Raw genomic sequence first — 66,644 nt, 5'->3', positions numbered from 1 at the left:
AAATGGAAAATGCAACAAGGTGTAAAGCAGGATGTTATTGCTTAAGGCTGTACTCCCCGCCCCCAGAATGTTCCAGGAAGATGGGATGAGTGGTTAGCCAAGTAAATAGCCAAATAAGGTAAATATGTGGAGCAAGGCAGACCGCCAGAATCTGCCCGCCAACGAGTAACCCCGCCAATCAAAAGAAAAAGCTGTGTTCAATTGCACCAATTGCTAACAGCCACATCTGCTTCTGGATACTGCTTGCTTGCTGCGCTCTATAAAACCCCTGTAGTCTGTAAGCCAGGCGCGACTTCCATATTGCAGCTCTGAGGAGCTACGTGACTCCGGTCACAGTTGGGGAAGTTCGCCCCTGCGCAGGTAAAGCTTTTGGCCAATAAATAGCATCACGAGCTCTAAGTGCCTGGACATTTGGTTTCTCGCCATTCGAATACAACACCAACCTTGCATTCCCAGAATAAATCCCTCTTGATTATGTTGTGTGATCTTTTTGATGTATTGCTGTATTTGGTTTGCTAATATTTTGTTGAGAATTTTAGCATCTAATGTTCTTCATGGATATTGGCCTATAACTTTTTTGTAGTGTTTTTATCTTATTTTGGAATTAGGATAATGCTAGACTTGTCAAATGAGCTTAAGACTTTTCTCTTCTCTTTAATTTTTTTGACATAGTTTGAGAAGGAGAGGTGTTAATTCTTCTCAGAATGTTTGGTAAAATCTACATGTGAGGTCACCTGGTACAGAGCTTTTGTTTGTTGGGAGTTACTTAATTACTGCTTCAATTTCACTAGGTGTCTATTCAGATTCTCTGATTCTTCCTGATTTTGTTTTGGAATATTGTATATTTCTAGGAATTTATCCATTTCATCCAGGTTGTCCTATTTGTTGGCATATAGTTCATAATATTTTCTTATAATCCTTTGTATGTCTTTGGTGTCAGTTGTTGTTTCTTCTCTTCTATTTCTCACTTTATTTATTTGGGTCCTCTCTCTTTTTTTCTTTGATTAAAGTTTTGTCTATCTTGTTTATCTTTTCAAAAAACACAGCTCTTGGGTTCACTGATCTTTTGTATTTTTTTTAGACTCTATTTCACTTATTTCTGCTCTGATCTCTATTACTTACTTACTTCTACTCTCTTTCAGCTTTGTTGATTGCTCTTTTTCCAAGTTCTTTTAAGTATAAGTTTAGATTGTTTATTTGAGCTTTCCTTGTTATTTGAGATAAGCCTGTAATCCTATGAATTTCCCTCTTAGGATGGCTTCCCCAGTGTCCCACAGATTTTAGATTGTTGTGTCCTCACTTTTATTTGTTTCAAGGTATTTGATTTCTTTATTGATCTCATTGTTGGCGCATTCATTACTTAATAACATATTATTTAGCTTCCATGTCTTTGTGTATTTTTCAGATTTCTTCATGTGATTGATTTCTAATGTCATACCATGGTCAGAGAGGATGCTTGGTGTAATTTTAATCTTACTAAATTTATTGAGACTTGTTTTCTGTTCTAATATGTGATCTATCCTAGAAAACATCCCATAAGCCCTTGAAAAGAATTTATATTCTGGGTTTTGGGGATGTAATGCTCTGTAGATATCAATTAAATTCATCGGATCTAGTGTGTCATTTAAGGCCACTGTCTCATTTTTCATTTTCTGTCTGGAAAATAATCCATTGAAATGAATGGGGTGTTAAAATCCCCAAATGTGACTATGTTTCTGCCAGTCTCTACCTTTATATCCATCAGGAAGTGTCTTACATATTTAGATGCTCCTCTATTGGGTACATAAATGTTTACTAGGGTTATATCCTCTTGTTGGATTGTTCCCTTTATCATTAAGTAGTGTTCTTCATGTAGTGTTCTTCTTTGTCTCTTACTATAGCCTTGGTTTTAAAGTCTCTTTTTTGGATATAAGTATTGGTACACCACCTTTTTTTTCTTTTCATTTGCATGAAATATCTCTTCCCATAGGAATTTTCTTAAGCAATGCTTCCAAGTTCTATAGAGGATTCTCTCAGATATTAAATGGTATTTTATTACATTTGTTGAGTACATTAACAATTGTGACTTTAGCCTCAGTTGGTTGGGCATTGTACTGTGAACAAAAAGGTCACTGGTTTGAATCCCAGTCAGGACACATGCCTGGGTCCCAGATTTGGCCCCCTGGAGAGTATACAGAAGGCAACTGTGATCAGTGCTTCTCACTCATATAAATGTTTCCTCCCCTCTCTGTCTCCCTCCATTCCCCTATCTCTATAGACAAAAATAAAATAAAATATATTTTTTTAATGTTGTGGCTTTGGGGGTTTATTTGTTCTTCTTGGCTAGTAGACTACGTTGCTAAGCACTTGTCTTTATGTTTCTCAATCAAATGTTAAATTATCTTTATTTAAACCTCATATTGAGGGTAGCTATATTTTATAAGGTTCTTTTTCTTTTGCAATTGGCACTTGTAGATTCAAATGAGAGTCTTTCCTGAGATAACATAATCTGTAAGTTAATTTTCTGACATCTTCTAGATGCATGATCACTTGGACATTGTCAGGTTTACTCATCGCAGAATTATTTTTTTTAATAACATGTAATAGTTGATAGCATTCTTGTCCATATTTGGGGATAATTTTGATCCTGTAAGTAACACTTTTTATAAAAGTTGGTTAATTTGGGGGGGGCACTGTATCAGGGAAAGGTACTTTTTGTCTATTATTCACTTTTTCTTTTCTGTATCTTGTTAGGAAGCCATTTGAGAAATAATTTCAATGTTGCTATGTTCTCGTGTTTCGTTACTATTTAGTGTCCTTTTCAGTCAATGTTTTCTGCTCAGAAATCACATTCTACCTGATGTTTAATATGATCAGAAACTTTTCAAAGGTTTTATTAACACAAAGCAGGCCTTGCAGTATTTCTTGTAATTTAATTTGTTGTTTTCCCCCATGGAGAATATTTTAGGAAAAAATTTTGTAAAAGTTTTGTATTTTAACTCTGTGTATGTGTGTGTGTGAGAGAGAGAGGTTATTTTTTTTACTTATATTTTTATTTTTTATTGTTGTTCATGTACTGTTGTCTCTATTTTCCCCCCACCATTCCCTCTACCTCATTTATCCCCACTTTCCACCTTCAATCCTACCCTCCTTTAGTTTTGTCCATGTCCTTTATAGTTGTTCCTGAAAATGCTTCTCCCATCACCCCCCCCCCATTATCCCCTCCCACATCCCCTCTGGTTACTGTCAGTTTGTTCTTAATTTCAATGTCTCTGGTTATATTTTGTTCCCTTGTTTGTTTTGTTGATTAGGTTCCACTTAAAGGTGAGATCATATGGTATTGTCTTTCACTGTCTAGCTTCTTTTACTTAGCATAATGCTCTGCAGTTCCATCCACACTGTCACCAAGAGTAGGAGCTCCTTCTTTCTTTCTGCTGCATAGTATTCCATCATGTAAATGTACCATTCTTTTTTGATCCATTCTTTTACTGATGGGCACTTAGGTGGCTTTCAGCACTTGGCTATTGTGAATTGTGCTGCTATGAACATTGGGGTGCATACGTTCTTTTGAATTGGGCTTTCAGGGTTCTTAGGGTATAATCCCAGTAGTGGAATGGCCAGGTCAAAAGGCAGTTTCATTTTTAGTTTTCTGAGGAAATCCCATACTGTTTCCACTGTGGCTGCACCAGTCTGCATTTCCACCAACAGTGTGCTAGGGTTCGCTTTTCTCTACAACCTCTCCAGCACTTGTTCATTGATTTTTTTTATGGCTATTCTGACTAGTGAGTGCTGCTATCAGTGCGGGGTGGAGGTCCCCGAGTGAGGGCAATGGGAAATTAGGAAAGACATAACATAACATAGTTTAATGGGAAGTAGGGGGCACATAGGGCATTCTGCTCTGATAGAGAGACAATGACTCTGAATATGGTCTCCAAGTTTATTTTATACGGGTTGGTAGATAAAGCTCAAGGCTGTGGGTAAAGATTGTTCTGTTCCCAGCCTATCTAAATGATAAATATGTCTTCTGCAAATGATAAATATGTCTTCTACAGTCATATTTGGCTGAAGCTTGTGGTTATCTATGCCCTTCTCAATCCCCATGAGTTCCGGCCGTCATTAGCTGATGGCTTGCTCTGCTCTGCAGATGAGTGCTCTCCCAACACTCAACCTGAGCTTTTTAAAAATATATATTTTATTGATTATGCCATTACAGTTGTCCCATTTCTCCCCCTTCATTCCCTTCTACCCTGCACACCCCCTCCCCCAGCCCTGTGGCAAAAGTTCTTTAGTTCATGTCCATGTGTCACAAGTTCTTTACATTCTATATTTTCCATACTGTTCTTGCCTCCCCCTTGTCTACTTTCTATCTACCATTTATGCTACTTATTCTCTGTACCTTCTCCCCCCTTCTCCTCCTCCCACTTCCCTGTTGCTAACCCTCAATGTAATCTTCATTTCTATGGTTCTGCTCCTGATCTAGCTGTCCTCTTACTTTGCTTTTGTTTTAGGTGTGGTGGTTAATAACTGTGAGTTTGCTGTCCTTTCACTGTTCAGATTTTTCATCTTCTTTTTCTTAGATAATCCCTTTAACATTTCATATAATAAGGGCTTGGTGATGATGAACTCCTTGAACTTGACCTTATCTGAGAAGCACTGTATCTGCCCTTCCATTCTAAATGAAAGTTTTGCTGGATAGAGCAATCTTGGATGTAGGTCCTTGTCTTTCATGACTTGGAATACTTCTTTCCAGCCCCTTCTTGCCTCTAAGGTCTCTTTTGAGAAATCAGCTGACAGTCTGATGGGAACTCCTTTGTAGATGATTGTCCCCTTATCTCTTGCTGCTTCTAAAATTCTCTTCTTCATTTTAATCTTGGGTAATGTAATTATGATGTGCCTTGGTGTGTTCCTTCTTGGGTCCATCTTCTTTGGGACTCTCTGAGCTTCCTGGATTTCCTGGAAGTCTATTGCCTTTGCCAGGTGGGGGAAGTTCTTCTTTATTATTTGTTCAAATAACTTTTCCACTTGTGGCTGTTCCTCTTCCTCTTCTGGTACCCCTATAAATTCAGATGTTGGAACATTTAAAAATGTCCTGGAAGTTCCTAAGCCTCTCCTCATTTTTTTGAATTCTTCTTTCTTCATTCTTTTCTGTTTGGTCATTTTTTTCTTCCTTCTGGTCCACTCCCTTGATTTGAGTCCCAGTTTCCTTTCCATCACTATTGGTTTCCTGTGCATTTCCCTTCATTTCAATTAGTTTAACTTTCATTTGTTCCTCTAATTTGTGACTAAAATCAACAAGTTCTGTGAGCTTCCTGATCACCAGTATCTTGAACTGTGCATCTGTTAGGTTGTGCATCTGTTAGGTTGGCTATCTCTTGGTCACCTAGAATTATTGGCTCTGGGGCTTTGAGCTGTTCTTCTTGAGCCATAATGTTTTGGTCAGTTTGTGCCTGTTATATATGAGGGGCAGAGCCTTAGGTGTTCACCAGGGTGGGGCTACCCAGTTGCTGGGTTGTGATGCTGTATGTGGGGGTGGGGTCAAAGAGGGGCAATGGCATTTGTTCCACTCTCTCTCTCCAATTTTGGTGACCTCTGCTGCTTCCTGTAAGCAAACTGGGGCCCCCTGGTGCTGGTTCCCAGGTGTGTGGGCCTGTGCACCCTCCAGGACTCTGTGGTTTCTCCAACAAGCTCTCTGGGAGCCTGAGAACTTCTCCTGGCACCTTATCCCTGAAAGTTTTTCCAATTGGTGCTTTTATGGTTTAATTCCCGGCGCTGGGGTCCCAGGTCCTCTGTCTCACTGCTCGCTCCTTTCCCTAGTTTATCTGCGCGTGAATGTGTGAGCCAGCCATCTTGTGCCTTCACTGGGCCCACCCATTGCCACCCCACACCTGGGATCTGCCAACCGCTCCCTGAGCACCTGGGTCAGTCTGGCCACTTTCCTGCGCGACCCTGCTCCGACAGCCACTGACTCCGCCCCTCTTACCAGTCTGGCTGAATGGTTCATTGTTGTCGGACTTCCATACAGTTCAATTTTCTGTGTTTTGGTTGCATTTTTCTTACTAAAACTTTGTTGTCTTTAAACTTGGTTGTGCGAGGAGGCACAGTGTTCCCACCTAGGCCTTCATCTTGGCTGAAAGTCATATGTCATTGGTACTTTAATAGAGATTTCATTGAATCTATAAAATGCTTTGGGTAGTATGGACATTTTGATGATGTTAATTCTTCCAATCCATGAACACAGTACATGCTTCCATTTCTTTGTGTCTTGCTTAATTTCTTTCTTCCATGTTGTGTAGTTTTCTCAACACCAATCTTTTACCTCCTTGGTTAGATTTATTCCTAGGTATTTTAATTTTCTTGTTGGTATATCAAATTGGATTTTTTTTTCCTGGTTTCTCCTGATATTTCATTCTTCGTGTACAAAAAATATCTTTGATTTTAGAATATTGACTTTGTATACTACCGTTTTGCCAAATTCACTTCTTAGGTCAAATAATTTTTTGGTAGTCTATAGGATTCTCTATGTACACTATAATGTCATCTGCAAACAATGACAGTTTTGTTTCCTCCTTTCCAATATGGATGACTTATATATTTTTTCTTGTTTGATTGCTGTGGCTAGGAATTCCAATACTATGTTGAATAGAAGTGGTGAAAACAGACATCTTTGTCTTCTTCCTGATCTTAGTGGAAAAGCTTTTAGTTTTTGCCCATTAAGTATGATGTTGGCTGTAGATCTCTCATATATGGCCTTTAATACGTTGAGAAATACTCCTTCTACTCCAACTTTGCAGTGTTTTTTATCAAAAATGGGTGCTTACCTTATCAAATGCTTGTTCTGCATCTATTGATATGATCATATGATTTTTGTCTTTCCTTTTGTTTATGTGATGTATTATATTTATTGATTTGTGAATATTGAACCATCCTTGCATCCCTGGGACTAATCCCACTTGGTCATGGTGTATGATTTTTTTAATGTGTTGCTGGATGCAATTTGCCAATATTTTGTCGGGGATATTAGCATCTATATTCATCAGCAACATTGGCCTGTAGTTTTCTTTCTTTGTTGTGTCTTTGGTTTTGGGATTAGGATGATGCTGCCTTCATAAAAAGAGTTTGGGAGTCTTCCATTTTCTTGCAGTTTTTGGAACAGTCTGTGAAGGATAGGGGTTAGCTCTTCCTTATGCTTTATAGAATTCTCCTGTGAAACCATATCTGGTTCAGGGCTTTTGTATGTTGGGAGTTTTTTGATTACTGCTTCAATTTTGTCAGCTGTTATTGATCTGTTCAGGCTTTCTACTTCTTCTTAATTCAACTTTGGAAGATTATGTATTTCTAGGAATTTGTCCATTTCACCTAGGTTTTCAAGCTGCTTGGCATATAGTTCTTCATAGTAATTTCTTACAATCCTTTGTATTTCTGTGGTATCAGTTGTAATCTCTCCTCTTTCATTTCTGATTGTTTATTTGGGTCCTCTCTCTTTTTTTCTTGATGAGTCTGCTTTATGGTTTGTTGATTTTGTTTATCTTTTCAAAGAACCAGCTCCAGGATTGATTTGATGTGGATTCTGGCCAGTGATGTCTGCAGTGTTGTAGATGCAGCGAACAAATTCACACGGACTTCCTATGTCCCGTGGAGAAAATGGAATGGCATGACCACTCTCCGAGAGACAGTGAGACTCAACCTTTGCCTGGACAGGCTTTCATTGCTTTCTAATAGTATACATCAAAGAAGGTTCTCACTCATTATGCTCAGATTTGCTTTAGGTGATTACTTTTTACAGATAACAATGGAAAGGATGCTACTGATTACTTCTTATAGATTAACAAAGAAAAATGTTGTAAATGCAAGGGAATAATAAGAGTGACTGCACTCTGGTTACACTCTGTCCATGGGAGAATTAGCACAAAACTTAGGAAGTTACTTTAAAGATACTCAGTAAGCATTTGCTGCTTCAACTTGGGGGTGGAGGAGTTTCTGCAAGAACAGCATTCAAAGCAGCCTAGGTATAATGCAGGCCTGGTTTTCCATGAGAAAGCCAATCCATGGGCTTGGCTCCTGTGTTCCAACTCACACCTGTCAGTTTTCCAATAGGGCTGGGCTACATTCGACATGCCAGGCCAATACATTCCTTGTATTTATTGATCCTTCAAACTGATTCTTTAGTTCCCATATAATTCAATTCTGCTCTGATCTTGATTATTTCTTTCCTTCTACTTGCTCTGGGCTGTCTTTGCTGTTGTTCCTCTGGTTCCTGTACATGTAAGGTAGGTTGTCCATTTGAAATGTTTCTATCTTTTTTAGGTAGGCCTGTATTGCTATGAACTTTCCCCTCAGGACTGCCTTCGCTGTGTCCCATAAGTTTTGGATTGTTGTGAGTTTATTTTCATTAGTTTACAGAAACATTTTTATTTCTTCCTTGATCTCATACTTAATTCATTCATTGTTTAATAACATGCTATTCAATCTCCATGATTTTGAGTGTTTTTAAGTTTTTTCCTTGAGGTTGGTTTCTAGTTTCAGTCCCATGTGGTCAGAGAAAGTGCTTGATATGATTTCAATTTTCTTGAATTTGTTGAGGCTTGTTTTGCATCCTATCATGTGGTCTATCTTTGAAAATGTTTCATGTGCATTTGAAAAGAATGTGTATTTTGCTTCTTTGGGATGAAAGGTTCTGTATATATCAGTTGAGTCCATTTGATCTAGGACATTGTGCAATGCTACTGTATCTTTGTTGATATTTTGTTTCGAAGATCTATCCATTTTTGACAGTGAGGTGTCAAAATCCCCTACTATAATTGTGTTGCTTTCAATATCTTTCTTAAAGTCCTCCAAGATTTTCCTTATATATTGGCATACTCCTGTGTTGGGTGCATATACATTTACAATGTTTGTGTCTTCTTGGTGGATTCTTCCCTTGAGTATTATGAAGTATCCTGCTTGGTCTTTTTTATAGCCCTTGTTTTGAAGTCCATTTTGCCTGATATAAGTATTGTTACCCTGGGTTTTTTTTCCTTTCCATTTGCTTGGAATCTATTTTCCAACCCTTCATTTTCAGTCTGTGTAGGTCTTTTGTTCTGAGGTGGGTCTCTTGTAGGCACTATGTGTGTGGGTCATGTTTTCTGTGTGTGTGTGTGTGTGTGTCTGTGTGTTTGTGTTTCTTTTTTTATTTTTTCTTTTTATTTATTTTTTATTTTTAAAAAATATATTTTATTGATTATGCCATTACAGTTGTCCTATTTCCCCCCTTCACTCCCCTTCACCCTGCACACCCCCTCCCACGTACATTCCCCCCTTTAGTTTATGTTCATGTGTCACAAGTTCTTTAGATTCTATATTTCCCCTACTATTCTTGCCCTCCCCCTATCTGTTTTCTACCTACTGTCTATGCTACTTATTCTCTGTACCTTCTCCCCCTTTCTCCTCCTCCCACTCCCCTGTTGCTAACCCTCCATGTGTTCTTCATTTCTATGGTTCTGCTTCTGATCTAGTTGTCCTCTTACTTTGCTTTTGTTTTAGGTGTGGTTGTTAATAACTGTGAGTTTGCTGTCCTTCCACTGTTCAGATTTTTATCTTCTTTTTATTAGGTAAGTCCCTTTAACATTTCATATAATAATAGCTTGGTGATGATGAACTCCTTGAACTTGACCTTATCTGAGAAGCACTTTATCTGCCCTTCCATTCTAAATGAAAGTTTTGCTGGATAGAGCAATCTTGGATGTAGGTCCTTGTCTTTCATGATTTGGAATACTTCTTTCCAGCCCCTTCTTGCCTCTAAGGTCTCTTTTGAGAAATCAGCTGACAGTCTGATGGGAACTCCTTTGTAGGTGACTGTCCCCTTATCTCTTGCTACTTCTAGGATTCTCTCCTTCACTTTAATCTTGGGTAATGTAATTATGATGTGCCTTGGTGTGTTCCTTCTTGGGTCCATCTTCTTTGGGACTCTCTGAGCTTCCTGAATTTCCTGGAAGTCCATTTCCTTTGCCAGATTGGGGAAGTTCTTCTTTATTATTTGTTCAAATAACTTTTCCACTTGTGGCTGTTCCTCTTCCTCTTCTGGTACCCCTATAATTCGGATGTTGGAATGTTTAAAGATGTCCTGGAGATTCCTATGCTTCTCCTCATTTTTTTGAATTCTTGTTTCTTCATTCTTTTCTGTTTGGTCATTTTTTTCTTCCTTCTGGTCCACTCCTTTGATTTGATTCCCAGTTTCCTTTCGTCACTATTGGTTTCCTGTGCATTTCCCTTCATTTCCATTAGTTTAGCCTTCATTTGTTCCTCTAATTTGTGACTAAAATCAACCAATTCTGTGAGCATCCTGAATACCATTCAGTATGAATGGTATTCACCAGTATAAATACCATTCACCAGTATTTTGAACTGTGCATCTGTTAGGTTGGCTATTTCTTGGTCGCTTAGAAGTATTGGCTCTGGAGCTTTGAGCTGTTCTTCTTCAGCCATAACATTTTGGTGAGTTTGCGCCTGTTATGTATGAGGGGCGGAGCCTTAGGTGTTCACCAGTGTGAGGCGACCCAGTTGCTGGGTTGTGATGCTGTATGTGGGGGCAAGGTCAAAGAGGGGCAATGGCAGTCCCCTCTGCTGCTTCCCGCCACTGGGGCCTGCATAGTCTGTCTCACTGCTCACTTCTTGGCCTGGTTTCTCTGCTCATTAATGTGTGACCACAATCAGGCTGCCACCTTGTGCCCTCACTGGGTCCACCCGTTGCTACCCCTCACCTGGGATCTGCCAACAGTTGCCTGCCCACCTGCATCAGCCTGGTGGATATTTTTTGCCTGACCCGGCTCCGCTGCTGGCTCCTCCCCTCTTAGCAGTCTGGCTGAAAGATTCATTGTTGTCAGACTTCTGTATAGTTCAATTTTCTGCATCTTGGTCGCATTTTTTTACTAAAACTTTGTTGTCTTTAAACTTGGTTGTGCAAGGAGGCACAGTGTTTCCACCTACACCTCCATCTTGGCCAGAAGTCATGTTTTCTTATCTATTCAACTACTCTATTTCTTCTGATTGGAGCATTTAATCCATTTATTTTTAAGGTTATTATTGATAGGTACTTATTCATTGACATTTTACTTCCTTCATACCTGTGTTCTTCTGTCTCTCACTCTTTTAATTTTTTTTCTTAAAGCAATCCCTTTAGCATGTGTTGTAATACTGGTTTGGTGGAAATGTATTTCTTGAGCCTTTTTTTGTCTGGGAAACTCCTTATTGCACCTACCATTTTAATTGAGAGCCTTGCTGGATAGAGTAATCTTGGTTGAGGGCTGTATTTTTTCATCACTTGGAATATTTCTTACCATTTTCTTTTGCCTTGCAGGTTTTCCATTGAGAAGTCAGCTGCTAGTCTTATCAGGGCTCCCTTGTATGATACTTCCTGTTTCTCCCTTGCTGCCTTTAAGACTCTCTCTTTGTCATAGAATTTGCCATTTTAATGATGATGTGTCTTGAAGTGGGCCTCTTTGTGTTCCTCTTGATTGGGACTCTCTGTGTTTCCTGGATTTGTGTGACTCTCACCAAATTAGAGAAGTTTTCCATAATTTTTTCAAACAGGTTTTCCATCCCTTGCTCTTCTTCTCCTTCTGGTATCCCTACTATATAGGTATTATTATGATCCATGTTGTCCTGCAATTCCCTTAACATCTCTTCATTCTTTCTGAGTATTTTTTCCTTTTCTTGCTCTTTCTGGGAGTTTTTTCCTACCTTGTCCTCCAGCTCGCTGATTCAATCCTCTGCTTCACCTACCCTGCTTTTGATTCCTTCTATTGTGTTCTTCAATTCAGAAACTGTATTCTTCATTTATTCTCGGCTCTTGTTGATAGTTTCAATTTCCTTTTTCATGTTGATATTTTTTGCAGTGAGTTCATCATAGTTTCCCTGTAGTTTATGGTAATTCCCTGTGAGCTCATTGAGCTTCCTCATAACCATTGCTTTAAACTCAATATCTGAGAGTTGACTTGCCTCTATTTCATTTAGCATTGTTTGTTAGCCTTTCTTCTGTCCTTTCATTTGGGGTTTGTTTCTTTGTCTCCCCGTTGTTTGTGAGACTCTTCTTGTTCACCTCTGCTTCTTATATTGATCTGTTCTGATTCCCTGAGTTTGTGGTGTGAACTTCTGTGGTAGGAGACCTATGAGATTCAGTGGTTCAATGTCCTTGATCCCCTGAACTTGCTGCTCTTGGGCCAATTTATGTTGGCTCTCCGGATGTCTTTAGGTTTATATTGTTGTTGGGTCTTCTTTTATAGGTCCTTCCCTACCACTGGTTGACTTAGATTCACCCTTCCCACCACATCTCATATGCTGTTGTACAGGTGCAGATAGGATATGTTGAAGCTGGTTCTTCTGTCTGTTCAAGATTATAAGGCTTCTCTGTCACTATAGTTCAGTTTTTTGTTCTGGGTAATTTCTCCATAATTTAGTTGTAATTCTAGATTGGTCCTGGGAGGAGGTTAGTGTGGCTTCTGCTCACTCCTCTGCCATATTGCTGCTGCTTATATTTTAATTCTAATTAATGTCTTATTCACATGACATCCACCCACTAAGTATTATTTTATTGCAAGAAAGCATGAATATTCTTTCAAAAGGGAGCTTTAGCTTATACATTTTGTATGCTGTAAATGATAAATCTGTATTTTTCTGATTATTTCAAGCATTTATCTGTATTGTTATCGTTGCTTTTTTTTCATTTATACAATATTTGTAGTTGACTTTAAACTATAAGTAATTTTGAACTACACCAGTGACTTTCAACTGGTGTGCTGCAAGAATTTTAAAATATGTAGTACATGAATATTAGGTTATGGGAACTGGACTCTTTTTCTTAAATTGTCAAATTAAAAAATGACAACAGCCACCCTGACTGGTGTGGCTCACTTGGTTGGAGTGTCATTTTGATCAGTGTTTCTCTCTCACATTGATGTCTCTCTCTCTCTCTCTCTCTCTCTCTCACTCACTTTCTCCCCCTTCCCTCTTTCTCTTCTTTCCTTCTCACCTCGCTCTCCTCTCCCCCCTGCCTCCTCTCCCCTCCTCCCTCTTCTTCTATTCCTCTCTCTGTAAAAGCAATGAGAAAATGTCCTAGGGTGAGGATTAAAAAAGAGGNTGACTGGTGTGGCTCACTTGGTTGGAGTGTCATTTTGTAAACAACATTCATGGTTTTAGTTCCTGGTCAGGGCACATATCCAGATTGTAGGTTTGGTTAGCATGTAAACGGGAGAGAATTGATCAGTGTTTCTCTCTCACATTGATGTCTCTCTCTCTCTCTCTCTCTCTCTCACTCACTTTCTCCCCCTTCCCTCTTTCTCTTCTTTCCTTCTCACCTCGCTCTCCTCTCCCCCCTGCCTCCTCTCCCCTCCTCCCTCTTCTTCTATTCCTCTCTCTGTAAAAGCAATGAGAAAATGTCCTAGGGTGAGGATTAAAAAAGAGGACAATAACCAACATAACAATAGCTATCTGGTATGAATGAAACAAAAATTCTACCATTTTTTGTTAGATTACCAAAAGATATTTTAGATGTGCTGCAGAATTCTAGTAGTTAATTTAGATGTGCTGTGAGATGAAATAAATGTTGAAAATCACTAAATTACACCAGAAGATATAACTGACTTTTTATGCTAGATAGTAGAAATAGGTCTGATTTTGACAGACAAAAGCAGGTGGCATTCCTGGCAGAGAGAAGTGAGAGATAAACCTGATGCAACTGAAAGGTAAACCAGGTGTGTTCAGGAAATTCCAGGCAGTTCTGTTTGGCTAGTGTGAAGAGAATGGAGGTAGTAGGGAGAGGTAACAGTGGAAATGTGTTTCAGGGTTAGGTCATAAAGAGCCTTGGATTTTGGGTTAGGGTTTGGGCTTAGCTTTGGTTAATGAGAAGCCATTTTGAGGAGTAGTAAAACAGGTAAAAGATGAGATGTAATGGTGATGTTAAGCTAGATGACAGACAGAATATGGGTCCAATGACAGAAATATGGATATCAAGAGGAGTGGTTTGCAGAAGAGGGTGGTGAAGGGGATGATAAGTTTGACTTCTCCAGATTGATTTTGAGATGTCAATAGGGCAGTTAGGGATTCATAGCACTGAGCTGAAAATATAGGACTGACTATTAAGGAAAAGATCTGGGTTTGGAATTTTAGCATCTAATTATAACATAGTTCCCCAGAATGGATAGATAAGGACACAGTTTAGAGACAGAAAAGGACTAAGGAAACAGCCTCAGAAAGGTCAAGGAAGCACAGGGGGTTGGAGGGAGAGTGGGGTGGGACATGAGAATTACATCAATGAAGAAGAAGCTTGAAAGGCAACTTTGGATTTGTTTACTAGAGATCACTGGTGATGCTAGATAAAGTAGTTCCAAAAAACTGATAAGAAGCAAAAGAGGTGGCTGGAGTGCCAGAGGCCATAAGGACTTGAAGTCAGCTAGACCAGACTCATTTTAAAAGTTCATTTGTAATGATGGGATAGAGAGTAGATTGATGAGGTAGCAAGGTGAAGATTATCTGAGGTTTTCAGACTTCAACCTTTGTGCTCACACAGAAACTCCCCAGTACTACTCCAGCCTCCACCATCACCTGGAGACCCATGAGTGAAAGATACCTCACCACTCCTTCCCTTAGGACTTTGTTCCTTCTCTGCTGGGAAAGACCTGAAGGTAACACCCTGTCATGAGGCAATTTTTTAATAACTTCCTGGTGACATTATTGCCTCCTGTGCTTACTGAAGTCTTTGATTACCTGAATGTTATTGTTGCTCTCTCACCCATAGTCCCTTGAACTTGATTCTTTTTAATTTTCAGAGAGAAAGAAGAAGAAAGAGAAAGACACTGATTTGCTCTTTCACTTATTTATGCATTCATTTGTTGTTTCTTGTATGCTCCCTGACCAGAGACTGAACCCACAACCTTGACATATTGGGACAATGCTCTAAACAACTGAGGTAACTGGCTAATGCCCTAACCTTGATTTTATTTACACAGTCTCAGGGAAAGAACTTTCAAAGTCATGTTCTCCAACCCAAACCTCTACCTGGACATTTTCAGTGATGTGGGATTCTTCTTTTCCTGAAGTAATATATTACTTCAGGAAAAGTCTATGAGCATCTATGGGAGAAACAAGGCAAAAATGACAATTAAAAATATTCTCCATAAACAGCCAACAACAAAATCTTCTACAATATTTTTTGATCTGAGGTAAGATTTAGTTAACAAAACACACAGTCTTTGGTTAATAACACACCCTTATCTTTAGTCCACAAATCCTTTTTCTGTTTTAACTGATGGTTGCAATTAATCACCATTCCCCCTTTTCCCTGGATTAAAGTGTTTGTTGTATTTTTATTTGTAGATGGCTTGGTTAAATACATATTGCTGTATTGCATATTTGTATATTGAATTAATGAAATTATAAGCCTATTCCACTGTTAGGAGTGTATCCTAAGAACACTGAAACATCAATCCAAAAGAACCTATGCACTCCGATGTTCATAGCAGCACAATTTACAATAGCCAAGAGTTGGAAGCAACCTAGATGCCCATCGGTAAATGACTGGATCAAAAAACTATGGTATATTTACACAATGGAATTCTATGCTGCAGAAAGGAAGAAGGAGCTCCTACCCTTTGCAACAACATGGATGGAACTGGAAAGCATTATGCTGAGTGAAATAAGCCAGGTGGTGAAAAACAAATACCATATGATCTCACCTTTAACAGGAAGCTAAACAACAAAACAAACAAGCAATCAAAATATGACCAAAGACACTGAAATACGGAATAGAATGACAGGGACCAGAGGAGAGAGTGAAGAAAATCATGGGAAAAGGGGAAGAACTCGCATGAACAAGTATAAAGGACACATGGACAATAACTAAGGTGGGGGGTGGAAATGGGAGGGAGGTAGGGAGCACTGGGGGGGGAAAGGACTGGGAATATAAGACAGAAAACTGTACTTGAACAAGAATTAAATAAAAAATATATTAAAAAAGAAATTATAGGCTTTATTCTATTGTTTTTCCACTCTATCATGTTTTTTTAAAATCAACTGTATATGGCACATCTGTTTTGCAGGTGTTGAGGATATTGACCTACCATGCAGTCAAAAATCCCATATAACTTGAGTTGCCATCCCTCCACATACGTAAATTCACAACCATGAGTCAAAGACCCATAGTGCACTATTACTGATAGCTTCACAGTATTCCATAGCAGGCATCTCTCTGTCACCACAGAGAATGAGTAGTATACACATCCTCTTAGGATTTAAATGAGAAATTGTCTGGGATTTTTACCCAGAAGCAGGACCCCTGGATCATAGTGGAAAGCATGCTTAGTGGCCAAGATCCTCACCAGCCTGTAGGACTATCCTCATAACCCCATGTATTTCCCTACCCCGAGGTGTTATCTAGTTGTCTAATTTTTATTGATCTAAAGAGCGTTTAATAGTATTTGATTGTGTGAATTTACATTTTTTTAATTTATTTAATTATTTTTCAAGTACAGTTTTCTGTCTATTACTCCCATCCAATCCCACCCCCTGTGCTCCCCCACTCCCTCCCATTTCCACTCTTCTCAGTTGTTGCCCATGTACCCTTTATATATGTTCCTCTAAATCCCTCCCCTAGTTCCCTGAAATTCCCTACCCTCTGGTCAGTGTCAGCCTGTTCTCTATTTCAGTATCTTTGGTTATATTTTGCTGGTTTGTTTGTTTCGTTGTTTAGCTTCCTGTTAAAGGTGAGATCATATTGTATTTGTCCTTCAACACCTGGCTTATTTCACTCAGGTGAAATGAAATGCTTTCCAGCTCCATCCACGTTGTTGCAAAAGATAGGAGCTCCTTCTTTCTTTCTGCTGCATAGAATTCCATTGTGTATATGTACCATAGTTTTTTAATCCATTCATTTATCGATGGGCACCTAGGTTGCTTCCAACACTTGGCTATTGCAAATTGTGCTATGAACATTGGGGTGCATATGTCCTTTGGGACTGGTGTTTTAGGGTTCTTAGGATACAATCCTAGCAGTGGAATTGCTGGGTCAAAGGGCAGGTCCAATTTTAGTTTTCTTAGAAAATTCCATACTGTTTTCCATAATGGTTGTACCAGTCTGCAATCCCATCAACAGTTGACCAGAGTCCCCTTTTCCCCACACCCTCTCCAACATTTGTTGTTAATTGCTTTGTTTATGATAGCCATTCTCACTAGTGTAAAGTGGTATCTCATTGTGGTTTTAATTTGCATCTCTCTGATAGCTAGCGATATTGAGCATTTCTTCATGTGTCTCTGGATCCTCTGTATGTCCTCCTTGCAGAAGTGTCTGTTCAAGTCCTTTCCCCATTTTTTTTTAATTGGGTTAGTTGTCTTCTTAGAGTGAAGTCATGTGAGTTCTTTGTATATTTTGGAGATTAAAACTTTGTCTGAGGTATCATTGGCAAATATGTTTTCCCATACAGTTGGTTGTCTTTTTATTTTAATGCTGTCTTCTTTAGCAGTGCAGAAGCTTTTTATTTTGATAAGATCTCATTTGTTTACTCTTTCCTTTATATTCCTTGCTCTAGGGGATGTATCAGTAAAAATATTGCTGCATGAAATATCTGATATTTTCCTGCCAATGTTCTCCTCTAGGACTTTAATGGTGTCATGGCTTATATTTAAGTCTTTTGTCCACCTTGAATTTATTTTGGTGTATGATGTAAGTTGGTGCTCGAGTTTCATTATTTTGCATGTAGCTGTCCAGTTCTCCCAACACCATTTGTTGAAGAGGCTATCCTTACCCCATTTTATGTTGCTTCCCCCTTTGTCGAATATTAGTTGACTATAGAGAGCTGGATTTATTTCTGGGTTGTCTGTTCTGTTCCATTGGTCTATGTGCCTGTTTTGATGCCAGTACCAGGCTGTTTTGATTACAGTGGCCTTGTAATACAGTTTGATATCAGGTATTGTAATCCCTCCTACTTTGTCCTTCTTTCTCACAAGTGCAGCTGCTATTCAGGGTCGTTTATGGTTCCATATAAATTTTTGAAGTGTTTGTTCTGTGTCTGTGAAATATGCCATTGGTACTTTAATAGGTATTGCATTGAATCTGTAAATTGCTTTCGGTAGTATGGACATTTGGATGATATTAATTCTTCCAATCCATGAACATGGTATATGTTTCCATTTGTTTGTGTCTTCCTTGATTTCTTTCTTCAGTGTTGTGTAGTTTTCTGAGTACAGGTGTTTTACTTGCTTGGTTAGATTTATTCCCAGATATTTTATTTTTGTTTTTGCTATATCGAATGAGATTTTTTCTTGATTTCTGCTTCTGCTGATTCATTGTTAGTATACAAAAATGCCTTTGTTTTCTGGATATTGACTTTGTAACCCGCTGTTTTGCCAAATTCACTTATTAGTTTGAGCAGTTTTTTTGTAGAGTCTATAGGCTTTTTCATGTACACTATCAAGTCATCTGCAAACAATGACAATTTTGTTTCCTCCTTTCTGATTTGAATGCCTTTTTTTCCCTTTTCTTGCCTGATCGCTGAGGCTAAAACTTCCAGTACTATATTAAATAGAAGTGGTGAAAGTGTACAACTTTGTCTTGTTCCTGATCTTAGGGAAAAGCTTTTAGTTTTTGCCCATTGAGTATGATGTTGGCTGTAGGTCTTTCATATATGGCCTTTATTATATTGAGGAATGCTCCCTCTATTCCCATTTTGCTGAGTACCTTTATCATAAATGGGTGTTGTACCTTATCAAAAGCTTTTCCCACATCTATTGATATGATCATGTGGCTTTTGTCTTTGCTTTTGTTTATGTGATGTATTACATATACTGATTTGGGGATATTGAACCATCCTTACTTCCCTGGGATGAATCCCACTTGGTCGTGGTGTATGATCTTTTTGATGTATTGTTGGATGCGATTTGCCAATATTTTGTTGAGGATTTTAGCGTCTATGTTCATCAGCGATATTGGCCTGAAGTTTTCTTTCTTTGTTGTGTCTCTATCTGGTATTGGAATTAGGATGATGCTGACTTCATAAAGAGTTTGGGAGTTTCCCATCATTTTGGATTTTTTGGAATAGTCTGTGAAGAATAGGTGTTAGTGCTTCCTTAAAAGCTTTGCAGAATTCTCCTGTGAAACCATCTGGTCCAGGGCTTTTGTGTGTTGGGAGTTTTTTAATCACTGCTTCAATTTCATCTGCTGTTATTGGTCTGTTCAGGCTTTCTACTTCTTCATTGAGTTTTGGAAGATTATATTTGTCTAGAAATGTGTCCATTTCACCTAGGTTTTCAAATTTCTTGGCATATAGTTCTTCATAGTAATTTCTTACAATCCCTTCTATTTCTGTGGTATCAGTTGTAATCTCTCCTCTTTCATTTCTGATTGTGTTTATTTGGGTCCTCTCTTCTTTTCTTAATGAGCCTATTTAAAGGCTTGTCTATTTTGTTTATCTTTTCATAAAAACCAACTCTTGGATTCATTGATCCTTAGAATTGTGCTTTTAGTCTCTATGTCATTGAATTCTGCTCTGATCTTGGTTATTTCCTTCCTTGTACTTCCTCTGGGCTGTCTTTGTTGTTGTTCTTCCAGTTCTTGCAGGTGTAGGGTTAGGTTGTTTGGTTGAAATGTTTCTATCTTCTTTAGGTAAGCCTGTATTGCTATGAACTTCCCTCTCAGGACTGCCTTCACTGTGTCCCATAAATTTTGGGTTGTTGTGAGTTCATTTTCATTTGTTTCCAGAAAGTTTTTGATTTCTTACCTAATTTAAATCTTGACCCATTCTGCCCCGGTCCAGCTGCAGCAGGTTCCAGGTGTCCCTCGAGTTGAGGATAGGCGTCGGCAATGGGTAACAGGCAACTACACAGCTCAAAGACAGGTGAAGCACTGTTCTGTTTAGTGTAAGTACAAGCAGGTTTTTATATATTCATTTTTGGTAGTGACTAACATTTACAGGTGTATAGCATGATCAGTCAAGCAGAAAAAATCAATACCAAGGTAACCAGGAAAAGTACGAAAATTCCCATAGTTTTAATTATGTTAAACAAAAATTATTTTGACCAGGAGAACTATTAATCAGACAGTTTGAAATAGCTCTATGTATACAATTTGAATGTCTTATTGTTTTTTAAAGTTCTCAGAGTTTGTCATGGGCAACAGGTACACTAGACTGAGCAGAGGTTAGGAAACTCATTATAAGCCTTTGTAATGTCTAACTTAGCTATCTATTTTTTTTGTCTAAAATATTTATCTGTGTACTATAAACTCTGTCTCCTTAGTAACTGTTTTCTACACGCTTAATAGCTAACTAGCTTTTCCTATTTTTTTGCCTGTCTAATTCTAATAGATATATATTCCTATTCAAGGTAAAGGAGGGGCTGTTATTCTAATAACTTTAGACATTCAGGGGCTATTTCATTACAGAAGATTTGCCTTGGGACTTACTTAAGGGGGCTGCCTTGGGTATTCTAGGCCCCCTACTAACTGATATCACCTTATCCTACAATTTCTTAATCAGGTCAGGGAAGGAGGTGTTATTTTTGGGAAAGGCCAAGGCGATATTGTTCTCAACCTGACCTAGTTGCTGTTCAGCTCTGAGAATGGTCAGCATTTCTAGGAGATTTTAAATTACCAGAAAGGTAAAGGATAGAACACCAAGAGACAGCAAGATTAAAGTCAACACTACATATCCATTCATGCCATGTCCGCCAGGCTGGAACACGCTTTTTTGAAGTCATCCTCCCCATGCTCGAACTTTGTTAGACAGCATGGTTGGCAGAGCTGGACGTGGCACCATTCGTTGTTTAATACCATACCATTCAGGATCCATGATTTTGGGTGTTTTGGGTTTTTTCTTTGGGGTTCGTTTCTAATTTTAGTCCCTGTGGTCAGAGAAAATGCTTGGTATGATTTCAATTTTCTTGAATTTGCTGAGGCTCCTTTTGTGTCCTATCATGTGGTCTATCTTTGAAAATGTTCCAGGTGCATTTGAAAAGAATGTGTATTTAGCTTCTTTGGGATGAAGGGCTCTATATATATCAGTTAGGTCCATTTCATCTAGGGTGTTGTTTAGTGCAGCTATATCTTTGTTGATATTTTGTTTGGAAGATCTGTCCATTTTTGATAGTGGGATGTTAAAATCCCCTACTATAATTGTGTTGCTGTCAATATCTTTCTTGAAGTCCTGTAGGATTTTCCTTATATATTTGGGTGTTGCTATGTTTGGTGCATATATATTTACATTGTTAACGTCGTCTTGGTGGATTCTTTCCTTGAGTATTATGAAGTGACCTTCTGGGTCTCTCTTTATGGCCCTTTTTTGATATCTGTTTTGTCTGATATTAGAATTGCTACCCTGGCTTTTTTTTTCTTCACCATTTGCTTGGAAAATTTGTTTCCATCCTTTCACTTTTAGCGTGTGATGGTCTTTAGTCCTGAGGTGGGTCTCCTGTAGATAGCATATGTGTGGGTCATGATTTCTTATCCATTCAGCTATTCTATGTCTTTTGGTTGGAGCATTTAATCCATTTGCATTGAAGGTTATTATTGATAGGTACTTATTCATTGCCATTTTTGTACCACAGTTCCTCTGTCTCTCTCTTTTCCTTCCTTTTTTAAAAGCAGTCCTTTTAGTATTTCTTGTAGAGCTGGTTTGGTGGAGGCATATTCTTTTAGACTTCTTTTGTCTTGGAAGCTCTTTATTTGGCCTTCTATCTTGATTGAGAGCTTTGCTGGGTAAAGTAGCCTTGGTTGTAGACCTCTGTTTCTCATTACTTGGAATATTTCTTGCCATTCTCTTCTTGCTTGCAGTGTTTTCATTGAGAAGTCAGTAGCTAACCTGATCGGGGCTCCCTTGTATGTCACTTCCTTTTCCTCCCTTGCTGCCTTTAAGATTCTCTCTTTGTCTTGGAATTTTGCCATTTTAATGATGATGTGTCTTGAAGTAGGCCTCTTTGGGTTCCTCTTGAATGGGACCCTCTGTGATTCTGGGATTCGTCTAACTTTTTCTCTCATCAAATTAGGAAAATTTTCCATCATTACTCTTTCAAATAGGTTTTCTATCCCTTGTTCTTCTTCTTCTCCTTCTGGTATTTCTATTATTCAGATATTATTACATTTCATATTGTCTTGCATTTCTCTTAATCCCTCTTCATTCTTTCTGAGCCTCTTTTCCTTTTCTTGCTCTTTCTGGGAGATTCTTTCTACTGTATCCTCCAACTCGCTGATCTGATCTTCTGCCTCATCGACCCTGCTTTTCATTCCTTCTACTGTGTTCTTCAGTTCCAAAACTGTATTCTTCATTACCTCTTGGCCTTTGCTGATAGTTTCTCTTTCCTTTTTCATGTTGAGATAGTTTTCATAGAGCTCATTGTAGCTCCCCTCTAGTTTCTGGTAGCTCATTGTGAGCTCTTTGAATTTCTTGATATCGAGTGCTGTCAATTCAACATCTGATAGCTGACTTGCCTCTCTTTCATCTAACATTATTTCTGAGACTTCCACCTTTTCTTTCATGTGGGCATTGTTTCTTTGTCTTCCCATTGTTCACGAGACTCTTCTTGTTAGCCTCAGCTTCTTAAATTGAGCTGTTCTTACTCCCTGGGTTTATGGTGTGAACTTCTGTGGTAGAATACCTGTGAAATTCAGTGATGCAGTCTCCTGCCGGTATCTTGATGTTCTCCATTTCCATCTACTCCTTTCTTTGTGTGTGTGTGATCAGTTGGAGGGGGAGCCAAAATGGTTTATGACAGCAGGAGAGTACTTTATGATATTTACAGTCACAGCCAGTAGAGAAGAGATAGAAGATCTTTAGGCTATATATAGTGTTAAGTGTAATCTTCAACCCAATTTGCCACTTTTAAGAAAGGATAGACCAAAGATAAGTCTCTTGTTGGAGAGGGAAGGCTTGTGAGTTGGATCTAGAAATCAGTGAGGTTGCGGGAGGTCAGATTTTGAGGTAAGGTGAGAGTAAAGAATAGTAAATAGGCATAGCATGTGAGCAAGTAGAGTTAATCACTACAGTAATAGAATTCAGGAACCTGTAAAGTGGGCTAAGACTGGACAGATGTGTTGTGAAGTACTTACAGTGCTATAGAAAGCAACAAACAAACAAACAAACACACAAAAAAAGGGCAAGAGAAGTGAGGAAAAAGCAATAAGTTTGGGGTGAAAGGAAGAAAGACTAAAACAGGAAAAAAGAAAGGAGAGGAAAAGTACTGAAAGATACAGCAACAATAAAATTAAAAAATATATATGATTACTGAAAGAAAAAGGTAAAAAAAGGTAAAAAAAAAAAAAAAAACCAAACCCAAAACAAAAACCCTCCCTTGTTGGTTTTAAACTGTCCAATCTGGTTTTTCTGGTTTTGGCAGGACCCCTCTGACGGCTGGGTTGTAGGCCCAGGCGCACATCCGAGCACCAGCCAGGCTACCAGACTTTGGTGCGGGTGGGTGCCCACACACCCGACAGGCTGCCTGGGTCCCACGGGATCTGGTACTGGTCCTTCCCAGTCCTGTGGCTGGGTGAGAAGCAAGTCAAGCTGCCTTCGCAAGAGAACACCTCAGTCCACTTTCCAATAAAAACTTCTCCAGAAACCCTGCCTTTCAGCCCAGCCCAATCCCCAACCCGACTCGTTAGGACAATGCTCCTCTCAAATTTCCCGGGCTGACAGGCTGGTTGGCTGTGGACCACAGAGATCGTAACTGAACATGGCCCCCTGTCCTTGCCACCCTCCCTGCAAACCTAGGCAGATAGGTCTCTGCCACCCAGCCCCGCCTAGATGGGGAGGGACGGAGCCAGCTCTCTTCCAAGGACCCCGCAGCCGGCCCAAGGCTCCACTGGGTGCCAGGCTCTCGATGAGTCCTCCATGGCAGACGCCCTCATCGCTGGCCACAGACGGAACGCTCTACACTCCTAATGCGGCAGCAGTGGTGGCTCCGGGGCCGTTAAGGGCTGGCCGAGGGCAGCCGGCCCTGCCTCTGCCGCTTTTGTCTTTACTCACAGGTGCCCGGCTCCCGATGAGTTCTCTGTGGCAGATGCCCTGACGCTGGCCATAGATGGAAGCCTCTGGGCCCCGACCGCTGCAGCAGCAGCAGCTCCGAGGTCTTTACCAGCCGGCCGGTAAAGGGAAGTGGGGGAGAAAGAGAGAAAAAGAAACATTGATTGGTTGCCTCTCACACACCCCCAACAGGGGACTTGGCTGGAACCCAGGTGTGTGCCCTGACTGGGAATCAAACCACTGACCTTTCAGTTCTCAGGCTGGTGCTCAGCCCACTGAACCATGCCAGCCAGAATGGAAATTATGTTTCTAAACATCATATCCTTACATCATTGTATTCTTAGCTCCGAGGATACAGTGTCCCATCCAGACACTGTGTTAAGATTTAGAGAAAAATCCCATGTCTCTAAAAGAGGGCTCTTGTCCATCCCAGCCAGGCTGAGGGTGTGGCCCAGTGGTATGTCTCCTCTATAAGTCAGTCTCTGCACTGGTGTTACTGGCTCATGTGAAGGAATAGGAACTGCTAGTGATCAACTTGTAGATGTTGGCAGAAAAACATCCCAAATCAAGTGTTTCTGTTACTATGTTATTTTGTATAGTCTTTTTAAAAAATTACCATTGCTTTTCCCCATCATTATCCATTAAATAAACTCATACTCCTTACCCCAAGCAGGACACTTTAAAGGCTGCCTCTTTATGAGCAGAATTTTACTTTACCCTCATCCTGGGGTCAGAACACAAACCATGCTCCGCTGAATGCCATACTCACCCCCCAGTGTGACAAGCAGAGCATCTGCCTCTCTAGGAATGACTCAACCTCAGGAACAGGAAGCTAAGAAAGGATATCCAAGAACTTTGGTGGCTCAGGGCTCAGGAGGCTGTGCAGGTGAGGGTCACAGAGTCCTGGGAAAGGCTACCTCCAAGTGTCACCAAGGCCCATATTCCTTGTCATGGCCATATGTCTGACTCCAGTCTGATGTTGGGAGCAGTCCTGGAGGCTTGAAACCTGGGTGTGGAATTTGGCAGGCCTCAGAGTTTGCTGGTTGAGGCACCTGGGGCGAGGCAAGCTCTCTGACCTTCATGTGGTGCACAAATTAAATGGAAGACATTTCTGCTCAGCCTGGTTTATGGTAAGGATCAAAGGAGACAAGCAGCTCCTCAATTGAAAATTACTATACAAAATATGGGTCTCTGGTTCTGTCTCTGATTATCTACCTTTCTGTCCCTCTTACTTAGGCCTAGGGTCTTCCTTACCCTATGACCTGAATAAAAACAGGAAGTAGAAGGATGGAGCTGAGCTGGGTGTGTGTGCGCCACCATATGTGACATGGCATCTGTGGATGTTCACAAGATTGAGAGGCAGCAAGTAGAGCTGTCCCTACATGTGTGAGGAGCACAGTTGCCTCTGTAATACCTATGACAGAGACAATGCTATGAGGGAAAGAGGGCTGAGAAATCAGCTTTCTCACTCAGTTGCTCAGAGACTGAAGGGCAGAAAGAAACCAGTTGACAAGTGAATCTCAGGGAATTTCTTCTCTGTAGTTTCAGGTGGATAGTGAGCCCTACCAGTTAGAGGCACAGCTGGGGAGCCAGCACCAAATCCAGAGGTAACTGGATGCCCTGCCCCAGCAGCAGCTGAAGCATCTGGAGCCCATGCCAGCAGATGTGTGCAGGGCAATCACACAGCTCAGCAGCCTGATGGCTGATCTGGAGAGAATGGCCAAAGATGTGCATGCCACACACTGAGGTGCACCCCAAGGCCCTACCCAAGGATGTGGTTTTCCACAGGGGATGGCATGGGTTGGTCACACAATGCTGCTGAAGCAAAGTGAGTTGCAGAGGAGAGGTGCCATTCTCCACTTCTCAAGGGGTCACCCCAAATAGCATCCAATAGTGGGCTGGGGAGGGAATTGGCAGGGGCGGGGGGTGACAGGAACTTGAGAATTGTGATTCTCACTCTCTTCATCTCTCTTCTAGAATGCCAGTGACTTAATGACCAGGTATGAATTGTCTCCTCTCTCCACACATGTACTTATACATACAAGCCCACATATAAGCACACACTTGCACATGGCTTTATCAAAGTCAGGGGTATCCGCTGCTCTGTTAACTTTTGTATCTTTATGTACATGACCAGTAGAAGATGTAACAAAATCTACTGAAGGATTTTTTTGTTTCTAGGAGTGCTCCACAAAAATTAGAAGCTATTTGTTCCAAGTTACACAAAAGAGTCAACAAATTACTTCTTGAGCCATCCTCGGCAACTCTGACATGTTTATCCTCAGGCCTCCTCATTGTTGGGGACCACTCTGCCTGGTTTCAGGAATTGTAACTACCTCCCGTGGCTAAGGATGAGTGAGTGACCTCCGGAATGCGAGCCACAGGAGACAAAACTTTTCTCTGGTAGCAAATGATGCCTCAGTTTCCTCCCTGCCCCCAAAGCATGGTCAATGTTGTTGACAGGTAAGGCTCCTCACAGCAAGGAGCAACCTAAGCCAGACATGATCACTTGGGAGGCCATCATGGAAGGACTTGGGGGCTGCAACAAAGAGAGAGCAATAGACCCGTGCCCCACCCCGGCTATGTGACATAGCCCGAGTCCCCATGTCCCCTGGGAGAAGCACTTCCTGGCTCTAATCCACTTAAGCCTGAATACCTGATGGGGAGGGGTGCAGCTCCTTGCCTTGCCAGAGCAGATCCTGAGGTAAAATCTGGCATCATACAGAATTTTTAAAAAACCTGTGAAACCTGCTCTATTAAGAGTATTTTCATTCATATGTTAAGGGTCCGAGCAGGAAACCCTAAAGTTTCTGTAAACCCCCTTCCTGACAGACACTGACTCAGACTAAGCCCTCAGATTTCTTTGAAGTGTTATCTACTGTTTAATCCTTGCTGCCCAGTATTCCTGTGTTATAACCCAGTAAAAGCCCCTGGAGGAAGGGGCTCAAGGCCCTCCCCTTTTGAGGGATCGGCCACCTCTCCTCCCCAAGCAGATCACGTCTTGGTAGTGTTTACTTTCATCTGTGGCAGACAGGGGGACATGTGGGAAAAGTCACCCCCACACCTCATCTCAGACTCACCTCATCCTCCTCAATGTGCTTCCTCCAACCTGCCCAACCTCCCATTAGTTCTACCCAGTGTACCTTCAGACCTGACATCTCCTGAACGTGACCCCGTTTCTTCATCCCCACAGCCATGACCTGAGCCCTGACCCTCTGACTCTTGGACTATAGTCACAGTCTGTTCCTCGTGCTTGCGGCTTCCACTGTTAGAGGTCAGGATGCAAGATTTCCACTTTGCTTGTGAAGTGACAGGTGCCTATCTCTCACAATCTCATATTAAAACAAGAGTATCTTGGCACCTAGGAGGCATATGCTCACATGTGGTGAGGCCACTTCTGCACTTGGAGCTCGCAGTTCTATTGCAATGAATATTTCTTCTGAGTTCCTTTAGAACCTGTTGTCTGGACCACTCACCTAGTACTCTGTATTTCTGTGATGGACAGAGCCTAGGATGGCCCGCATGATCCTCCCCACTTGGTGTTCATGCCCTTGGTATGATCCCTTCCCCTTGGGTGCAAGCAGGATCTGTGAGTTGCTTCTAACAGTGGCATATGGTAAGGTGATCAAATGTCACTTTCAAGATTAAGTTATGTTGTATAGCAAAGGGAATGGGATGTCACTTCAGTGACTTTTTGAGAGTGTCCTTGTGGAATTGATAAAATGAGTGGCCCATGTGGCCAGAAAACTGCCTCTAGAAGCTGAGAGCAGCCTCCAGCTTTCAGCCTAAAAGAAGCAGGGCCCTTCATCTTGCAGCTGCAAGAAAATGAATTCTGCCAACTGCTTAAGTGAACCTGGGAGAAGATTTTTCCCTAGTGGAGTCTCCAGGTAGGAACCCAGTCCAGCTGACACCTTGACTACAGCCTAGTAAGACCCTAAGCAGAGGACCCAAATTTATGACCCACAGAAACTGATATAATAAGTGTCACACAACCTGTGATGTAATAAGTGTATGTTGTTTTATGACATTAAATTTGTAGTGATTTTTACAAAGCAATGAATAAGTAGTGCATTTGTACATTATTTGTGCATCCTTATTTGGGTGAATAAGGACAGAATTTTGTGTACCCCCAGTGCTTAAGATAGTGCATGGTTCATAGTTTATTCTCATGAAATTTATTAAGTGGATACATGAATGAATTAATAAAAAATATAAGGGCCATTTTTTCTGACACTTGGTGTTTAACAGCAGGAGACTCTGACTAGTATGTATTGAGGCCTTGCTGAAAGAGTCAACACTGTGCTAGACACTGATGGATATATAGAATAAAATATGGCCACAAGGAAATGTTGCACTGTAGTGCAAAAAGTAAAAATTTGACTTAAATTTAATCCCAACCTAACACCTCTGCAACCTCTGCAAAAAAAAGTAAAAAAAGTAAAAATTTGACTTAAATTTAATCCCAACCTAACACCTCTGCAACCCTGGGCAAGTTACTCTACCTGTGTGAACCTCAGTATCACCCCCTCTAAAATGAAGATAATAGTACATGTGGCTTTTGGATTGTTGGAGAATTAAATATTATTGTGTATGCTGCAGTCCTAACATGCTATAAACACTCATATATGGTAATTCTATCTTTTTATTCTTTTCCTCCATCCGAAGCTTATAATCTAGCTATGGAACCAGGGCAAACACATATATACTAACAAGGGAGTGTGTGAAAGGTTAAATTAAATATTCCAGTTGCTAAGTGCTATGGGGGTTCAGAGAAGAAGACACAAGTGAGGATGAGAGAGTTAGAGTCAGCTTTGTGAGGGAGATGGGACTGGATACTGGGAGAGAAAGATGAGATCATACTGGTCCAGAAAGCTAGGGAAAAGGTCATGGCACAGCTGCAAGAATATGAGGAGACCGGCCTGTTCTATCTGGAATATTCAGGAATGGGGAAGACCAGCGTCAAGCAGAGCATTAGATGAATAACACCAAGATAGACAGCCATCATAGGAGTGAAGGGAACAAGTGATGTTTCAGAAAAACCAGTTTGGACTCTTGGTGCCAGATGGGTTGGGGGCAGGGAGATGAGAAGATGGGGAGAGAGTGAGAAACAAAGATGTAGATGTACTAAGCAGGAAGCTGAAAACATGAAACCCCAAATATAACAAGATGATAGCCGAGCAAAGATAGCCCTGGAGGTGACAGTTGCATCCTAGATGGGGTTAACATTACACAGGCAATCTATCCAGAAGTGTCCTACCAGGAGTGGGAGGAGACTGACAACTTCCAAGACTCTGTTACCACCTGAACCACTTATCCTGAAGGTGCCTGGCAGCCCTTATGTCCTCTTCTGATGTGACTAAAGTTGAATGGGCTCCTGTGGGTATCTGACCAGCAGATGGTTGGCTAATCAGGCCTATCAAGTGGCCTGCTGAGAAAGAGCTTTTCTTTTTAAGGATATTAAAGATTTCTTTTTATTTAAAAATTTTTTACTGTTCTTTAATTATAATGTCCTCATTTCCTCCCATTATTTTCCCTGACCCTACCCATGCCCCACCTCCCACCCTCAATCCTACCCCACTTTGGCTTTGTCCATGAGTCCTTTAGACATGTTCCTTGACTTCACCCTACCCCTTCATACCCCATTATCCTCCTCCCCACTCCCCTCTGATTACTGTCAGATTCCTCTTTATTTCCATGTCTCTGGTTCTATTTTTCCCACTTGTTTGTTTTGTTTATTAGGTTCCACTCATACGTGAGATCATATGGTATTTGTCTTTTGCCACCTGGCTTATTACACTTAGCATAATACTCTCCAGCCCATCTATGCCATCTTGAGGGTAGGACTTCATTCTTTCTTTCTGCTGTGTAGTATTCCATTATGTAAATGTACCATAGGGTTTTTAAAAATATTTTATTTATTTTTAGAGAGGAAGAGAAGGAGAGAAATATCAATGTGTGGTTGCCTCTCGTGAGTCCCCTGCTGGGAACTGGCCTGCAACCCAGGCATGTGCCCTGACTGGGAATTGAACCACGATCGTGTGGTTCGCAGGCCCGCACTCAATTCACTGAGCTACACCAGCCAGGGCAATGTACCATAGGTTTTGATTCACTCATTTACCAATGGGCACTTAGGCTGTTTCCAGCACTTGGCTATTATAAATAGCACCACTATGAACACTGAGGGGCACCAGTTCTTCAGAATTGGTGTTTCAGGATTCTTAGGGTATAATCCCAGCAGTGGAATTGCCAGGTCAAAAGGCAATTCCGTGTTAAGTTTTCTGAAGAAATTCCATACTGTTTTCCACAGTGGCTGCACCAGTCTGCATTCCCATGAACAGTGCATTGGGGTTCCCTTTTCTCCACAACCTTGCCAGCACTTGTTGTTTGTTGATTTGTTTACTATGGCCAGCCTGACTGGTGTGAAGCAGTGTCTCATTGTGGTTTTAATTTGCATCTCTTTGAGGCCTAGTGATGCTGAGTATCCCTTCATACTTCTCTGGGCCCTCTATGCATCCCCCTTGGAGAATTGTCTGTTCAAGTCCTTTGCCCGTTTTTTAATTGGGTTGTTTGTCTTCCTGGTGTGGAGTAGTGTGAGTTCTTTATATAATTTGGAGATCAAACCCTTGTCTGAGGTATCACTGGCAAATACATTTTCTCATATTTTTGTTCCCTTTTCATTTTGCTGATGTTTTCTTTAGCTATGGAGAAGTTTTTAATTTGATGTAGTCCCGTTTGTTTATTCTTTCCTTTATATCCCTTGCTCTATGGGACATATCAGTGAAAATATTGCTGCATGGAATATCTGAGATGTTCTACCTATGTTCTCCTGAAGGACTTTTATGGTGTCAAGACTTATATTTAAGTCTTTTATCCACCTTGAAGTTATTTTTGTTTATGGTGTAAGTTGGTGGTCAAGTTTCTTTTTTTTTTTTTGTACGTATCTCTCCAGCAATCCCAACACCATTTGTTGAAGAGGCTATTTTTACTCCATTTTATGTTCTTGCCCCCTTTGTCAAATATTAATTGAATATAGAGACTTGGGTTTATATCTGGGCTCTCTAACCTGTTCCATTGGTTGATGTGTCTGTTGTTACACCAGTACCAGGCTGTTTTGATTACAGTGGCCATGTAATACAGTTTGATACCAGGTATTGTGATCCCTCCTACTTTCTTCTTCTTTTTCAAAATTGCTTCAGCTATTTGAGGTCACTTATGGTTCCATATACATTTCTGAAGTGTTTGTTCTATGTCTGTGAAATATGCTATTGGTACTTTAATAGGGATTTCATTGAATCTATAAAATGCTTTGGGTAGTATGGACATTTTAATGATGTTAATTCTTCCAATCCATGAACACGGTATATGCTTGCATTTCATTGTGTCTTCCTTAATTTCTTTCTTCAGTGTTGTGTAGTTTTCTGAGTACAGGTCTTTTACCTCTTTGGATGGGTTTATTCATGAATATTTTTTTTCTTGTTGCTATATCAAATGGGATTTTCCCCTGGTTTCTGTTTATGATATTTCATTGTTGGTGTACAAAAATGCCCTTGATTTCTGAATATTGACTTTGTATCCCATTGCTTTGCCAAATTCATTTATTAGGTTGAGCAGTTTTTTGGTGGAGTCTCTAGGATTTTCTACGTACGCTATCATGTCATCTGCAAACAATGACAGGTTTGTTTCCTCTTTTCCAATTTGGATGCTTTTATTTTTTTCTGGTATGATTGCTGTGGCCAGGACTTCCAGTACTATGTTGAATAGAAGTGATGAAATCAGACATCCTTGTCTTGTTCCCGATCTTAGTGGGAAAGCTTTTAGTTTTTGCCCATTAAGTATGATGTTGGCTGAGGTTTCTCGTGTACGGTCGTTATTAGCTTGAGAAATGCTCCATTTATTCCCACTTTGCTGAGTGTTTTTATCATAAATGGGTGCTGTACTTTATCAAATGCTTTTTCAACATCTATTGATATGATCACGTGATTTTTTCTTTCCTTTTGTTTATGTGATGTATTACATTTATTGACTTGTGAGTATTGTACCATCCTCACACCCCAGGAGTGAATTCCACTTGATCATGGTGTATGATATTTTCATCTTATTTCTGGATGCAGTTTGCCAATATTTTATTGAGGATTTTAGTGTCTATATTCATCAGTGATATTGGCCTGAAGTTTTCTTTCTTTGTTATGTCTTTATCTGGTTTTGGGAATAGGATGATTCTGGCTTCATAAAAAAAACTTTGGGAGTCTTCTGTTTTCTTGCAGTTTTTGGAACAGTCTGTGAAGGATAGGGGTTAGCTCTTCCTTATGCTTTATAGAGTTCTCCTGTGAAACCATATCCAGTTCAGGGCTTTTGTGTGTTAGGAGTTTTTTGATTACTGCTTCAATTTTGTCAGCTGTTATTGGTCTGTTCAGGCTTTCTGCTTCTTCTTAATTCAGCTTTGGAAGATTTTTTCCCTAGAAATTTGTCCATTTCACCCAGGTTGTCAAATTTCATGCCATATGGTTCTTCATAGTAATTTCTTACAATCCATTGTATTTCTGTGGTATCAGTTGTAATCTCTCCTCTTTCATTTCTGATTGTGTTTATTTGGGTCCTCTCTCTTTTTTTCCTGATGAATCTGCTTGAAGGCTTGTTGATTTTGTTTATCTTCTCAGTGCACCAGCTGCTGGATTCATTGATCCTTAGAATTGTGCTTTTAGTCTCCATGTCATTTAATTCTGCTCTGATCTTGCTTATTTCCTTCCTTCTACTTGCTCTGGGCTGTCTTTGTTGTTGTTCCTCCATTTCTTGTAGGTATGGGGTAGATTGTTTATTTTAAATGTTTCTGTCTTTTCTAGATAGGCCTGTATCACTATGAACTTCCCTCTCAGGACTGCCTTCTCTGTGTACCATAAGCTTGGATTGTTGAGTTCATTTTCATTAGTTTCCAGAAACTTTTTTTTATTTCTTACTTGATCTCATGCTGAACCCATTCATTGTTTAATAGTGTGCTATTCAATCTCCATTAGCATGAGTGTTTTTGAGTTTTTTTCTTGAGATTGGTTTCTGGTTTCACTCCCTTGTAGTTGAAGAAAATGCTTGATATGATTTCAATTTTCTTGAATTTTTGAGGCTTGTTTTGTGTCCTATCATGGGGTCTATCTTTGAAACTCTTCCATGCACATTGGAAAATAATTTGTATTTTGCTTCTTTGAGATGAGAGCTTTTATATGTATATATCAGTTAAGTCCATTTGATCTGGTGTGTCATTCAATGCCACAGTATCCTTTTTGACATTTTGCTTGGAACATCTGTCATTGTTGACTGGAGGGTATTAAAATCTCTTAGTATAGGTGTGTTGTTGTCTGTATCTTTCTTAAAGTCCTCCAAGATTTTCCTTATGTATTTGGGTGGTCTTATGTTGGGTGCAGATATGTTTGTGTTCTTGATGGATTCTTCCCTTAAGTATTATGAAGTGTCCTTCAGTGTCTCTTTTTATGGCATTTGTTTGGAAGTCTATTTTGTCTGATAGAAGTATTGTTACCCTGGCTTTTTTCCCCCTGTCCATTTGCTTGGAATATTTTTTTCTAACCCTTCACTTTAGTCTGTGTAAGTCTTTTGTTCTGGGGTGGGTCTTTCATAGGCAGCACATCCACAAGTCATGTTTATTATCCAGTCAGCCTATGTCTTTTGATTGGAACATTTGATCCATTAACATTAAGGTTATTATTGATAGGTTATTCATTGCCATTTCCCCTTTTGTACCTGTGTTTGTTTTTCTCTCTTGTCTTTTTCTTCATTTTCTTAAAGCATTTCCTTTTACATATTTTGCAGTGCTGGTTTGGTGGAGATATATTCTTGCAGCCTTCTTTTGTCTGGGAAGCTTCTAATTTTACCTTCCATTTTAAATGAGAGCCTTGCTGGGTAGAGCCTTCTGGGTTGCAGTCCTTTGCTTTTTCATTACTTGGAATATTTCTTTCCACTCACTTCTGGCTTGTTGCGTTTCTGTTGAGAAATTAGCTGCTAGCCTTGTCAGGGCTCCCTTGTATGTTACCTCTTGTTTCTGCCTTGCTGCTTTTATGATTATCTCTTTGTGCTTAAAATTTGTCATTTTAATTATGATGTGTCTTAGAGTAGGCCTCTGTGGGTTCCTCTTGATGGGACCCTTTGTGCTTCCTGAACATGCATTGCTTTCCCCTGCCCAGGTTAGGGAATTTTCTGTCATTATTTTTTTCAAACAGGTTTTCTGTCCCTTGCTCCTTTTCTTCTCCTTCTGGTATTCCTATGATTCCAATATTGTTGTATTTCATGTTGTCCTGAAGTTCTCTTAAGCTATCCTCATACTTTTTTATGTTTTTACATGCAGCTGTTCTACATGGGTGTTTCTTTCTGCTATGTCTTCCAGCACACTAATTCATTCCTCAGCTTCATTTAGCATTCTTGTAATTTCTTCTAGTGTATTTTTTAATTTCAGATATTGTATTCTTCCTTTTTTTCTTGGTTCTTATTTATAGTTTCTATTTCATTTTTCATGCTGTTATAGATCCCAATCAGTTCCTTGAGCATCCTTATAACCATTTTTCCAAATTCTATGTCTCATAGTGTGCGTGCCTCAATTTCATTAGCTCATTTATGAGGGATTCTCCCATGTCTTTCAATTGGGGATTCTTTCTTTTCTCCCCATTTTAGGTGACTCTTATTTTTTTGTTTCCATGTCTCAGAATGCTCTGCTTTGTCAGCTGTCTTTGTGAGGTAGATTTCTGTGGTAGGAGTTCTGTGGCACTCAGCTGTGTGATATCTTTGATCTCCTTGTCTGGATGCTCTGGGGTTGCTCTTTATTCCATTTGTGTTGGCTCTCTTGTTGTACCTGGGCTTTACGTGTTCGTGGGTTCTCCCCTCCAGCAGGCTTACAGGTAGTCACAAATCCCACCTTGTCTTGTATGCTGTTGTTTCAGTGTTGGTTAACAAGGTAGTATTACCAAACAACCAAATCTATGTCAGCAAAAAGAACCCCCTGCCACATCAGCAATCTCAACCACAGTTGAGAAAAGATTAGTAAAGGTGAAGAGAGACTACAGATATTATAATATATGACAAAGGGAATATGAGATGACTAAAAGAGGGAAAATGTTATTGAGTGGGTAGAGAGGAGAGAACTGATAGGTCTAGAGATAGAACCAAGGCAAAGAAAGGGAGAGAACAAATTTTAAAATGCAAGTAAAACACAGAAGGGCAATGGGAACAAAGGGGTAAGAAAACGGAAAAGTATACTATGAGGTCTGAAGTAAAATCAAAAAGTAATTAGATCAATGAGAGCAAAATTGCAGAAAAACCACAGCAGGATCGATACCAGTGACTGCTAAATGGATTTTAGTAAAGGTGGAACAGAAATAAGAATATTGTACAAAAGTGACAAGTGAGTATGAGATGTCTACCACAAAAAAATTATTTTCAGGGGATAGGGGAAGCAAACTAATAATAAGGAGTAAAGCCCAGGTTGAGAGTGAAGGGGAGAAAAGAAAAAGAAAAAATGAAATTAAATACCTCACTTGACTGATCAGGGGCAATGGGGAAGGCAAAATGGAGTAAGATGGGGGAGAGTGTTCTATGGGATTTAAAGTACAAATAGTGAACAATTGGAGTTCCTTTGGAGAAGTACAGAAATAACCAGGGTGTTCTATTCAACTAGCTACTGTTTATAAAAGGTGGAAAAGAACTAAGAGTCTTATAAGAAGGGAAAAGAATGTGAGCTGACTTAAGAAAGAAAAGCGCTTATGTTAGGTGGAGGAGAAATAGTGACACTAAGGAAGAGGAACACAGAGTAGTGTGAGAGAAAATGAAGTTTACCACAACAGTAATAAAGTTCAGAAGATTTGCAAAATGGATTAAGCCCAGGGAAGGGTGCTGTGTGGGATTTTGAATAACAATAGTATGATAAAAATACATAATCTGAGTAAAACAAATAAAAGTAAAAGACCAAGAGTAGTGAGTTATTTGGAATACAAGTGAAATGAAAGAACAATTTAAATTCAATATGAAGGACAGAAGAACAAAATAAACAAAACCCTAAATGAATGAAAAGAATAAAGACTTTTTTTTAACATTCAAGTTCTGATGAAGCACAAGGTAAAATTTGTCTCCACTGTTGGAGTTCACTTTATGACTTCTTTTTGGATCTGTCTCTGGTTTTGTCACTGCTCCAGGTCATACTGTCTTACTCTTGAAGGGGTGCAGGGAAAATTAAAAACACATTGGTGGTTGTTAAGCCTGAGCAGCTGGTTTTGCAGATCTTCCCAGCTCCGGCTGGTAGTTAGGGGTTATGGCAGTTAGGGGTTAGGCTCCATCTCTCCAGGGGTTTGGCAAGGAAGTGAAGCTCAGTCTGCGTTAAACAATCACAAGTGCTCAGTTTCCAGCCCACATCCTCAGAGCACTGTATGACCTGCACTCTCCACTCTGTGCCATTGTGCTGGATTTATGCCAAAAGACCACCTCACTTTGCGTCCCTTTGATCCTTCAGTAAGGTGCACTGAGTGGGAGCAAATTGCACTGACCACAGTCCTCTCTCTTTGATGGCCAGACAGCTGTGTGCATGGTCCCTGATCAGTGCATCTCAGTTCCCCTTTTGAAAGTAGTCCCTTTGGCTTCAGTTTCCCATTTGAAAAGTCTTTTTAGGCACCACTGCCATTCCTCCATTGCCTGACTTTCCACAGACTCCAACTCTCTGGCAAGTTCACAGTCTACCTCAGACATAGCCAATCATGGTCCACCTCTTCTCTCAGTTCCAGGTGCCACCAGGATTTCCACCCCACCTCTGGCACTGTCCCAGCCAGCTGGTAACCTACAACCTGGCCTGGGTGCACTGCCAGCTTTTTCATCTCCTGCAACTTTGCACTTTCAAGTCTCTCCTGGGGTGAGTCTGCCATTTACCAGCTCTCAGAGTGGACGGAGCTGCTATGCTGCTATCACTGATGCAGCTAGCTCTCTTCCGATGATTCCCCTGCAGCAGCCTGTTTTCTGGCAATACATCGAGGGAATTTCCCTGTCCCCATCTGCCTATGAAACCTCCTTACCACCCATTTTGAAGCACCCTCTGCACACTTTGGCTTCCAAACTGCTTATCAGTTAAAATTCTGTTGGCTGTTCACTTTGTCCTTCAGAATATCAGCTAAGTGTTCCTGCTGGATGCACAAGCAAGAGAGCTCAGCTCCCACCTACTTCGCCGCCATCTTCTCTGATAAAGATCTTATCAAAGAGGGATAATAATAATCACTGAACATCAACTTCTCTCAAAAATTCAGAATGGCTCTGTAGTGAACACACCATCAATCAAGGGGCAGAGGGTGTCAGCAGCAGAAGGGTTAGACCTGCCCACTTGGCCATGGACTGGAGCAAAAGTCTGTAACCTGGGTTGTACATGGCTACAGGATAGTCCAGCTCTATGCTCCGTGGACCAAAGGTCCCCTCTCTACCAGGTCTTGGGCATACAGAAGCAGTGTTACATAATGATAATGAGCAAACTTGAGAGCCAGACCATCTGAAGTCCAGTGTCTGTTACTGTTCAATGTATATATCATGTGTTATTGCTGTGCTAGTCACTGCTTGCTGGCTGAGGACCAGTTAGTCCACATCCACGTCTCAGTTCTCTCATGCATAAAATGAGGATCCTAATGATACGACCTGCCTCCTAAGGTTGTTGTGAAAATTAAATGAGTTAAAATGTAAAATATTTGCTGCAGTGACCGGCCAAAGTGAGCTCTAGATGTGTTTGTTATTACTTTTAGCATTTTAAAATCTCCAGTTCTCACTTTGAAACCTGTTTATGCCCCCTCAACATTCTGACCACAACTATAACTGCCCACAAGGTCACGCTAATGATGGAAAATTTCATTTTCCTTATTTACATGTCTGCTCTATTTCCTATTACTGAAACTAACTTGAGTCTCCATTCTTTGTACTAGAAAGTGCTTCTATAATGTAAGCTGTGAAAAAACTCAGGTATAAACTTGTGGCTGTCACAAGTATGTACCACTGCTTTGGAGTCTTAGAGAGGGTGATTGGGAGGATGGGGCCTCTAGACTTCAGGATTTCCCTTGGGAGGGAGCCTGAGTCCAGACTCTGTGACAAGCTGAGCTGCCTTTTCTTGAAGTCATCATGTTTGGGGATCCACTTCCCCTGAGCTGAGTCCACACTCCAAAACAGGTAAACTTCAAGTAAAATTATCCTATGAGAGGAGGAGGTGCTGATAAGCTAACATGAGTATTTTCTGAGTGTAAGAAATACAAATTGTCTTTCTGAATCCAAGTCACTCATAGGATGTGGCCAACATTACAATATTCACCAAGACTCACCAGGACCCACCAGGAACACAGCAGTGCAGCATCATAGTAAAAAACTCAAGGTAGACATCAGTTAAAATCCTGGTTGCATGATGTTGGCTAAGCAAAAATCCAAACTCACTAGGTCTCAGCTTTCTTAACTTTAAAATGGGGGTGATAATAGAAGCTACCTCTTAGAGTTACCTACATTGGGTGACATAATGTGTGTGAAGTCTTCCAGCTGGTCATTTTAAAGGACCCAGCAAGACCCAATAAGAATAAACAAAGATACAATCCCCTTTTTGGTGATATCTGAGATTTGAGGGCTTTGAATATGTTTCATCATTATATAGGGGCATGTAAGAATCTAGGTTTTTTATATAAAACATTTATATGAAATATTGAGCACACCCAGGAAAAGCAATTTAGGCCCCCTCTAATTCTGGCTCCTGATCTCCACATCTTTTCTACCTACCAAACTGAGGATGAAGAATAGAACTTCCCAAATGACTTCTAAGTCTGGGCTTCAGAATGCTGTGCCCTCTCCCTTGAGGTTGCTCCTTGGGTGGTTCACTCCTCCCCGGAGCCCCAGGAGGGAAGATGATAGAACACTTTAGTTTATGTCTGATCAGAACAAACAGATAATTTTAAAGAGATTGCCTGTGAAGATGTTTAAGCAAAATAAATGACAATACCAACAAGAGTTAGAAAATAAAATGTGTTATAACAATATTTTTATTGTGCATAAGATTTAAAACCCCACCTTGGGACAACTAAAACCATGTTCCAAATTCTAGGCAGCCATGTATTAGTGCTCATCCCTGTCCCAGAATCAGCACCAGGCAAGGGGATTTCTGGAGCCACCAGTATTCATTAGTTTCTTCACACCACATGTGGTCAGTCACAGCCTCTCCCAATACCACCAGGCTTCCTATCTCTCCTATAGCTCTTCACTCAGATGCACACATCTCCAAATCCCAATTCTCTTTTTTCTCCCATCTCACCCCTCAAATGCCACTTCTTGTCCAGCCCTAGAGGAGCCTCTGTTCTTTGGGTTAAAGGTCACAGGTCAAATTCATCCCCCTGCCTCCACCCAGCACACGGGTTAAGATGGTGCTATTTCTGTTCCCACAGATGAGCTATATGAGACCCATTTCTTCCTGCCATCTCATTCCTTTCATTGCATTCCTTGATCTCAGGTGGTCATCAACAGATAAGAAAGAGGATTTTCCCCAAGGGTTGAATGTCATCCTTGGGTTATGGTTTATGGCCAGGCCTCCTTTGTCTTCCTCCTACTGAGGTCCTACATCTTCCTCTCAGCCAGAAGTGACACCACTGGGAGGAGAGAGGCATCGAGTCCAGTCAGGGGTAGGGATGGCAGCATGTCTGTTCATGAGGACAATGGATATGACCCAGCATCCTGTAGGTTATAGATCCTGCAGGTTCTGTCATTCCTTCTTAAGATGCTTCCTCCCACTTTTCCTCATTCATCACACTCATCTTTTAGACTCACTTTTTCCAAAAAGCCATGCTCAACTCACCTTCTGCTCTCCAAGATGGATTATGCTCCCTCATCTGAGTTTCCCTTACACCCAGGTCACACCCCTAACACAGCACTCATTACCTAATAGTATAATTTCCTGTTCTTGTCTCTGTCTCTTCCCATGAGCGCATACAAACAACGGAAAAGCTTTTTTTTCTTTATTTTCATGTCCCCAATGGCTACCATGCTGCTTGGTTTATAATTAGCACAGAATAAATGTGTCTTGAGGATATGAGTAAATAAACCCTATTATTTTGGGATGAAAATAAGATGAAGAGAGGTGAGATGCCCTACTTAAGACTGCAGGATTGGTTGGTTATAAGGCCAGGACTAGAACCCATGTCTTCTGGCTACACATTTCATATTCCTTCTTCTACACAGCTCCTTCTGCACTGGTGGGGGTGGTGGTAGGATAGCTGGTAGTGGTCCAAGTCTCCAGACTATCTACTGAGCAGTGAGCAAATGGTTTGATCAGCAGACTGAAGGTCATCCCATTTTGTCCTTGCTGAAGTCCTGACTCCATTATATCATCTAAAGCCATGATATCTGTTTCAAGTCTACCAGGTGACCCAGTCCATACAGTCATCTCTTTGAGTCTTGTACCTAGAGGAAGCTAACTTCACAATCTTAGGAGCTCAGGAAGAAACTGGACCCTCGGCCCCAGAGTCCAAAGAAGGGGAACACCTTCTGGGTGAAGGAGGTGGTGAAAGTGTAGATGGGTTCTTGGGTAACAGCATTGAGAAAGGTCACCCAGCCCACTTCATAGTCAAGAGACACCCTCACCTGTCGGGGCTGCTCCTTCAGGGCAAGCCGTGTGGGGAAGGAGCCAAGGGCTGAGACGAAGCCCCACGCCAGCCTCATGGCCCACACCCCCTCCTCTGGCCTAAGCCGAAGCTCTCCTTTCCGCCGCACGTCCTCACTGACCACACCTATAGTGCAGCTGCCACCATGAGTCAAGTCTACATTCACCACCCAGGTGTGTCTGCCCCCCGTGAAACCACCATGGGCCAGGACACAGGTGGCCCGGTCAAAACGCTGTGGGTTGTCTGGCGAGTTCTGCCATTTGTAGGAGAACCGAGCCCGCTGGTGGTCCTCAGACAAGAGGAGCTTGGGGTGGGAAGTCTTGGGGTCTAGAGAGATGTGAGCTGTAGGGAAACCAAAAGGAACACAGATGTTAGCAGACATGTTATCTCCTTCAAGAAAAGCCTAAAAAGTCCCCCTGACACCCACCTGTTAGTGCTATTATTACCAACAACGTGTATAGTTTCTAAGCAAACCAGCACCTGGGAACTTGTTAGAAATGGGCTCTCAGGCTTCATGCATATCACCTGAACTGGAATCTGTATCTTTAACAAGGTCTTCAGGTGATGGGTGTGCATGTGAAAGCCCGAAAAGCCTGCCCCAAAGGATGAGTCATCCCCAGTGTTTTTGCTCCTTCATTCTGATTCTGCCGTTCTGTCACCTGGAGGAGGATTGATGCTCACACTGGGCTGCCTCCTCCAACCTCATGCTGCTGACACATCTGTCCCTCTCCTGTATTTGGTACTTGGAGGGCATAGCTGCTTCCTTTCTGTCCACACCTATGGTCATTCAGACTTTGCTCCTGGCTCACCGCAGGTTATTCGTTCTGCCTCAGTAAATCAAAAACCTTCAGGGTCTGAAGGCCACTTTCTAACAACAAAAACTTCTGAAGACCCCTGCATATTATGACTTTTAGTACCCATACATTGAGACAAAGTGATAAATTCAGATATGTGCTTGGTTCAGAGAGTTCCTTCCTACAGCTCTGTGACTTCTCAGGGTCTTTGGCTGATAGTGAACAACAGCCTTGAGTGGAATCTACTCTGTTCATTTCTTCCCCCACCAGCTGTCCTCCTTCTGACAACTTTGAGGGAGGAGAGGCAACTGACCATGGTTCTAAGAGTGTGATTCTAAACCCAGATCAAAGCTTCTGTCATCCAGGGCACCTTTCCTGATCCTATTTTGATTTAATCTTTCTACCCCCTCATCATGTGTAGATCAGAACAGGAGCCAGCTGTGTGGAAAGTGGGTGTACCTGTCCTTTGTTCTCTGGCAAGCCTTGCAAAGGTAATAATTTGTGTGTATTTATGTGGGAATGTATGTACGTGTGTGTGTATAACCTTTTCAATTTTAGATTCCTCTTTCCCTCCCATCCAGATATAGGCTGCTCACCTGGTTCATAGTCCAACTCAAAGCAGAGTTTTTCTGTACAGAGGAAATAAAGCAGGATGAGATTTCACTAGTCTCACAAAATCATAGAACAGTTAATGATGAAGAAACTGAGTCCCAGAGAAGAGAAGAGGCAGAGAAGAATGAGAGCTGGAACCCTCCAGACCAGTGTCCTAAACTCGAGCAGGTTTAAGTTTAGGACAACAATCATTTCTGACTCAGTTGACCTGGGTCAAACTGAGAATTTGCATGTGTAACAAGTTCACGGGGGCTGCTGCTGCTGCTAGCTGGGAGCCCACTTTGAAACCCATTCCCCTAACCCTAAGCAGATGATGCCCTGTCATGCTCACCTGTGTCCTCAGTGCTTCCCACAGAGCCAAGGACCCAGTAAATGCTAAAAAAGTACCTATTTAATGACTGGATACATGGGCTAAGTTATTTCTTCTGCTTGGAAATTTTTGAGATAGTCAAAGGACAGTCTTCTATTAGAATAAAATCTCTCACTACCAGGTCACTGGAAATGCTTGCAGGAAGTGAACTTGTGGGGAGAGTGTTTCTAGGGTGACACTTTTGTGGGTGGGTCTTTTAGAAATAGGTGGCATTATTCATGATGTCATGTGTGTCACAAGTAGCTGCTGGCAAAGAGCAACATTCCTGACTTTCACGACAAGTCCTCCACACCATCTCCAGCTACTCCCTGTTCCAGAAAAGGGGGCACAGTCCCCACAGGGTAGTCTAGCTCTGAGAACCAGAGTAACAGGGAAATGAGGCAAAGAGGAAAGAGGAAGGTCAGCATTTTTATACCACAGGGCAAAAAGAAATAGTGTTGCTGATTATTAATTAACAGTGTTCATCATCAAAAACTTATTATGTACTATGAATGCTTCTGTGGATTTTTAAATTATTGAGAATAATAGATTTTATTAATCATTATTGTTCTTACTGCTTAATGCCAATCAATCAGATTTGTTTGTTTTTCAAATCAGTTTTTTTCTATAAATCTCCACCTTTATTATTTCTTTTCATTGTCACATCATCCCAATAAGCAGATTTTATAAAGATCTGCAAATAAGGAGACCAAGGCACTGGAGGGTACAAGACTCTTGGAAGTGCCAGTGCTGGTCAGCAGAGTATAGGGCTGCTCCTACAGCCAGGTTTCATGCCCTGTGGTATGTGCAGGCCTGGGAAGCACTTACCCAGAAACAGCTTCACCTCCCTTTGCAGCAGGAAGACCTGATAGGGGAAGTCACGAATCCTCTGGCCCAGCTCAGGGGACACAGCCTCTGGTTTCCGGCACTTTCTAGTTTCACATCTAGGAGCACAGAATGGCAGAGTTGGGAATTTTCCTCCTCTGTGATACCTCCAGGCTCAACCAGTCACCTTCTAACTGGGCATGAAGATTCCAGTTCCAACAGGATGGACCCCATTGCTTGCTCTTGGGCAATACTATGCAGGCATGTGTATCTACCACTGTATATGGGAATGCATTTGAGTAAGTGAAAATGTACCTAAAATTTTTATCCTAAATATGAGACTGTCATAAATTTGTATGATACTAACTGGGCTTGTGGTACATGAGTGTATGCATGTGTTTCTGTGGGAAAGGAAAACTACATCACTTACCTTATCAGAGTGCTTCTGATATTCTAGAAGGAGAGAGAGAGAGAGAGAGCAGGGTTTCAGTTTCCATCTTCCTCCTCCCACTTTTCTTATAACCAGAAAAGACAAAATTCCATATTCTTAGCTCTGGATAGAAAAAGGACACCAAATCCAGAGTCACAGTGTTTTAGGCTTTCCGAGGCTTCCAGGATCATAGAGCCCAGCCCTTTTAGTGTATAGATCCAGATGGTGAAATGAACTGCCCCTGCTGTCAGAGGCAAAGGCAAGTATCACCCAAGGTCTCCTGTTTGGTGGTCTGAGTGTCTCCCCTTAAATCATGCTCCTTTCAGATATCTTGTTGACACCCCAATATCTCTCCTGCAGTGGGAGGAAATGAAACAGACAGGAAGAACTTCCTAACTGGTGGGCAGTGTCACAGAGAATAGTTTGCCTTGGAAGTAGCAGCTGACATTTGCATAGTACTTGATGTATTTCAAAGGCTGCTTTCATTTGCATTTACTGCTGCATCCTCACAGAACCCCTGTGAGGTAGAAAAAGAAAGTGCCTTTCCTATTTGATAGATGATAGCATGGAGAGACACAGACCAAGGAAGCGAGGACTAGAACTCGGAACTTCTGGTCCTGTGACCCATCTTCCACTGACTCTAGGGAGACCAGATGGGCAGAGCAGGGGCAGGTCTCACCGTCAGGAGCTCTCTGGCCGGCCTCTCCTTCTTCTCCTCCAGTTCTGCAATCAGTGTGCTAAACCGGCACATCTCCCTATTGACCAGGACATCAAACTCATCCTGTTGCTTCAGGATGTCCCCATCCAGTCTCTCCAGCTGTGCTAAGAGGATGCTGTGCTGCTGCTCCAGGACCTGGCTCAGGTGTGCAAACTCAGCGATCACTCTTTGTCTCTTGGTGGACACCTGAGTCTGAGGGGACCAGAGGAAAGGCCAACATGAAGTTATCCCTCCTCCTCCTTTTCTTCTTTTTTTTTCCTTAGTTCATTCCCATCTCCCTCCTGGCCCAGATCCACATCCTCCAAGGTTCATTGATAAATTAAAGTCCCCGACCCACCCAGGTCCCCAGGCAGACTTGGAAGAGCAGCCTACTTCCTTTCCACCTGCCACACTACTTCTGGGAACTAGACTATCCAGCATTGCCTCAGAGGAAGCAGAGGAGAGGCTCTGGGACACCCTACTTCCTGCCTTTTGCAAACTGCACATTATGTGCATAACACTAAGTTGCATTACAGGTACAATCCCATTTCAGTCCTTATAGAAATGCCATGAGGTAGTGAAAATTTTTAATCTCCACTTCACAGAAAAATAGAAATAATAGAGAGGTGCTAGAAGTCATTGAGCTAGTTAGTGTCAGAGTCAGGATTCAAATTCAGAATGACATCAAAGCCCTATATGCTGTGCTGTCTTGGGTTCAGAGAGGCACTGGCCTCTCTGAAGGAAGAGGAAGAGGAGGGAAGAGGGGAGGCCACGTAGGGGATGATGTCCTACCAGTAGGACTTGTATCCTTTGATTTTCTCTTGACTGAATCTCTTGAATCTCCTCTCTCTCTTTTCTTAGACACTCAAGACACTTCTGTATCTGTTCCTGGAGAGAAGGAACATAAAATATTTAAGATGGAAACATGGTTTGCTAAGGGTTGTCATCTTGTCCAACCCTCTGCTTCCAGAGAAAGTATGGTCCAAGGGAAGGAGCCACTCCCTCAGCTGACAATGTTTTAATTGTCCTTCACAGCTTACTCTCTTTGGATCATTTTCCTCTGGTTTTTATCATCTAAGAATTTTGATCAGGGTTTGGTCCTTTATCCTGTGTCAACACAGGCTGCAACTTGGTATTCCCACTTGAACCTTTCTTTCTTCAGGTAAAACACTGATTTATTTTGCCTTTAGTAAGTGGAATCTGGGATCTGTCCCCAGCTTGATGACCCCTTCTTTGAAATTATTTCAATTTTCTCATATGTCCCAAAAGGAGCACACCCAAACAACCCCCTCTTGTGAATGGAATTGATTTTTTGGTGTATGATTCTAAAGGGGAGAAGAAACTTAGACAATACAAAGATAATCAGTGAGCTGTTTTAAAATTGCTTGCTGTAGAATAGAGTTAGGAACAGGTACACACATGTAAATGTTTGTATAGGTAAATTTAAAAATACATATAGAACTCTCAACATCAAATACTAATTAATTGACACATAGATTCACTTATACTAAAAATACAATACACAACTAAAACTAGCACACACTCATTTAATGACAGATAAAATTATACACCACATATATTTTACCTTCTTATATACACATACCAATTCATTTACAAACATGAGCACTCAAACAGTAACATTTACACACTCAAATATTCAGCCCAAACACAGTACACACACTGGTAAACATGCAAACAATACATACCCATACCATATGTGCCATCATTGCCTCAAATACAAACTCACACGTGCTCAGACACACACACACACTCACATTTTGGTCATTCATCCTTTCAACAAGTACATACTTAGCTCCTCTTTTGTATTGGCCTTAAGTGAATAACATACACCATGCTTCAAACACAAACACACGGTCTTCCATGCCAGGGTCTGTTGCCTGGGTAATGACAGGGGTCAGGAGACAGAATTTGGCTCCATAGTGGCCCAACTAATCCACAGCTCTGCTCTGATTCTTAGTCCAGACCCACCCTGAAAAGGTCCCAGTTAGCCCTCTCCTACCCTATAGGGCCTTGCTGCTTCCTCCAGGAAGCGCACAGTATGGGCTCGGTGCTCCTCAGCCTCTCGGCACACCACGCACAACTGCATCTCATCATCCTCACAGAAGAAGTAGACCTTCTCCCCATGCTCCTGGCAGACATTGTCCTCTGTGCTCGGCCTGGACACCAGTTTGAGGCGCTCGATATTCTCTACCACACTGGCCAGCTGCCAGTTGGGCCGGAAGCTCCCTGAGCGGAAAGGCTCCTTGCAGAGTGGACAAGTGGGGGGTTCCTCAAGGTCTGGGCCCGGGATCTCACAGTAACGGGTGAGGCAGCCACGGCAGAAGTTGTGGCCACAGTCGATGGTGACCGGCTCCCTCAGGGAGCCTTGGCAGATGGGGCAGTTGACTTCATCCTCCAGGCTGGTCACAGAAGTGGCAGAGGCCATGGTGCTGCTGTGTTTGGAACCTCCTCAAGATCACCCTCTCTGCTTGGCTGAGGAAGAAGGGCTAGGAGAACAGTGAGAACATACATTCACATACACATGTGCATATAGCCAGGAACAGACACATCTTAAGTACACACTGACACCCACATGGTCATACACACACACAAGAGCAAGGCACCCACTTGCATTTCTGGTGGCCAGAGCTCTGCTGTCCTCCTCCCAAAGGAACAGACACACACCTTCTAATAGCAGCGTAGAAAAATAGCAGTGGTGGTGGAAGGAAAAGGGGTCACAGCATTGCAGAGACAACCTCAGTTCTCTCTGGACAAGCACACATGACCTGGGACAGGCAGTTCCTTCTGTCCATACAGAGACATTCACAGCAGAAGTGGTGGTATCTCAACTGTTCACAGTAGAAAGGGATCATTCTTCTTGTCACAGAAGCAGGGAGAACATGATGCCACCCCAGTCTCCTTGCCTATGGCCAGCTGTCTCCAGGCAGATGGGAGGTATCAGCCAACCCAGAGGAGTATGGGGACCCAGATAAGGCAGCTGTGCCAAGAACATGCTCAGGCTACTTTACCAGTGATGCCCTGGCTGGCCTGCCATAGGCTTCCAGAGAGGTGTGTGTGTGGGGGGAAGAGAAAGATAGCAGCAACAGCCTTTGTTTATGATGACTACATTCCTTACACTGAAACATAGGATCTTATTTTTAACTCCCACCTGCTATATTGCTATTAGGATATGAGCTGGGCTAACCCAGGCTATTTTTATGGGTGGCCATAATTTGCACTCAGATCTGTGTGTCTCAGAGTCATGCTGTCTGGTAAAAATACAATGTGAGCCACATATGCCATCTAAACTTTTCTCGTAGCCATAATATAAAATGTAAAAAGTGAAAACAATTTGACTATTTTATTTAGCCTCAAATCTATCATTTTAACATATAATCAATATAAAAATCAGTATTAAGCTATTCTTTTAAATCTGGGGCATATTTACACAGACAATGCATGTCACTTGGTACTGGCTGCCTCTCTACTTCCACAGCCACATGTGGCTGAGGGATTGCTGTGACAGCCCAGCTCCCAGGGGGCGTGCTCAGCTGGTAGGCAGGTAGGGTGGAAGAAAGGTGATGCATAAAACAGCTGATGTGCAAAGGCGGTGAGACAGGGTGAGGAAACCAGCAATGGGAAATTAAGCAATTAACCAGCAATGGGAAATTTGAAGGAGTTTTTCCTTGGTTTTAGTTACAGGTACAGGTGAGTGGATGAAGAACTGTGGCTGTTTGATCATTGTCTTGGCTGGGAGTCTCAGAAGAGCATAGGCTGAAAGTTGGCAAATTCAGATTGACCTCACCTCTGCATCTGTGTAGCTCTGCCACATAAGGGAAGTCACTTAGCCTCTCGGTGTACATTTCCTTCCTTGAAAAATGAAGGTAATCATACATTCCCACAAGCGTTGCCATCAGACTGGATATAATAATATGAAATATAGGTGTTAGATAAATATGGCTGAGTATATTTATCTCACTGAATAAACTTTCTAAATGTTATCAACATGAATCATGTGTATTATGGGATTTTGCCTTCTTCCACCTGCAATCAAAAGTTAAAATTGAAGTACGTTACTGGAACCCCTGGGACACTGTGCTAGGAGTAGAGGGCATGAGGACTCTAAGGGAGACCAGCCTGGGCAGATGAGGTGAGGTGAGGCAAGGCAAGGAGAGGAGGGCAGAGGAGAGGACCCATGAGCAGCAGGCACCTGGAGGACCTAGACATCTAAACAGGGTGGGTCCTGGAATTAGTCACCTAAATTGAGGCTGGACTTTTCATGCTGTGGGCAAGCCAGAAGTTTATGGCTCTCACCTGCACAATAAAGCAGGAAACAACTTCTCTTCCCCAATTCTTCCTACCCCACAGTGGTCAAGGGAGGGATTCCAAGAAACTCCATTTCTCTGTGACCTCATGACATGCAGTGTTCCCCACTCCAGGGGCCTACTGGAAAAGTCAGAAGTGGGACCCATTTATGATAAAAACATTTGGCAAAGTGGGAGCACTTCTCAACATAATAAAGGCCATATATGAGACACCTACAGCCAACATTATACTCAATGGGCGAAAACTAAAAGCTTTCCCACTAAGATCAGGACCAAGACAAGATTGCCCACTTTCACCACTTCTATTCAACATAGTATTGGAAATCTTAGCCATAGTGATTAGACAAGGAAAGGAGATAAAGGCATCCAAATTGGAAAGGAGGAAACAAAACTGTCATTGTTTGCAGATGACATTATAGTGTACACAGAAAATCCTATGGATCAACAAAAAAACTGCTCGACCTAATAAATGAATTTGCAAAACAGCAGGACACAAAGTCAACATCCAGAAATCAAAGGCATTTTTGTATACCAATAATGAAACATCAGAAGCAGAAATTGGGGGGGGGGGGAATCCCATTTGATATAGCAACAAGAAAAATAAAATACTTAGGAATGAACCTAACCAAAGAAGTAAAAGACCTGTACTCAGAAAAACTACACAACATTGAAGAAAGAAATCAAGGAAGACTCAAACAAGTGGAAATATATACCATGTCCATGGATCAGAAGAATTAACATCATCAAAATGTCCATACTACCCAAAGCAATTTATAGATTCAATGCAATACCTACTAAAATGCCAGTGGCATATTTCACAGATAGAACAAACACTTCAAAAATTCATTGGAACCATAAATGATCCTGAATAGCTGCTGCAGTTTTGAGAAAGAAGAGCTAAGTAGGAGGGATAACAATACCTGACACCAAACTGTATTACAAGGCCACTGTAATCAAAACAGCCTGGTACTGGCATAAAAACAGGCATATGGACCAATGAAACAGAACAGAGAGCCCAGAAATAAACCCAAGGCTCTATGGTCAATTATTATTTGACAAAGGGGGCAGCAACATAAAATGGAGTAAAAATACCCTCTTCAACAAATGGTGTTGGGAGAACTAAACAGCTACCTGGAAAAAAATGAAACTCAAGCACCAACTTACACCATACACAAAAATTAATTCAAGGTGGGTAAAATATTTTAATATAAGCCATGACACCATTAAAGTCCTAGAGGAGAACATAAGCAGGAAAATCTCAGATATTTCATGCAGCAATATTATGTCCCCTAGAGAAAGGGACATAAAGGAAAGAACAAACAAATGGGATCTCATCAAAATTAAAAGTTTCTGCATGGCTAAGGAAAACAGTATTAAAACAAAAAGACAACCAAGTGTATGGGAAAACATTTGCCAATGATACCTCAGACAAGGGTTAATCTCCAAAATATACAAAGACCTTACATGACTACACTCTAAGAAGATAAGCAACCTAGTTAAAAAGTGGGCAAAGGACTTGAACTGACATTTCTCCAAGGAGGACATACAGAAGATCCAGAGACACATGAAAAGATGCTCAATATTGCTAGCTATCAGAGAGATGCAAATTAAAACCACAGTGAGATACCACTTTACACTGGTCAGAATGGCCATCATAAACAAAGCAACAAACAACGAATGTTGGGGAGGTTGTGGGGAAAAGGGGACCCTAGTGTATTGTTGGTGGGTTTGCAGACTGGTACAACCACTATGGAAAACAGTATGGTATTTCCTCAGAAAACTAAAAATGGATCGGCCTTTTGGCCCAGCAATTCCACTGCTAGGATTGTATCCTAAGAACCCTGACACAACAATCCAAAAGAACCTATGCACACCAATGTTAATAGCAGCACAATTTACAATAGCTAAGTATTGGAAGCAACCTAGGTGCCCATCAGTAAATGAATGGATCACAAAACTATGGTACATTTACACAATGGAATTCTATGCAGCAGAAAGAGAGAAAGAGCTCCTACCCTTTGTGACAGCATGTATGGAACTTGAAAGCATTATGCTGAGTGAAATAAATCAGGCAGTGAAAGACAAATACCACATGATGTCACCTTTAGCAGGAACCTAAACAACAAAACAAACAAGCAAGCAAAATATAGCCAAAGACACTGAGATAGAGAACAGGCTGACAGTGATTAGAAGGGAGAGGGGAGGGAATTTCAAGGGAAAAGGGGAAGGGCTTACAGGAACAAGTATAAAGGACACATGGTCAAAAACTAGGCAGGGGTGGAAATGGGAGGGAGGTGGGGAGGGCTGGGATGGAAGTAAAAGACAGAAAACTATACTTGAATAACAATTGAAATAAAAAAACAGTTTGGCATTACCTGATAAAGCTGAAAATATGCCATCGTATAGCCCACAGGTTCACACACATTCACACCATGGAGAAACTGTCTGTGCACCCTAAGATGAGAGATACTCCTAGCAGCATTGCTGTAACAGCAAAACACCACAAACAACACAAACATGGGACAGAGCTATGAACACTATCACACAGATGAAGAGGTCTGCAAGTTAAAGCATTCCCTGGTCTTGTATTGCTTGGGAAGATGGAGGGATGGTGATAAACTTTACTTTTTTTGTTAATGCAAGTATGCATGTAAATTTTTATGGGTAAACAGAGAGAGAATAGGTAACCTCCAAACCAGGACAGGAGAAACAATAGAATAGAAAAAACTTAATCAATCCAACAAAGATAGAAGAAGTTTTTAAAGGCATAAAAAAAGAATGATAAACAGAATGACAAAATAATGTGATAAAAATTTATTAATCAATAAGTGATCAAAATAAATGTAAATAGATAACTCGTATTTGCCAAAATACAGGCCCCTGAACTGGGAATAATCTAGTAATATTGTTTGCAAAAGAACTAATAAGACCTAGCCAGTTGGCTTGGTTGGATCTTCTTCCCACACACCAAAAAGTTGTGGGTTCAATCCCTGGTCAGGGCATATATCTAGGTTGCAGGTTCGATCCCTAGTGCAGGCACATAGGGAAGGCAACTGATCAATGCTTCTCACATTGATATTTCCTCTCTATCTCTTGTCAATCAATAAACATATCCTCCTCCAGCCAAGATGAAGGCATAGGTAGACATACTGTGGCCCGTTGCACAACCAAAATTAAGGACAATAAAAATTTAGAAACACAAAAGCACCCAGAACTGACAGAAAATTAAACGGTACAGAAGTCCAACACCATTCATCCAGACCGGTAAGACGGGTGAAGTCGGCAGCTGATGGAGAGTGTTCTTGACAGGAAAAAGTGGTGGCTGGTGGACCTGGGTGCACAGGTGGCAGTTGGCAAACCCCAGGTGCAGGGTGGCAATGAGTAGACCCAGTGAGGCATAAAAGGCAGCTGGCTGACCTCGGTCACACATTCGTACATATATAAACCTGGCGAAAATAGGCAGCAAGAAAGACCGCACAACTCAGGGCCTCAGTGCTAGGGAAAAAAAACTAAAAGCTCCAACTGAAAACATCTGTAGGGGTTGAGGTGCCAGGAGGGACTCCCAGCCCCACAGGAGAGTTTGCTGGAGAGATCCACAGGGTCCTAGAATGTGCACAAGCCCACCCACCTGGGAACCAGCACTAGAAGAGCCCAATTTGTTTGTGGGAAGCAGAAGAGGGGACTGAAATTTGAGAGGGAGTGGAGCAAGCACCATTGTTCCCTCTCTGACCCTGCCCCCACATACCATGTCACAACCCAGTGATGTGGGTTACCCCACCCTGGTGACGACCTAAGGCTCCACCCCTTACTACATAACAGGAGTCACCAGACCAAAGAAAGGGGGGGGCTTAAACAGAAGAACAGATAGATTAAAGCCCAAGAGCCAATAACTCTAAGTGACCAAGAAATAGCCAACCTATCTGATGCACAGTTCAAAACACTGGTGATCAAGATGCTCACAGAACTGATTGATTTTGGTCACAAATTAGATGGAAAAATGAAGGCTACACTAAGTGAAATGAAGGAAAATGCACAGGGAACCAATAGTGATGGGAAGGAAACTGGAACTAAAATCAATGAAGTGGACCAAAAGGAAGAAAGAAACAACCAAACAGAAAAGGATGAAGAAACAAGAATTCAAAGGTATGAGGAGAGGCTTAGGAACCTCCAGGACATCTTCAAATGTTCCAACATCCAAATTACAGGGTACCAGAAGGGGAAGAGGAAGAGCAACAAGTGGAAAACTTATTTGAACAAATAATAAAGGAGAACTTCCCCAGTCTGGCAAAGGAAATAGATTTCCAGGAAGTCCAGGAAGCTCAGAGAGTGCCAAAGAAGTTGGACCCAAGAAGGAACACACCAAGGCACATCATCGTGACATTAGCCAAAATTAAAATGAAAGAGAGAATTCCAGAAGCAGCAAGAGATAAGGGGACAGTCACCTACAAAGGAGTTCCCATCAGACTGTCAGGGGATTTCTCAAAAGAGACCTTACAGGCAAGAAGAGACTGGAAAGAAGTATTTCAACTCATGAAATCTGAAGACCTACAGCCAAGATTGCTCTATCCAGCAAAGCTTTCTTTTAGAATGGAAGGGCAGGTAAAGCGCTTCCCAGATAAGGTCCAGCTCAAGGAGTTCATCATCACCAAGCCATTATCATATGAAATGTTAAAGGGATTTATCTAAGAAAAAGAAGATGAAAAATATGAACAGTGAAAGGACAGCAAACTCACAGTTATTAACAACCACACCTAAAACAAAACAAACTAAGGAAACAAGTAGAACAGGAACAGAACCACAGAATGAAGATCACATGGAGGGCTAGCAACAGGGGAATGGGAGGAGAGAGGGGGGAAAGTTACAGAGAATAAGTAGCATAGAAGGTAGGTAGAAAACAGGGGGAGGGCAAGAATAGTATGGAAAATGGAGAAGCTAAAGAACTTATGACATATGGACATGAACTTAAGTGGGGGGAATGTGGGTGGGAGGGGTGTGTGCAGGGTGGAGGGAATGAAGGGGGGAAATGGGACAACTGTAATAGCATAATCAATAAAATATATATTTTTAAAATTTTTAAATAAACATATCCTCAGGCCAGGATTTAAAAAACTAATAAAACAATTATATGGAAAGATTAAACATGATAGAGTGGGCAATGATAACAAAGGGAGAGCTGATATAACTATATTAGTATCACAAAAGACATGCATTAGTACACAACATATTATTGGCTTAGAGAAGGAAGGACATTATATTCTGGCAACAGGAACAATTTATTGGAAACTGTAACAATGCTAAGCTGTAGCACATGTAACAACAATTCATTGTCAGAGTTATCTTGATAAACCAAGAGTCACAGTAGCAGATTCTCTCTGTTATTGATACTTAAAGACAAAATATTTGGAAGAATATAGTATATTTGAACCACAAAATATGATTCTTCTAATAAAGACATAGCATATTTGAATAACAAAATAAAATTTATTTAGTGGGCCTACAGAGAACTTGGAGTTTAGTGAAAACAGTCTTTTTGAGCATTCATGGAACAAATGTTTGTTTGTTTTTAAGTAGACAAAAAAAAATAAGACCAAGACCTAGGTGCAAAAGCAGGGCATCAGTATTCCCCGCAAAGCAAAACATTACATGCTCCCAATTCTATTTGGTTAAATTTTTCTTCCATTTTCTTCTTCCACGTGTAAGTTTTTAAGCTTCTCAGCCTGCTCTCTTCTCCTCTGGTTAACCCACACATTCCTATATTTAGTCTTGGGATGGATGTTGGCTCTCCTAAAGGGCAGCTGCTGGTGGAAGGACTATCAGACAGCCACAGGGAGTGCTGCTTTTCTCTGCTTGTTCTGATAGGGTGTCCAGCAAAGGGCACCAACAAGAATATCACAGTTCTGAGCACAGTTTTGTGGCAACTCCTAACTATAACCACGCTGTTCAGTTTTCTGTCATCCTACACCTGTTCTTGCAAATATTATTTGTAACAAAAGATTCTTTCAAGATCCCTGAACTACAGATACTAAGAAGGTGTTATGTAGAAACCAATAAAACTTAAGTCTATAAACTGTCTTGGTAATAGTTGCTCTGGTAATAATATTTGAATAAACATGTTTATATAAAGGTTTAAATGCTTGCAAATTTTATTTATTATTATTTTATTAAACATTGAAAACTGCCTATCTCCCTCCATGCACAATAAAGTGACAAAGCTCTTGTCTTAAAACAATGTGTCTAAGTGATTTCATTTGTCAACCACGCTGATGAAGATCTCTGACCAAAATGTAATAAATTAAAAACAAGATAGTTTTCAAAGCCTATACATTTACAAAACTTTAAAAACATGCTTCTAAATTATTCATGAATCCAAACTGAAACCATAACAAAAATTTTAAATATTAAAACCAAAGACAGTGAAAACACCACATGTGTTTGGATGTAACTAAAGCAGTTGTGTTAATTAGATATTGCTACATAATAACAAATTACTCCCAAATGTAGCAGCTTATGACAACAAACATTCATTATCTCATAGTTTCCGTGAGTCAGGAATCTGGGAACACCTAACTGGGCAGCTCTGGCTCAGGATCTCTCACCAAGTTACATTCAAGACACAGGGGGTTGGGATGGGAGTAAGAGACAGAAAACTGTACTTGAACAACAATTAAAATAAAAAAAATTTTAAGATACAGGGGGAGCTGCATTGGTCTGAAATTGGACCATCCAATCCCAAGTTCACAAACCATCACCTCCACAGTGCTCTATTTGTTCTGAGTAACTCTCTAAATCCAACCCATGCTCAAGGGGAATTAAGCTCTGCTTCCTGAATGGCAGAGCACCAAAAAATTTTGTGACCTAAAGTAACAAAATTTAAATTTAGATTTAAATTAAATTTAAATCTAACTTTAAATTTAAAATTAAAGTTAGAAATAACTTTAAGTCTACCACATTATTACAAGCAAATTTATAGTCTTAGAGGTATATTAGAAAAAATACTGAAATTAAATTATGTCTAACTCGGTGACTTAAAAAATAGAGTAAGACTAAAGAAAGGGAGTTAAGAGCAAAAATGAAATAGAAATGAAAGAAATAATAAAATTTTCAATAACACTGAAAACTTGTTTGAAAAGACTACTAAAGAGGACTTCCACCAAGATGGAGGCATAGGTGGAAACACTGTGCCTTCTCCCACAACCAAGTTTGAATACAACAAAGGTTTGGAGAACAAAGACACAGCCAAAGAACAGAAAATTGAATTATTCAGAAGTCCGACAACAACGAACAGTTCAACCAGGACGGTAAGAGGGGCGGAGCCAGCAGTGGAGCAGGGTCCGGCAGGAAAGATCCCCCGACCACGGCGCACAGGCAGCCCGGACCCAGTCAGGGTGTGGGACAGACTGACTGCGGTTGCACATTTGTGCACAGTGAGATGGACCACGAAGGCCCCAGCGGGCGAACCCAGTGGTGGAGGGCTGAAGGCGGTGGCACACTCGTGTGCAGTGGGACGAAACACGTGGGCCCCAGTGATGGTGGCAGCTGTGGCACCTGCAGCGGCAGTGGTGAGAGGCTGCAGACGAGACCGCCATTGCTCCTCTTTGACCCCACCCCCACATACAGCGTCACAACCCAGCAACTGAGTTGCCCGGCTCTGGTGAACACCTAGGGCTCCGATCCTGCTACAGAACAGGCAGGAACAGCCCAAAAGATGGCCCGAGAAGAACTCAAAGCCCCAGAGCCCATAACTCTAAGTGAAAAAGAAATAGCGAACCTCTCAGATGCACAGTTCAAAACACTGGTCATCAGGATGCTCACAGAACTGGTTGATTATAGTCACAAATTAGAAGAACATATGAAGGCTAAACTAATTGAAATGAAGGGAGATGCACAGGAAACCAACAGGATGGAAAGGAAACTGGGACTCAAATCAATGGAATGGACCAAAAGGAAGAACGAAACATCCAACCAGAAAAGAAAGAGGAAATGAGAATTCAAAAAAATGAGGAGAGGATTAGGAACCTCCAGGACATGTTTAAACATTCCAACATCCGGATTATAGGGGTACCAGAAGGGGGAAAGAAACAGCCACGAGTGGAAAACTTATTTGAACAAATAATAAAGGAGAACTTCCCCAGTCTGGCAAAGGAAATAGACTTCCAGGAAATCCAGGAAGCTCAGAGAGTCCCAAAGAAGTTGGACCCAAGAAGGAACACACCAAGGCACATCATAATTACATTAGCCAAGACTAAAATGAAGGAGAGAATCCTAGAAGCAGCAAGGGATAAGGGGACAGTCACCTACAAAGGAGTACCCATCAGACTGTCAGCGGATTTCTCAAAAGAGACCTTACAGGCAAGAAGGGGCTGGAAAGAAGTATTCCAAGTCATGAAATCCAAAGACCTACAGCCAAGATTGCTTTATCCAGCAAAACTTTCATTTAGAATGGAAGGACAGATAAAGTGCTTCTCAGATAAGGTCAAGTTCAAGGAGTTCATCATCACCAAGCCCTTATTATATGAAATGTTAAAGGGACTTATATAAGAAAAAGAAGATGAAAAATATGAACAGTGAAAGGACAGCAAACTCACAGTTATTAACAACCACGCCTAAAACAAAAGCAAACCAAGAGGACAGCTAGATCAGGAGTGGAACCATAGAAATGAAGAACACATGGAGGGTTAGCAACAGGGGAGTGGGAGGAGGAGAAGGGGGGAGAAGGTACAGAAAATAGCATAGACAGTAGGTAGAAAATAGATAGGGGGAGGGGAAGAATAGTAGGGGAAATATAGAATCTAAAGAACTTGAGACACGTGATTATAAACTAAGGGGGGGGAGAATGGTGGGGGAGGGAGTGTGCGGGTGGAGGGGAATAAAGGGGGAGGAATAGAACAACTGTAATGGTATAATCAATAAAATACATTTTTAAAAAATGGGTGAAGAACCTGAAGAGATAATTCTCCAAGGAGGACACACAGAGGGCCCAGAGACATTTGAAAAGATGCTCAGCATCACTAGCCATCAGAGGGAAGCAAAACAAAACCACAGTGAGATACCACTACACACTGGTGAAAGTGGCCATCATATACAAATCAATGAACAAGTGCTGGTGATGCTGTGGAGAAAAGAGAACCCTAATACACTGTTGGTAGGAATGCAGACTGATACAGCCACTGTGGGAAACAGTATGGAACTTCCTCAGAAAACTAAAAATGGACCTGCCTTTTGACCCAGCAATTCCACTGCTGGGATTATATCCTAAGAATCCTGAAACACCAATCCAAAAGAACCTATACACTCCAATGTTCATAGCAGCACAATTTACAATAGCCAAGTGCTAGAAGCAGTGCCCTAAGTGCCCATCAGTAAATGAATGGATCAAAAAATTGTGGTACATTTACACAATGGAATATTATGCAGCAGAAACAAAGAAGGAGCCCCTACCCTACACAACAGCATGGAGGATCTGAAAAGCATTATGCTGAATGAAATAAGCCAGGAGATGAAAGACAAAAAATATATGATCTCACCTATTAGTGGCACTTAATCAATAAAACAAACAAGCAAGAAAAATACAACCAGAGACATTGAAATAAAGAACAAATTGACAGTATGCAGAGGGAAGGGGGGAAAGGGGTAGAGGGGTAAAGAGGGAGAAGGGTAGTGAAGGAATATGTATAAAGGACCCATGGACAAAGCCAAAGGGATATTGGATTGAGGGTAGGAGGTAGGGGTGGGTAGGGCAGGGGAGGGTAATGGGAAACAATGGAGACAAATGTGTTTTAACAACAATAAAAAAAAGAAAAGAAAAATCTTTTGTGAATATAGATATAAAATAAACAGAACTGAGCAAACCAATTAAATGATAGACCAGCCAAGATTGAGGTATAGATAGATACACTTTGCCTCCTGGCACAACCAAAAGAAGGACAACAACAAATTTAAAAACAAAAATAACCCTGGCTGGTGTAGCTCAGTGGATTGAGCGTGTGTCTGTGAACCAGGGGATCACAGTTCGATTCCCAGCCAGGGCACATGCCTGAGTCGCAGGCCAGTCCCAGCAGGAGACACACTAGAGGCAACCATACATTGATAATTCTCTCCCTCTCCCCTTCTCTTCCCCTCTAAAGATAGATAAATAAAATCTTAAAAAATAAATAATTAAATACAAAAATAACCAGAACTGCCAGAAAATCAAACTGTATGGAAGTCTAATGACCAAAGAGTAAAAGAAGAACATTCACTCAGACTAGTAGGAGGTGTGGAGACAGGCAACCGGGGTGGAGAGGACCAGGAAGAGGCAGTAGGGGCTGGCAAACTGGGCGGTCCCACATTTCCATGTTGGTAAACTGGGAGGAACTACTGGGGAGCAAGACAGACCGCACAAGCCAGGGTTCCAGCACAGGGAAATAAAGCCTCCAAAACCTCCAACTCTAAAAATCTGTAGGGGTTGTAGTGGTGGGAGAAACTCCCATCCTCACAGGAGAGTTCATTGGAGAGATCCACAGGGTCTTAGAGTGTACACAAACCCACCCACCTGGGAATCGGCACCAGAAGGGTCCAATTTGCTTATGGGTAGTGAGGGAAGTGACTGAAAGCTGGCCAAGAGTTAAACAAATGCCACTGTTCCCTCTTGGACCTCTCCACCACATATGATGACATGGGTTGCCCCACCCTGGCAAATACCTAAAGCTCCCCACTTTACAACATAACAGCTATGCTGAAACAAAAAAAAATGTGCCCAAATGAAAGCACAGATCAAAGTTCCATAAAAAAATACAACTAAGCAATGAAGAGATTAAAAAAACCTATCAGATGCAGAGTTCAAAACACTGGGAATCAGGATGCTTACAGAAATGGTTGAGTATGGTCACAAAATAGAGGAAAAAGTAAAGGCTATGCAAAGTGCAATATAGGAAAATGTACAGGGAACCAACCATGATGGGAAGGAAACTGGAACTCAAATCAACAGTTTGGGCCAGAAAGAAGAAATAAACATTCTATGGGAACAGAATGAAGAAACAAGAATTGAAAAAAATGAGAAAAGGCTTAGGAACTTCTGGGACAACTTTAAATATCCCAACATCTGAATCACAGAGGTGCCAGTAGAAGAAGAACAAATGCAAGAAATTGAAACTTATTTGAATAATGGAGAACTTCCCCAATCTGGCAAAGGAAATAGACTTCCAGGAAGTCCAGGAAACTCAAGAGAGTCCCAAAGAAGTTGGGCCCAAGGAGGAACAGACCAAGGCATGCCCATCATTAAGTTACCCAAAATTAAAGATAAAGAGAGAATCTTAAAAGCAGCAAGAGAAAAGGAGACAGTTACGCACAAAGGAGTTCCCATAAGACTTCCAGCTGATTTCTCAAGAGAAACCTTGCAGGCAAAAAGGGGCAGGAAAGAAGTATTCGAAGTCATGAAAAACAAGGACCTAGACCTAAGATTACTCTAGCCAACAAAGCTTTCAGTTAGAATGGAAGGGCAGATAAAATGCTTCCCAAATAAAATCAAGTTAAAGGAGTTCATCATCACCAAGCTCTTATTATATGGAACGTTAAAGGGACTTATCTAAGAAAAAGAAGATAAAAAAATATAAGCAGTGAAATGACAACCAACTCACAACTATTAACAACCAAACCTGAAAAAAAAAACTATGCAAACAACTAGAACAAGAACAGAATCATAGAAATGGAGATCATATGGAGGGTTATCAACGGAAGAGTCAGAGAGGGAGAGAGAGGGAAAAGGTATAGGAAATAAGTAGCATAAATGTTAGGTACAAAATAGACAGGGGGATATTAAGAATAGTATAGGAAATATAGAAGCCAAAGAACTTATATGTATGAACCATGGACATTAACTAAAGCAAGGGATGTGGATGGGAAGTAGTATGCAGGGTGGAGGGGAATAAAGGGGGAGAAATGGGACAACTGTAATTGCATAGATATCAATAGAATATATAAAAAATAAAAGAGTATGGAAAAAATTAAAAGTTATTAACTTATTTTGCTCCACCCTTACTCCATTTTACCTTCTTCTTTCCTCTTGTTCTCACTTTAAATTTTGTTTTCTTTCTTGCTACCACTTGTTTCCATTCCACACTCTTACTATTTCTCCACTGTTCAGCCTCTCAAAACTGACTTTCTTGCCAATGGTCATCTCATTCTTTTTCCACTCTTAAAATACCCACATTCTCTCTTCACCTTTAGCAATCTTTGCCCATTGGTTGTGGATGGGATAGTTGTTGCTGATTTTTTTCAATTTTATCTCTAGATCTTCACTATTTTTTGTATTTCAAATGTCAAATTTTAACATTCCCCTCTACTACTCTTTTTTAGTCTCAAATTTTAATTTTTCCATTTTAGCCTGTTTTTTCCCTTCCATCCTGGCTTTTTTTTCCATTTTCACCTCAAATTTTAATTTCTCCATCTTAGCCTGATTTTCCTTCCTCACTTAGTATTCCTTCTTCCTCTATCATCTCAAAATCACTTCCCTTTCTTCTGGACATCTCTTAAGCTTTTCTTTCTTTCATTTTTCCCTTATTCCCATACTAATTATATTAACTTTAGCTCATTTGTTGTTGATAGTGCTGTGGTGGATCTTATTCTCCAATTTGGTTCCTATTTTTTTACTTACTTTTCATTTTTCATTATCTCTCACTGTATTTAATTTCTCATTAAATCTGATACTATATGATTCCTTTCTCTTACTCCATTCTACCTTATTCATTCCTTTTTATTATGTAAATTTTACTTTCTCTCTTTGCATAGCTCTGATTTCCAACTCTTATCAGTGCTCCTCCCTCTACCCTCTCAAACTTATTTTTACATCAGTAGGTCATCTCATATTTGCACTCCTTTCTTATAATAGTCTTAAACTCTTTACACCATTATTAATAACAGTTCACTTGCTTTTGATAGTAGAATTCCCAGTGGGGTTATTTTTGCAGGTCTGGGTTTGTTCCCTATGCTTTGTAGTTTTGTTCTGGTAGAACCTGCACAAGAGCATACAAGAGGTGGTGGGTAGAGCGGCCCTCAGTCAACCAGGTGGAAGGAAGGACCCACCAAAAAATGACACAACAACAACCGAAGCCCAATTACATCCAGAAAGCCAACATAAATGGCATAAAGGGCATCCCAAGAGCATCAAGTTCAGGAGATCAAGGAGCCTGCACCACAAGGAGTCACACAGATCTCCTACCATAGAAGTTCACACCACAAAGACAGGGAGTCAAAGCATATCAACTTAAGAAGCAGAGGCAAACAAGAAGACTCTCCTCTAAAATGGAGAGTCAAAGAAACAACCCCAATCAAAAGCAAAGGAGGAATCCCTAGCAAGAGTGCTAAATGAACACAAGCAAATAACCTAACACATACTAAGTTCAAAACAATGGTTATAAGGAAGCCCAATGAGCTTAGTGAGACTTAGAAAGTACAGGGAAGCTACAAGGAACTTACTGTGAACTATATTAGCAGGAAAAAGGACATAGAAACTATCAACAAGAGCCAAGAGGATATGAAGAATACAATTTCTACATTGAAGAACATAGAAGAAATTAAAAGAAGGCTACATGAAGCAGAGGATCGAATAACCAAGCTGGAGGACAAGACAGAAAAAATTCTCAGAAAGACAAAAAAAGAAAAAAGACTCAAAAAGAATGAAGAGGTGTTATGTGAGCTGCAGGACAAATGAAATAAAATAATATCAATATAATAGGGATACCAGAAGAAGAAGAAAAAGAGCAAGAAATAGAAAACCTGTATGAAAAAATAATGATGGAAAACTTCCCCAATTTGATGAGAGAAAAAGTCACACAAGTTCAAGAAATACACAGGATCCCAATCAAGATGAATCCAAAGAGGCCCACTCCAAGACACATCATAATTAAAAGAGCAATATTCAAAGACAAAAAGAGAATCTTAAAAACAGCAAGGAAATAACAGGATGTAACATAAAAGGAAGTTTTGAAAAGGCTAGCAGCTGACTTTTCAACAGAAACACGACAAGCCAGAAAGAATGGCAAGAAATTTTCTAAGGAGTAAAAAGCAAAGGCTTGCAATTAAGACTACTTTACCCAGCAAGGCTCTCATTTAAAATGGAAGGTGAAATAAGGAGTTTCCCAGACAAGAGAAGGTTAAAAGAATAGACCAAACTAGCATTGCAGGACATGCTACAGGGATTGCTTTAAGAGGTGAAGAAAAACAGTGAGAGAAAGAGGAATACAGGTACAAAGGAGAAAATGGCAATGAATAAGTACCTATCAATAATAGCCTTAAATATAAATGCACTACATGCTCCAATGAAAACACATAGGGTAGTCGGTGGATAAAAAACATGACCCATACATACGCTGCTTACAAAGACTGACCTCAGAACAAAAGCCCTACACAGACTGAAAGTGAAGGGCTAGGGAAAAAATTCCAAGCAAATGGACAGGAAAAAAAGCCAGAGTACTAACACTCATATCAGACAAAATAGACTTCAGAACAAAGACCATAAAAAGAGACATTGAAAGACACTTCATAATACCCAAGGGAAGAATACATCAAGAAGACATAAACATTATAAATATATGCAACCAACATAGGAGCACACAAACACATAAGGAAAATCTTAGAGGACTTCAAGAAAGATATAGGCAGCAACACAATTACATTAGGGAATTTTAACACCCCACTGTCAACAATGAATAGATGATCCAAACAAAATAAAAACAAGGATATTGTGGCACTGAATGACACACTAGATCAAGTTGACTTAACAGATACATTCAGAACCTTTCATCCCAAAGAAGTAAAATACATTCTTTTCAAATGCACATGGAACATTTTCAGAGATAGACCACATGATAGGACACAAAACAAGCCTCAACAAATTCAAGAAAATTGAAATCATACCAAGCATTTTCTCAGACCATAGGGACTTGAAATTAGAAACCAACCTCAAGGAAAAATACAAAAACATTCAAATTCATGGAGACGCAATAGCATGCTATTAAACAATAAATGAGCTAAGAATGAGATCAAGGAAGAAATAAAAAAGTTTCTGGAAACAAATGAAAATGAACACACAACAGTCCAAAACCTATGGGACACAGCAAAGCAGTCCTGAGATGGAAATTCATTGCATTGCAGACCTACCTCAAAAAGATAGAGGCATTTCAAATAAGCAACCTAATCCTACATTTATAAGAACTGCAGGAACAACAACAAAGAAAGCCCAGAGTGAGTAGAAGAAAGGATATTACCAAGATCAGAGCAGAATTAAAAAACATAGAGACAAAAAGTACAAAGGATCAATAAATCCAGGATCTCGTTCTTTGAAAAGATAAACAAAATTGACAAGCCTTTAAGCAGACACATCAAGAAGATAAGAGAGAGGACCCAAATAAACACAATCAGAAATGAAAGAGGAGAGATTACAACTGATACCACAGAAATACAAGGGATTGGAAGTAATTACTATGAACAATAAATGCCAAGAAATTTGAAAACCTAGGTAAAATGAACAAATTTCTAGAAACATAATCTTCCAGAGCTGAATGAAGAAGAAGGAGAAAGCCTAAACAGACCAATAACACCCAGTGAAATAGAAGCAATATCAAAACACTACTGGCATAAAAAAGCCCTGGTTGAGACAGTTTCACAGGAGAATTTTACAAAAATTTAAGAAAGGGCTAAACCCTATCCTTCTCAGGCTATTCCAAAACTCCAAGAAGAGTGGAGATTCTTATACTTTTTATAAGGCCAGCATCATCTTAATCTGAAAATCTGATTAACGTAGACACTAAAATCCTCAACAAAATATTGGCAAACCATGTCCAACAATACATTAAAAAGATCATACGCTATGACCAAGTGGGATTCACCCCAGGGATGAAAGGATGGTTCAATATTCAATATTGAATTCATCTCTGAATTCAATATTCAGAGAGCAACAGCTTGGGAAAACATATTTGCCAATGATACCTCAGACAAAGGTTTAATCTCCAAAATATACAAAGAACTCACATGACTCCACTCAAAGAAGACAAGCAACCCAATTAAAAAATAGGCAAAGGACTTGAACAGACATTTCTCCAAGGAGGACATACAGAGGATCCAGAGACACATGAAGAGATGCTCAATATCGATAGCTATCAGAGAGATGCAAATTAAAACCACAATGAGATACCACTTTACACTGGTCAGAATGGCTATCATAAACAAAGAAACAAACAACAAGTGCTGGAGAGTTTGTGGGGAAAAGGGGACCCTAGTTCACTGTTGGTGGGATTCCAGACTGGTACAACCACTATGGAAAACAGTATGGAATTTTCTAAGAAAACTAAAAATGAACGTGCCTTTTGACACAGTAATTCCACTGTTAGGAGTATATCCTAAGAACCCTGAAGCACCAATCCAAAAGAACCTATGCATCCCGATGTTCATAGGAGCACAATTTACAATAGCCAAGAGTTGGAAGCAACCTAGATGCCCATCGTTAAATGACAGGATCAAAAAGCTATGGTCCATTTACACAATGGATTTCTATGCTGCAGAAAGGAAGAAGGAACTCCTACCCTTTGCAACATCATGGATGGAACTGGAAAGCATTATCCTGAGCGAAATAAGCCAGGTGGTGAAAGACAAATACTATATGATATCACCTTAAACAGGAATCTAAACAACAAAACAAACTAGCAAGCAAAATATGACCAATGACACTCAAATATGGAACAGGCTGACAGGGACCAGAGGGGAGAGGGGAGAGAATCATAGGGGAAAAGGGGATGGACTTACGTGAATAAGTATAAAGGACACATGGATCAGAACTAAGGTGGGGGGTGGAAATGGGAGGGAGGTGGGGAGCACTGCGGGGGGCGGGGTGCAGGGCTGGGAATATAAGACAGAAAACTGTACTTGAACAAGAATTAAATAAAATTTTAAAAAAATACATCATTAAAAAAATAAAAATCTTTTGCATGGCTGAAGTTTAAAACATCAGCAAAATGAAAAGGAAACCAACTCTATGGAAAAATATATTTGCCAATAATAACTTTGACCAGGGTTGGATTTCCAAAATATATAGAGAACTCACATGACTCCAATCCAGGAAGACAAACAACCCAGTTAAAAAATGGGCAAAGCACTTGAACAGACACTTCTCCAAGTAGGACATACAGAGGATCCAGAGACATATAGAAAGGATGCTCAGCATTACTAGCCATCACAGAGATGCAAATTAAAATCAGAATGAGATACCCCTTCACACCTGTCAGAATGGTCATCATAAACAAATCAACAAACAAGTGCTGGCCAGGCTGTGGAGAAAAGAGAACCCTAATATACTGTTGGTGGGCATGCAGTCTGCATGCCCACCAACAGTATGGAATTTCCTCAGAAAACTAAAAATGGAACTGCTTTTTGTCCTGGCAATTGTACTGTTTGGACTATACCCTAAGAATCCCAAAACACCAACTCAAAATAACCTATGTGCCACCATGTTCATAGAAGTGTTATTTACAATGGCCAAATGCTGGAAACAGTTTAAGGGCCCATCAGTAAATCAGTGGATCAAAAAACTGTGGTGTATCTACGTAATGGAATACTATGCAGCAGAAAGAAAAAAGTGAGCTCCAACCCTTTGGGACAGCATAGATGGAACTGGAGAGCATTATGGTAAGTGAAATAAGTTAGGCAGTGAAAGACAAATACCATATGATCTACCTATAAATGGAACCTAATCAACAAAAGAAACAAGGGAGCAAAATATAACCAGAGACATGGAAATAAAGAACAACCTAACAGTGACCAGAGGGCATGGAGGAGGGAGATAATGAGAGAGAGAAGGGGAAGGGTCGAGTCAAGGAATGTGCATAAAAGTCCCATGGACATAGACAATGAGGGAAAGGGTTGAATGCAGGAGGTGGTGGGGGTGGGTACGGCGGTGGAGAGTTGTGGTGCAAAAAATGGGATAACTGTAACTGAACAATAAAAAAATATGCTAGTAATTACTGTCTATCAGTATTCAGATGTGGATTA

At 40.8% G+C, this 66,644-nt stretch overlaps 1 protein-coding gene across 5 annotated transcripts; it reads right to left on the bottom strand.

Moving 5' to 3' along the window:
* Positions 1 to 39,099: 39,099 nt before the first annotated feature.
* LOC118986965 (tripartite motif-containing protein 10) lies at positions 39,100 to 47,363 on the bottom strand. Of its 5 annotated transcripts, none has more exons than XM_037046011.1 (8): positions 46,930 to 47,362; positions 46,322 to 46,808; positions 45,094 to 45,189; positions 44,284 to 44,514; positions 43,605 to 43,627; positions 43,178 to 43,293; positions 41,985 to 42,017; positions 39,100 to 40,936 (listed from the first exon to the last, which is right to left on the bottom strand). In XM_037046011.1, exons 2-8 carry the CDS (start codon positions 46,745 to 46,747, stop codon positions 40,419 to 40,421), a joined length of 1,443 nt encoding a protein of 480 aa, XP_036901906.1. In that variant the 5' UTR covers positions 46,748 to 46,808; positions 46,930 to 47,362; the 3' UTR covers positions 39,100 to 40,418. The 5 variants fall into 5 exon arrangements, with proteins under 5 accessions (XP_036901906.1, XP_036901907.1, XP_036901909.1 ...); XM_037046012.1 differs by having other exon boundaries at positions 46,987 to 47,362; XM_037046014.1 differs by having other exon boundaries at positions 47,129 to 47,362.
* Positions 47,364 to 66,644: the final 19,281 nt, after the last annotated feature.

This window comes from Sturnira hondurensis, unplaced genomic scaffold (genome assembly GCF_014824575.4).
Source record: "Sturnira hondurensis isolate 20B ecotype Veracruz unplaced genomic scaffold, ASM1482457v3 Scaffold0004751, whole genome shotgun sequence".
Lineage (NCBI taxonomy): Eukaryota > Metazoa > Chordata > Mammalia > Chiroptera > Phyllostomidae > Sturnira > Sturnira hondurensis.
Note: the sequence above shows the minus strand (reverse complement) of the source record. Positions and strands in the feature narration are given on the sequence as shown.

Coding starts and splice junctions, on each gene's coding strand:
- LOC118986965 (XM_037046011.1), bottom strand. CDS start 46,747: ATGGCCTCTGCCACTTCTGTGACCAGCCTGGAGGATGAAGTCAACTGC. Junction 44,515..45,093: donor AAAGGATACAAGTCCTACTG/GTAGGACATCAT, acceptor TGGTCCCCTCAG/ACTCAGGTGTCCACCAAGAG. Junction 42,018..43,177: donor GGAGGTGAAGCTGTTTCTGG/GTAAGTGCTTCC, acceptor TCCTCTGTACAG/AAAAACTCTGCTTTGAGTTG.